Source organism: Neoarius graeffei, chromosome 13, assembly GCF_027579695.1.
Source record: "Neoarius graeffei isolate fNeoGra1 chromosome 13, fNeoGra1.pri, whole genome shotgun sequence".
NCBI classification, from domain to species: Eukaryota; Metazoa; Chordata; class Actinopteri; order Siluriformes; family Ariidae; genus Neoarius; species Neoarius graeffei.
In genome coordinates, this window is record NC_083581.1 from 20811082 (window position 1) to 20883170 (window position 72089).

The window sequence follows — 72089 nt, forward strand, 5'->3', positions numbered from 1 at the left end:
AAGGCAAGGCAAGTTTATTTATATAGCGCATTTCATACACAGTGGCAGTTCAATGTGCTTTACAGAGGTAAAAGCAAAACAGTAAACAATAGAAAATAAAATTACCTAAAATAAAAGGGGAAGAAGAGACAAAAAAATAATAAGAATTAAACAATAGTAGAAATAAAATAATAAAATTAAGTAAAAGTTCAGTAAAAAACAGCAGAATAAAATAGAATAGAAGTTAAGTAAAGTTTAAAACATATAAAGATGATATTTATCAGTTAGCAGAAAGCATGTGAGAACAGCTTGGTCTTTGGTCTAGATTTGAAGCTGCCAACAGCAGGAGCATTTTTGATGTCCTCTGGGAGTTGGTTCCATAGCTGTACTGCATAGTAGCTAAAAGCTGCTTCACCACACTTTGTTTTAACAACAGGTTTTACCAGCAAATTTTGCTGCTGTGATCTGGTAGATCTGATTGGGTTAGGCTGCTGCAACATATCAGAGAGATAATTGGGCCCTGTACCATTTAGAGATTTGTACACCAGCAGCAATGCTTTAAAGTCAATTCTGTAGCTTACTGGAAGCCAGTGAAGGGACCTTAGAATTGGAGTAATGTGCTCTGTTCTTTTTGTTCGTGTGAGAACCCTAGCCGCTGCATTTTGAACCAGATGAAGTCGTTTGATGGTCTTTTTTGGCAGGCCTGTGAAAAGGCCATTGCAGTAATCAACCCTACTAGAGATGAAGGCATGTATAAGTTTTTCCAGATCATTTTTTGACACAAGTCCTCTTAGTTTGGAAATGTTTTTTAGGTGATAAAATGCCGATTTAGTGATTGCTTTCATGTGACTGTCAAAGTTTAGCTCGCTGTCAATGAAAACACCAAGATTTTTAACCATATCTTTTGTTTTAATCCCCTTTGTGTCAAGAATAGTGGTAATCCTGAGTCTTTCATCTTTTTTCCCCAAATAGAATTACTTCTGTTTTATCTGTGTTCAGCTGAAGAAAATTTTGTGACATCCAGTTGTTGATTTGGTTGATACACTGGTAGAGACATTCAAGGGGGGCATAATCATTAGGTGATAGAGCAAAAATAAATTTGGGTGTCATCTGCATAGCAGTGATACAAAATTGAGTTGTTCTTGATAATTTGTCCAAGTGGGAGCATATAAAGGTTGAATAGTAATGGTCCAAGGATCAACCCCTGGGGGACACCACAGGTCAAGGACATTGATGTTGAGGTACAATTTCCCATGGTAACAAAGAAGCTTCTATCTTTTAAGTATGATTTTAACCAATTGATAACTTTACCAGTCAACCCAACCCAGTGTTCAAGTCGATATAGCAGTATGTGATCAACAGTATCAACAGCTGCACTGAGGTCCAGTAATACCAGGATCAATGTTTTGCCTGCATCATTATTAAGACGTATGTCATTTATAACTTTAATCAGCGCTGTTTCAGTGCTATGATTGGCACGAAATCTTGACTGAAAGTTATCAAAACAGCTGTTTGATATCAAGAAGGCAGTTAATTGACTGAAGACAATTATTTCAAGGATTTTCCCAATGAATGGTAGATTTGATATTGGCCTGTAGTTGTTTAATACTGAAGCATCCAGATTATTCTTTTTAAGTAGGGGCTTTACAATGGCTTTTTTCAGGGACACAGGAACAATGCCAGTCTCTAGGGATGTATTTATGATCTGAAGCACATCTGTAATTATGAGGTGAAGAACAGACTTAAAAAAGTTGGTGGGCAGAATGTCCAATTCAGATGTTGAGGAACTGAGATTTTGTACAGTTTTTTTCAAGAGTCTCATAATCAATCAAACAAATTCTGACATTGTGTTGAAATTGTCTGTCTGTGTCACTGGTGATTGCAGCTTTTCAGTTATTTGCAACTGAAAGTGTGTGTGTGCAACTGATATATTATGAGCAATATTCTGCCGTATTTTATCAATTTTACCTTTGAAGAAGGATGCAAACTCATTGCATTTATTAACTGAGAGAAGTTCAGGTGCTAATTGTGGTGGGGGATTAGTTAGCTTCTCTACTGTTGAAAATAGCACACAGGCATTGTTCATATTCCTGTTGATGATGTTGGAGAAGAAAGACTGTCTTGCTTTACGAATTTCATAATTATATTTACAAAGCATCTCTTTATGGATTTGATAATGGATGTGAAGTTTAGATTTGGGGCGGCACGGTGGTGTAGTGGTTAGCGCTGTCGCCTCACAGCAAGAAGGTCCTGGGTTCGAGCCCCGGGGCCGGCGAGGGCCTTTCTGTGTGGAGTTTGCATGTTCTCCCCGTGTCCGCGTGGGTTTCCTCCGGGTGCTCCGGTTTCCCCCACAGTCCAAAGACATGCAGGTTAGGTTAACTGGTGACTCTAAATTGACCGTAGGTGTGAATGTGAGTGTGAATGGTTGTCTGTGTCTATGTGTCAGCCCTGTGATGACCTGGCGACTTGTCCAGGGTGTACCCCGCCTTTCGCCCGTAGTCAGCTGGGATAGGCTCCAGCTTGCCTGCGACCCTGTAGAAGGATAAAGCGGCTAGAGATAATGAGATGAGATGAGAATGAGTTTAGATTTGCGCCATTTTCTTTCAGTTTTCCTACATTCTCTCTTTAGCAATTTAACAGCTGGGTATTGCTTCCATGGTGCTTTCTGCTTGTCATTGACTGTTGATTTTGAATGGAGCAATATCATCCATAATTTGGGTCATATTTAAATAAAAAATTTCCAGTAAGTCGTCTACAGAGTCTGACGTTTTAGTTGAGATCCGAGAGAGAGCTTGCTCAAAGAGAACATGTGTTGTCGTTTATGACTCTCCTACCCATAGTCGTTGAGCTGTTTTGAATGTGAGGGGACATAGAAACATCAGAGAAAACACAGAAATGATCAGATAAGGCCAGGTCAACAACAGTAGTAGAAACAATAAGACCCTTTGTGATAACGAGGTCAAGGGTATGACCACGAGAGTGGGTCAGCCCCTGTACATGTTGTACTAGGTTGAAGTTGTCAATAAGTGCAAGTAGTTCTCTGGCATAAGGGTTTTCAGGATTATCTACATGCAAGTTAAAATCCCCAGATATAATAAGACAGTCAAACTCTAAGCAAATGACTGACAACAGTTCACCAAACTCTTCCAGAAAAACTTTGGCTGAATGTCTTGGAGGCCTGTAAATAGTTAATAACAATATGTTAGGAGAGCATGTAACAAGTGCACATAAGTGTTCAAAGGATGTAAAATCACCAAGTGAGGACTGTTTACATTGAAAAGAGGCTTTGAATACATTTGCGATCCCTCCACCTTTCCCATGTCGGGTAGCACTCATGAAATTAAAATTTGGGGGAGCTGCTTCAATAAGGGTGGTAGCACTCTTTGCTTGATCCAGCCATGTTTCAGTTAGAAGCAAAAAATCAAGATTGTGTTTGCAAATAAGATCATTAATTAAAAATGACTTGTTTGAAAGTGATCTAACGTTCAGAAGAGCTAGCTTTACAGAAAGTCTAGAAGTAACATCTGCTTGGGCACGCTGATGTTGTTTTGAAACAAATAAAAATCTGAAAAATGTGATGTGCATTAGTATTCAGCCCCCCTGAGTCAATACTTTGTAGAGCCACCTTTTGCTGCAATTACAGCTGCAAGTATTTTGTGGTATGTCTCTACCAGCTTTGCACATCTAGACACTGAAATTTTTGCCCATTCTTCTTTGCAAAATTGCTCAAGCTCAGCCAGATTGGATGGAGAGCGTCTGTGAACAGCAATTTTCAAGTCTTGCCACAGATGCTCAATGGGATTTAGGTCTGGACTTTGACTGGGCCATTCTAACAGATGAATATTCTTTGATCTAAACCATTCCATTGTAGCTTTGGCTGTATGTTTAGGGTCATTGTCTTGCTGGAAGGTGAATCTCCTTCCCAGTCTCAAGTCTTTTGCAGCCTCCAACAGGTTTTCTTCCAGGATTGCCCTGTATTTAGCTCCATCCATCTTCCCATCAACTCTGACCAGCCTCCCTGTCCCTGCTGAAGAAACACATCCCCATAGCATGATGCTGCCACCACCATATTTCACAGTGGGGATGGTGTGTGCAGGGTGATGAGCAGTGTTAGTTTTCCACCACACATAGCGCTTTGCATTTAGGCCAAAAAGTTCAACTTTGGTCTGATCTGACCAAAGCACCTTCTTCCACATGTTTGCTGTGTCCCCTGCATGGCTTCTGGCAAACTGCAAACGGGACTTCTTATGCCTGTCTTTCAACAATGGCTTTCTTCTTGCCACTCTTCCAAAAAGGCCAGATTTGTGGAGTGTACGACTTATAGTTGTCCTGTGCACAGATTCTCCCACCTGAGCTGTAGATTTCTGCAGCTCCTCCAGAGTGAACATGGGCCTCTTGGCTGCTTCTCTGACCAGTGCTCTCCTTGCTCGCTCTGTGAGTTTAGGTGGACAGCCATGTCTTGGTAGGTTTGCAGTTGTGCCACACTTTTTCCATTTTTGAATGATGGATTGAACAGTGCTTCTTGAGATGTTCAGAGCTTGGGATTTTTTTTTTATAACCTAACTCTGCTTTAAACTTCTCCAGAACTTTATCCCTGACCTGTCTGGTGAGTTCTTTGGTCTTCATGATGCTGTTTGTTCTTCAGTGTTCTCTAACAAACCACTGAGGCCTTCACAGAACAAGTGTATTTATGCTGAGAGTAAATTACACACAGTAGGACTCTATTAACTAATTAGATGACTTCTGAAGGCAATTGATTGCACTGGATTGTATTTAGAGGTATCAGAGTACAGGGGCTGAATAATAATGCACACCACATTTTTCAGATTTTTATTTGTTTAAAATTTTGAAGACCATTTATCATTTTCATTTCACTTCACAATTATGTGCTACTCTGTGTTGGTCTATCACATAAAATTTCAATAAAAACTTTTAAGTTCATGGTTGTAAGGTGGAAAAATGTGAAAAAGTTCAAGGGGTATGAATACTTTTGCAAGGCACTGTACTGGAGCAGCCCAGTGGTCCTGGTTCCCAAGACCGACGGGTCGGTCCAGTTCTGTGTGGACTATAGAAAAGGTCAATGCGGTGTCTAAATTTGACACATACCCAATGCCTCGCATTGATTAGTTGTTTGATTGGTTCGGCGCTGCTCACTTTTATTCGACACTGGATCTAACAAAGGATATTGGCAGATCCCCTTGACTCCTCTATCCCGAGAGAAAACGGCCTTTTCCACGCCGTTTGGTTTACACCAATTTGTCATGCTCCCTTTTGGGTTGTTTGGGGCACCCGCTACGTTCCAGAGGCTTATGGACAGGGTCCTCCACCCTCACGCTGCCTATGCAGCCGCCTATCTGGACGACATAATAATCTACAGCCATGATTGGCCATGGCACTTGCAACACCTGAGGGCCATTCTAAAGTTGCTGAGGCGTGCGGGCCTCACACCTAACCTGAAAAAGTATGCAATTGGGCGGGTGGAAGTACGGTATCTGGGGTTCCACTTGGGTCGTGGGCAGGTGTGGCCCCAAATTAACAAGACTGCAGCAGTTACAGCCTACCTGAGGCCCAAGACCAAAAAGGAGGTGAGACGGTTCTTGGGGCTGGCTGGCTATTATCGTAGGTTTCTACCTAATTATTCAGACGTCACCAGCCCGCCAACCGATCTGACTAAAAAGGGGGCTCCAGATCTGGTCCAGTGGATGGAGCAGGGCCAAAAGGCCTTCTCTGAGGTACAACCCCGATTCCAAAAAAGTTGGGACAAAGTACAAATTGTAAATAAAAACGGAATGCAATGATGTGGAAGTTTCAAAATTCCATATTTTATTCAGAACAGAACATAGATGACCTATCAAATGTTTAAACTGAGAAAATGTATCATTTAAAGAGAAAAATTAGGTGATTTTAAATTTCATGACAACACATCTCAAAAAAGTTGGGACAAGGCCATGTTTACCACTGTGAGACATCCCCTTTTCTCTTTACAACAGTCTGTAAACATCTGGGGACTGAGGAGACAAGTTGCTCAAGTTTAGGGATAAGAATGTTAACCCATTCTTGTCTAATGTAGGATTCTAGTTGCTCAACTGTCTTAGGTCTTTTTTATCGTATCTTCCGTTTTATGATGCGCCAAATGCTTTCTATGGGTGAAAGATCTGGACTGCAGGCTGGCCAGTTCAGTACCCGGACCCTTCTTCTACGCAGCCATGATGCTGTAATTGATGCAGTATGTGGTTTGGCATTGTCATGTTGGAAAATGCAAGGTCTTCCCTGAAAGAGACGTCGTCTGGATGGGAGCATATGTTGCTCTAGAACCTGGATATACCTTCCAGCATTGATGGTGTCTTTCCAGATGTGTAAGCTGCCCATGCCACACGCACTAATGCAACCCCATACCATCAGAGATGCAAGCTTCTGAACTGAGCACTGATAATTTGGGTCGTCCTTCTCCTCTTTAGTCCGAATGACGCGGCGTCCCTGATTTCCACAAAGAACTTCAAATTTTGATTCGTCTGACCACAGAACAGTTTTCCACTTTGCCACAGACCATTTTAAATGAGCCTTGGCCCAGAGAAGACATCTGCGCTTCTGGATCATGTTTAGATATGGCTTCTTCTTTGAACTATAGAGTTTTAGCTGGTAACGGCGGATGGCACTGTGTTCACAGATAATGTTCTCTGGAAATATTCCTGAGCCCATTTTGTGATTTCCAATACAGAAGCATGCCTGTTTGTGATGCAGTGCCGTCTAAGGGCCCGAAGATCACGGGCACCCAGTATGGTTTTCCGGCCTTGACCCTTACGCACAGAGATTCTTCCAGATTCTCTGAATCTTTTCATGATACTATGCACTGTAGATGATATGTTCAAACTCTTTGCAATTTTACACTGTTGAACTCCTTTCTGATATTGCTCCACTATTTGTCGGTGCAGAATTAGGGGGATTGGGATCCTCTTCCCATCTTTACTTCTGAGAGCCGCTGCCACTCCAAGATGCTCTTTTTATACCCAGTCAGACCTATTGCCAATTGACCTAATGAGTTGCAATTTGGTCCTCCAGCTGTTCCTTTTTTGTATCTTTACTTTTCCAGCCTCTTATTGCCCTGTCCCAACTTTGAGATGTGTTGCTGTCATGAAATTTCAAAATGTCTCACTTTTGACATTTGATATGTTGTCTATGTTCTATTGTGAATACTAGGGCTGTAACGATACACCCAACTCACGATTCGATTCGTATCGCGATTTTTGACCCACGATTCGATACGCCCACGATTTAAAAAAAAAAAAATTTTTAAGTAGTAAATTTGACTTATTAACATTTACTTACTTACATTAACTATTTAATAACAAATAATTCAGACCACTGCAGAGAATGAGTAATATGTATGTAAAAATGAACAAATGTATATCCAAAGATTGTTTTATTTCTCAAAATAATACTGTTGAGCCGGAAGCTCTGTTTTTTCGGTTCTGAAAAAGTAATTTTTCCAAATCGTGTAAATCCGTTAAGATTTTTTTTTTGGGGGGGGGGGGGGGGGTATGGGGTGGCTCTCTCACTGTCTCACTCTCATAGGACCAATGATTTTCTGTGATCGCGGAAAACAGATGGAAATTACGGAATTTTTATGGTGAAACATTGCTCGCGTGTCAAAATGTAACTGCCGCAGAAGGCTTCCGCCCAAGCAGATATGCCTTCAGTGTTGCCAGATATTGCTCACGTTTTCCACCCCAAAATATGTTCAAAACCAGCCAAAAAGCACCTAAACCTGCCCAATCTGGCAACACTGCATGCCTTTCCGGTCAAGTGATTGTGATTGGCTTGTGGCACACCTAGCCAGCCAATGAGCTGCTTGTTTACAGATTCGCTCCCCGCGTCGCAACCAGAATGGCGACCGCTTAAAAGAAATGAATGCTCTGCCAGTGGCGAGTGTGGACGTTGCGTGACTCGCAGAAGATTGTCGCAGGTCGGTGAAAAAACGACTTACTAATAGATATAAAAAAATAAAAGTAATTTAAGTAAGTTTAAAATGTAATTTAAATAAAAAGTAAAGTATTCATAAATTGAAGTTTGGAAGCGCCTCTGTTTTTGGGCTGAGGAGAAGTTTGAAAGGGTGTACCGCGATTCTGCCTTCTTGTATCGCGATACGGATCGTGGCTCTGCGTATCGCGATTTCGATTTCGATACGCATATCGTTACAGCCCTAGTGAATACAATATCAGTTTTTGAGATTCGTAAATTATTGCATTCCGTTTTTATTTACAATTTGTACTTTGTCCCAACTTTTTTGGAATCGGGGTTGTAAAAGCTGCACTGTGTGGGGGGCCACTTTTACGCTCCCCTGACTTTTCTCTCCCCCTTATTTTGCAGACTGATGCATCGGACAGAGGGCTGGGGGCCGTTTTGTCCCAGGAGGTGGAGGGCAAGGAGCGACCCGTGCTGTACATCAGCTGGAAACTGTTGATGCGTGAAAGCAAGTACAGCACAATTGAGAAAGAGTGTCTTGCCATCGAGTGGGCGGTCCTTGCACTCCGATATTATCTGTGCTCACTCTAGGACCCAAATTGTTTTAGCGAAAAGTGTTAAACACTCAAATTTTTCTTTAGCAATTTCGCTTAGCAAGAAATGCTAAAAGAACAATTTTCTTTTTAGCAAAGTAATTTTTTTAGCAAGATATGTTATACTTCTAAATGTTTCTTGCACTGACATAATATTGAAAAATGAATTGTTATTGTAGTTTGTTGGTGTTTCAGTAGTGTTTGCAAGCTTGTTTCCTGCCTTTGTCTTTCCATGTTCTTGATTTATGTTCATAGCATGCTTATTTATTCTTGAATCCTCTTATTTTGATCATTTCATCAACTGTATATATATATATATATATATATATATATATATATATATATATATATATATATATATAATGAAATTGTGTGTTTAATTTAACACATTTAATCTGGTTTACGGAGTCCATATTTTTCATTATAATTATATCTAACTGTGCTGTGATGTGCTTTGCATTCTTTGCTATCTATGCACCTTTTAGCCCTTAGTCACCCTCTGTAGTATGCTGTCTGGCTGTGTAACATAACTGCATGGTGAGTGGCTTCCAACTCTATCAGGGATTTATCACATTTCATATTAACTGCTCATACAAACTTAAGCCATGGTTTGGGAGTTAGAGGCCATTTAGAGGTCCATGGTAACCCAAGGTCATGTATAAATTTGAACTGGCCAAGTTGGCCTGGCCAACATGAGTGTCGGACCTGGCCAATATCAGTGGCTGGCCTTGCTAATATATTAATTTTATTTTTTATTTTATTCAAAATTCTATTTTAACATCTCAACCACTGGTATTGCCTCGTGTGTGTGTTTTCATTATTGAGATATGTGTATGTGTGTGGTTGGGATTGTGTGTATATAATTGGGATTGTGTGTGTGTGTTCATGATTGAGATGTGTATGTGCGTGTGTATAATTGGGATGTGTGTGTGTGTGTGTGTGTGTGTGTGTGTGTGTGTGTGTGTGTGTGTGTGTGTTTAGGGGGAGGGAGGTGTCTTTATGGGAAGGATGAAGGGAGCTCAGGGAGTTAAAATCAATGGTTGTTTCTTATAAATTAATCTCATAACCCAAATATAATGATATTCACCATTAATTTCTCAAATGAAACACTTGTCAAAACTTTGAACCATGTGCGTCAAAACGCTCTGAAAACAAGGTACACTTGGTTGATATATCCTGGTTCATCTGTGAGTTCTTCCAAAGTTCTGTCAGGGTTGATATTATGTAGAAAATACGTCTTTAGAATGCTTATATCGTGTTTTTAATCCCTAACTGAGAAAGCTAACAGAATATTCTAATATGTTCTCACTTTTTAGATAAGTTTTTGTCATACGTAAAGTCGGATAATTTATTTTAAACAAACCTCGCTATAATCTTGTTCACTAATGAGCAAGAATTGCCGACATTATCAGCGCAACTCGGAAATTGATCATTTTATATGTAAGGGCCGATGCTATTGGAAGACGTAATTTGCAGTCAACCAATAAGAAGCTTTGAAACTCGGGGGCGTTGGTTATAAATCAAAACATCGAAGATGGGCACGAAAGGTACTGTTTATCTTGAGAAATCGCAATTGTTTGATGGATTTTGCTTAAACTTTAAATGACTTTTGCATAAAATGCGAATACAGATGATTTTCTTTTCGCAAACTGGAATAAAACTTCGTAATTTGCGGACGTGCGAGCGGCTAGCGTGAGCCCAGATTACCTGCTGGGGCACCCTTTCAGTCTCTGTTTGGACCACGCACCCCTCCAGTGGCTCCACCGCATGAAGGATGCCAATGTGTGGATCACCCGTTGGTATCTCCCCCTCCAGCCATTTAAGTTCAAGGTGATCCACAGGCCGGGGGCACAGATGGTGGTGGCGGACTTCCTGTCCCGTCGGGGGGGGGTCAGCTTCAGGCCAGACAGCTCCTCGGCCTGAGTTGGGAGGTAGGGGTATGTGGCAGTGGGGGTGTGGCCAAACAGCAGTCTGTGAATGGAGGGCGGAGTCGGGGAAGGTAAGTGGCTAAGTCATTCCACCTGCTGTCAATTTATGTGTGTGTGTGTGTGTGTGTGTGTGTGTGTGTTACAGAGATGGAGCATAAAAGGAGGGAGAGAGCAGAGAAAAGGGGCTCCCTCCCGACCACAACGCATGTGTGCTTGTTGAGTGAGTGAGTGAGTGAGTGAGCGAGTGAGTGAAAGCTGAAAAGCTCAAATAAAGTGTGTGTGTGTGTGTGTGTGTGTGTGAGAGAACATCAACTCTCGCCTGCCGTGCTTCTGTGGTCCACCCACATCAGGAACTGCTACAGCCCTTAACCAGGGGCTTTATATATACACAGTATATATGCGTGCAGTTAGAAGGGAGAATAGTGAAAAACTTCATTGCCTTTCATGCCATAAACATGTATGCAGTAGACCAAAAAGGCATTCTCCAAGGTCTTGGTACAATATATTATAGGAAAGTGACAACTGTATAGTACAAGGTCATGGCTGGACAACACAGACTACAAATTAGGAAATGTTACAGTGCAAATAGACGACTTCTCCCTATAGCCAGCAAGGGCTGTGAGTGAGTGTCTAGGGCATTTAAACTTGGCAGAGCCGATCCCTCTTCATACTTGATCAACAGACAATTTAGATTAGCCAGTTAGCCTAACTGCATGTGTTTGAACTGTGGGGGAAACCGAAGCACCCGGAGGAAACCCACACAGACACAGGGAGAAGAGGCAAACTCCACACAGAAAGGCCTCTCGTCGGCTGTGAGATTTGAACCTGGAACCTTCTTGCTGTGAGGCGACAGTGATAACCACTGCACCACCATGCTGCCCACAAAGAGACTACAACACATTAAATACATGTTGTTCAAGTCAACCCAGTACTACTGGGATCACCAGCATGCTTGGGTTAGCCCTTAGCCTAGGTTGGATACCAGCCCACTTCCCACACTTCCGTTTCTGCTCACATAATATCAATGTCTTAGGACCTGCCCCCTGCATATGCTAAGGCAACTCAGTAGCACTAATGTTTTAGATGTCATTAAGCTTGTGTTATATTTGCCAGTTTCTAACAAATACTGATGGCCAAAATTATAAACATGAGTTATATCTCTCACACACACACACACATATATATATCTCAGGGTTTCCCCTAAAGTGTCATAGTCTAGTGGCCCCGCTATGCTTAATTTACTGACTGATACACTTGGTGACATGCCACCATGACGCTTAAAATTTAGGCCTACCAGGGATTGTGTTAAAGGAGAACTTGCTTTATTTCTTAATTAACATGTTTTAATTCTTTATTACGTTTTCGGTTTTAGTAATCTTATATTGTGACTTGTATTGGCAACTAATTGCAATTAAATATTATACTTATTGGCCTATTCGTTTTTTAGCCACGTTGAATTTAGTTCGTTTGGTCCACAGCAGGCATCACTTATCCGCGCGATCTTCACGAGACTTGTGCGAGACTTCGAAATGTGAACTGTCAGCTAGGTGCCAGTGCCGCTATTTTGAAAACTGTTTTCCAAACGAAATATTGCACAAAAATGAGTTTAAATGACGATTACTGCCTACTTTTTTCAAACTTTCCTGACTGCTATCAAAACAAACAAAACTTTGATTACATCAGCATTCGAAAGAGGGCGCATGCATCTTTTGACAACGCTGGCAGATGTTGGTCACTTTGATTTCCACTGTACGTTTTACTTCTGTCCTATGATGTCTCGCACAGGTCTCAATGAATCTCATTTATGGCCATTGCTTTGACATATGGACTGATATATTACATAGCATATTTCAAACACTCATAATAGAGCAGTGACAAAATAGCTATCAAAAATGCATTCCAGTTCTCTAAAAAAATGTCCCAGTTTTACTTGACCAATGGGCAAGCAGCACCCAAAACATACATGCCTGAGAAACAATTCCACTTGCCCAGAGCTTTATTTTATTTTGGAGAGGACAGAATGCAGTTGATTTTTTTTTTTAATATAGGTGAAGCAGCATAATTATCATAAATTCACAAAACCATAACACCAAAATATGCAGACATATTCAGAAAGAAAAGTTCTAGTAGTAAAGGAATTAATAATTTAGAGTATATTAAGCTGTAGAGTTTTGAAAGAGTATAATAATAATAATAATGCTGGAGCTTTGCTTCTGTTATCAAAGGAACTCAGTCCTGTGCAAAATGTCACCATGGAACCAGAGTGTAGAAATGAACCTACAGTTCAAGAATTCTACACAAACACATTGAACTTTACAATAGCTACATGCATGTGAAATGGAAATAAATCGATTAAGGCAGGAAAAACTATTTTGGATAAAATTGTTATTGTCCGTTACACACTGATCAACCTGTGTGACTCAACTGTGCCTTTGAATCGAGAATAACTGAAAAGGGAATTGAACATTAACTGTTTATTGGGGGCCAAGCAGCAAAGCTGCTGAAAAGGGAATTGAACATTAACCGTTTATTGGGGGCCAAGCAGCAAAGCTGCGCAGGCACCCATAGGGTTTCTATTGTTTCTTATTATTCAACGTTCTTCCGCCTCTGCAAGTCTATGGCAGCCCATAGAACCGTCTGGTAAAAAGTTGCAAAATTTTGCACACTGATTCTAGACAGTCTCAACATTCCTCTCAGCAAATTTCAGGCCTCTACCTCAAACCCTCTAGCGCCACCAACAGGTCAAAGTCACAGGTACATTTCTGCTTGTAACTTTTGAACCGTTGGTCCGATTTTCAAAAAGTTGGTATCCCTGGAATCCTTGGGCCAAGACGAATCCAACGCATCCTATGACGTCATTTTCCGCCTGGATAGTTTTCCCGCCATTTTGAATTTTGTGAAAATCAATTAAAATGCTTCTCCTCCCTCAATTTTTGACCAATTTTTCCCAGACTTGGTACATAGCATAATTGGACAAAGCCGCACAAAAGTTCTGCTCAGTGTTTTGAATTTCATAAGCATTTGGCCGTGGCAGCCAATCAAAATTGGCTGCACAGACGCAAAACAGGAAGTGTGCTCATATCTCGGCCGTCCTTTGGCGTATCTTAACGAAATTTGGTGGCATTATGCCCCACCCCTCCAAAAAGGCCCACAAAACATTTGGAACAAATTGGCCGCTATAACTAGGAAAAATGACTTTTGGCTCATATCTCATGATGCGTTTTGGGTAGAAACAAAATTCCACTATCTCTGGAATCCTTGGGTCAAGACGAATCCATCGCACCCTACAACGTCATATTCTGCCTTGAGGATTTTCCGCCGTTTTGAATTTTGTTAAAATCAATGAAATTCTATGGCAACCCATAGAACCATCTGACGAGAGGTTGTGAAATTTGGCACACTGATTCTAGGCTGCCTCAAGGTTCTTGTCAGCAAATTTCAGCTCACCACCTCAAACTCTAGCGCCACCAACAGGTCAAAGTTGGAAGTACATTTCTGCTTGTTACTTTTGAACCGTACGTCTGATCATCAAAATCTTAGTATCGCTGGAATCCTTCGGTCAAAATGAATCCAACACGCCCTATGGCGTCATATTCTGCTTGGCCCCCACATTGCTGCTTGCAGCTATATTTGAAATTATTATTACAAGAATGATTATAGTTACTATATGACTACAGCTACAACTGGAATGTGCTGATTCGGTTAGTGTTCGTAATTATTGTACCATCCACTATTAGATAAAATAAAATCTTACAATATTGTTTGAAAGTCTAGAGCAATATATTTTGTTATTTTACAAATAATAACACTTCAGATATTGTTTTAACAAAAATAAGCATGACTGTATAAATGATAGCGTGCAGATAGCTCTGTAACTACATATCCTTGGGGTTGTTGAGACATGGACGACTGGGAATAAGATCTAGCCCACAGTTCAAGTCAAAGCCCTTTGAGAGTAAATGCTTTGGCATTCACAACATTCTGTTCCCAAAAGCTGATGTTGGGAAAAAATCTTTACACAAAGAAGGTTTTCTTGCTTCTGTAGTTTTTTAAAACTGTTCTTCTGTGTCGGGACTTTTCAGGAAAAAGAAGGTATATTCCAACATGTCGCTAATTCTAGGCCACAAATCTGCACTATCACTCCGGTTGTTTCGAGGAATTTTGCACGGATCAGAACCGCTAATAAACTAATTTCCGTGTATATCTATCCTTCACTTCTTTCTGACAGATTGTCCAAGTAATCCGGTAGTAGAGCCTTTTTAGCTGTAGTTTTCTTCGGACAACAGCAACAGACGTCGGACATCTCCGCTTGGCTTCAGTATGTGAACAGCCAATCAGCGGGTCTCGTATATGTTTATGATTTTTATGTCACGATTTACAACCAATGGGAGACACCCTTTGTCAGCTGTCCACCAATCACAGGCTCCCGTGCCACAATGGCGGTATGTTGATACATATTTTGAAAATAAAAATTATATTACGAAATATATGAAACAATTAAAAAATTTTAATATATACACACACACGGTACACACACACAAACACTGGTTAGAGGTAAGGAACATTATTCAGTGATATCATTTATTATTAACTCCAATCATGATATAAAAAGTTCCAAGTTTGACACCTGCTCACTTCAACCGTGCTGCTGACACATGATGTCCTTGATCCTCGTCGCCCTGAGCCAATTGGTATAATTACGTCATTACGTGGACCCCTCTGAGCCGAGCTTTTCCTACACACTTGAACACACGCATACTTCAATTAATTATAACCAAAAACAAGGAAATTTGAATGATTTCCTCAAAATATTTTTGTACTTGTATATACTGTTGTGCTGATGAATAAAACTTTTTAATGCATTTCCTGTGAAATGAGACGAGCTACTTTAGACTGGTTCCCTGCTCTCTTAACGCCTGTGTTGCTTAGGTTGCCAGCACTAACTTTTGTCGTCCGATCGGACGATTACCATTAAAGTTTTACTTGGCCTTGCACAGACTTTAGTTGTCTGGGACGATCGAACATAAGGTTTTTCGAACATTGCATTCCTATATTTAATAAAATGAGATACATAGAATTATGATAATAAAAAAATTGCCTTCAGTTCTCCTTTAACACAGAAATCATGCATTTTTATGCACAAATATGCCAAAAAAAAAAAATGTTCAGAATTTTAATGCACCCCGGGATGCAAGGCTCCGACTTGAATTTTATCTGATTGCCTTGGCAAATCTGTTAGATTATGCTGTTGAACATGCAAAGCAAAAGTGAACAGAACGAAAAGGTCACAGCATCGTGGTCGCTTTTATGTGATGTCATTGCAACTGCAGATATCTGGATGTAGGCTTTGGACGCGAAACATTTTATTAGACCTCATGCTTGGCTTGGCTCAACTAGCTGCATGTTTGTCATGTACTGATAATGTAGACAAGGCTAAACAGCATAAAACAGGGCTACAGAGTGGTGCTACTAGCATAGAGGGCCCTGAAGGCTGCTAGGGGGTCCAGGGGCATGCTCTTCTGGAAAATTTTGAAAGCAGAGACTTCAAAATGGTGCATTCTGGTGGCATCTAGGGCTGATTTAGGCACAATTCAAAATTATTAAAATTCGCTGTTTTTTACCTTGTCAAATATGCAAGTGGCAAAATTTAAAGGGCAAAGTTAGATTTGAAATTAAAACACTTCGTAGCACACCTTCATTTTCCAATTCCAGGATGCCAAGAACAGAATTGAGGTCAAATCACACAACAGCACCATCTAGCAACCAGTGCCTAGAATGTGATTTTATGTATGGTTGCGAATGGCAGTCAGTGCACGCAGAGAAACCCTTTGTTTTCACTTCTGGGTTGAGTACCAGGATAGCCTAGGTCTATATAATTCAATATCTTCCTATTTCTATAGTTATTACTCATTTTCAGAAGGGAACAGGAGATATTTAGGTGTGGAAAATACTCTGCATTGTTCAATTTATGGTATTTACTTTTTTTTTGGTGTGGAAGTGACAGGAGCACTGCATATCCATGCTTTGGGGAAAGCCCTGTAAAATATGTAAGCTCTAGGCCCTGGCTTGTTTATTACTGTTATGAGTCCACGTTTGGGCTTACCTTTATCATAATATGGTATTTATCAGGAATTTCCCATAATATTCCAGCATGAAATCTGCCTCAAAATATTGGTAGGCATCTGTATTTCTGCCTGCCTTTAGCATCTCCAGTGTACATCCATCCATCCATCATCTGTAGCCACTTATCCCGTACAGGGTCGCAGGCAAGCTGGAGCCTATCCCAGCTGACTATGGGTGAAAGGTGGGGTACACCCTGGACAAGTCACCAGGTCATCGCAGGGCTAATACATAGAGACAAACAACCACTCACACCTACAGTCAATTTAGAGCCACCAATTAGCCTAACCTGCATGTCTCTGGACTGTGGGGGAAACCGGAGCACCTAGACAAAACCCATGCAGACACAGGGAGAACATGCAACCTCCACACAGAAAGGCCCTCATTGGCTATTGGGCTCGAACCCAGGACTTTCTTGCTGTGAGACGACAGTGCTAACCACTATACCACCGTGCTGCCCATATTTAGAAGTCCCAAATACTAAATAGTTCAGGATGCTGTAGCGTCCAAAATCCGGTAGCTGGTTTGATAAACACATTTATGGGTAAATTAAGAAGAATAAGCCTTTATTTATTTTTATCTAATGTTAACTCAAGCACAACGAAATTCCTCCTCTGTATGTAATCCATCTGAAGTGGTGAATATGCATGCATGCACACGCATGCATGTACACAGAGAGAGAGAGAGAGAGAGAGAGAGAGAGAGAGAGAGAGAGAGTGCAGTGTGCAGAATAAACAATATATAAACACATTTGTGGGTAAATTATACGGATCTGTGATGCCTGCATGTTTCAGCATTTGAACGTAATGTGATCTGCTGGTATAAAATAAATTTTCAATCATTTCAGAGAGATTGTACTGACTGCAGTCGTCTCGATTTTCATTATTAACTGTCGTGGCTGGTTCTCTGTTTACTCGTCAGTATGGTGGACACTGCATGATAAACAAAAATCTGTGACATCAGTGAAAGTCCTCGATATTCTATTCCAGGTTAAACACTCACAAAGATTGATCGAAAAACCTTTAACCCCATGGACTGTCAGTGAAAAAAAAACCCAAAAAACGGCAAGATCATGGCCGCACACCACAACTGCGCTCTCTCTATTTATTTATTTACTTGGGACCCACAAAAAATGCCAGCAACCCCAATTTGGCCAGTCATGTGGGTCCTGGGACCCAGAACGAAAAATCCTAGCACCATCCCTGCCAACAGTATAAAGCTGGAATCAACATGCATGCGTTTTGTAGCCTTTGAGCAGGTAACGAGATTGTCAATGATGGTGTAGCTCATGGCGGCCCAGTCTAGTCCCGAAGGAATGATCTAAAGTGGGCCAACTTGCGCAATGTTGCAAGCTATATGTGCAATATACAAACTATACACAAGATATATATAGATGCTATATATTCCTTTGGAATACCTACCTATTTGCCAGAAAGAATCCAAAATGGCGAGGAATTGACCGAGAAGAAGCAATTTTTGTTGAACTGCTCATTAAGGCTTAATTACACCATAACTTCATTAATAATTGTAATTAAGCAAATCTGGGTAGAAATTATATGCACTCTAGGTACCCCACCTTCATGCCAGAATTAATTAATTAATTAATTAATTAATTAATTAATTCGGTGAAGAATTGAGGGAGAAGCAATTTGTGTGAAAACTGCTCGTTAGGGCTTAATTACTCCATATCTTAATTATTAATTGCAATTATGCAAACTTGGGTAAAAGCTATATGCACCCCAGGCACACCTACAGTGGCATGCAAAAGTTTGAGCACCCTTGCTGAAAATGTCTGTTACTGTGAATAGTTAAGTGAGCAGAAGATGAACTGATCACCAAAAGGCATAAAGGTAAAGACGAGACATTTCTTTTCAGCGTTTTATGCAGGATTTGTGTATTATTTTTGTTTAGTACAATTGGAGAGTGAAAAAAGAAAAGGAACACCATGTGAAAGTTTGGGCACCCCAATACATTTGAGTTCTCAGGTAACTTTTACAAAGGTTCCAGACCTTAATTAGTTTATTGAGCTGTGGCTTGTTCAAATTCTTTGTTAGGAAAGGTCAGATGATGCAGATTTCAAAGCTGTATAAATTCTCTGACTCCTCAAACTTGTCCCTAAAATCAACAGCCATGGGCTCCTCTAAGCATCTCCCTAGCATTCTGAAAAATAAAATAATTGCTGCTCACAAAGCAGGAGAAGGCTACAAGAACAAAGCAAAGTGTTTTCAGGTAGCTGTTTCCTCAGATCGTAATGTTAAGAAGTGGCAGTTAACAGAAACAGTGGAGATCAAGGTGAGGTCTGGAAGATGAAGAAAACTTTCTGAAAGACCTGCTCGTTGGATTGCTAGAAAGGCAAATAAAAACCCCTGTTTGACTGCAAAAGACCTTCAGAAAGATTTAGCAGACCCTGGAGTGGTGGTGCACTGTTCTACTATGCAGCGACACCTGAACAAATATGACCTTCATGAGAGAGTCATCAGAAGAAAACCTTTCTTGTGTCCTAGCCACAAAATTCAGTGTCTGAAGTTTGCAAATGAACATCTCAGCAAGCCTGATGCCCTTTGGAAACAAGTCCTGTGGACTGATGAAATCAAAATAGAACTTTTTGGCCACAATGTGCAAAGGTATGTTTGGAGAAAAAAGGGTGCCAAATTCCAGGAAAAGAACACCTCTCCAACTCTGAAGCATGGGTGTGGATCGATCATGCTTTGGGGTTGTGTTGCAGCCAGTGGCACAGGATTCGAATAAATACCAGCAAACATCACACCATCTATAAAAAAGTTGAAGTTAAAAAGAGGATGGGTCCTACAATAAGACGATGATCCAAAACACACCTCCAAAACTACAATGGAATACCTCAAGAGGCACAAGCTGAAGGTTTTGCCATGGCCCTCACAGTCCCCTGACCTAAACATCATTGAAAATCTGTGGATAGATCTCAAAAGAGCAGTGCATGCAAGACAGCCCAAGAAACTTGTAGAACTAGAAGCCTTTTGCAAGGATGAATGTGCGAAAATCCCCCAGGTAAGAACTGAAAGATTATTAGCTGCCTACAAAAAAAAAAAAAAAAAAAAAAAAAAAAAAGTGTTTACAAGCTGTGATATTTGCCAAAGGGGGTGTTACTAAGTACTGACCATGTCAGGTGCCCAAACTTTTGCTTCAGGTCCTTTTCATTTTTTGGTATTTTACACCTGTAAAGGATGGAAATAAAAATGTAATCTTGCGGAAAATATTAAAGAAAATGTGTCACCTTTACCTTTATGCCTTTTGGTGATCAGTTCATCTTCTGCTCATTTAACTATTCACAGTAACAAACATTTTCAGCAAGGGTGCCCAAACTTTTGCATGCCTTCCTGCCGAAAAGAATAAAAATTGATAAAGAATTGAGAGAGAAGAAGCGATTTTCACGAAATGTGGACGACACTGGATGGACAACGGATGGCGGACAATACATGATGGCATAAACTCATCGCCTGTCGGCCGGACGAGCTAATCAATAGAGTCCATGCAAGCCCATGGCCCTGAACTTGAGCTAAGTTCACAGCTGATGTCAGAAAAGGGCATTCTGCACTGACTGGCTGAGTGTGTGCGGTATCCCACGTTGATTGGATGAGGGATGCACAATTAATATTCACAGGTAACTTATGGAAAAATGTCAGAGCCTCCAAGTCGGGTACAAGTGAGCAAAACACCGATGGGTTGCACCTTAATTACGGAGTTTTTCACAACAAAAACTGCGGAAAACATCTCAGCAACAGTAGAAGACCATAGTTGTGAGACCGCAACGGCCAGTTCGCTGCATGTTGCTGACCAAATTTTGCCAAATGCCAGGCCATCTGATGTTTTTTCATTTTATCATTGTTTATTGTTCACTTCAGTCGAGTATTAGGTTTTCAGTCATCCGCACTACTGCGGAAATTTAATGATCAGTATTTTGAACATATCGTGCCATGTTGCTTCACCATTCACTTTGTTTGATGTGAAATAAACTGCAGTCTCCTTTGGAACAATACACTGTTTGTGAGATGCAAGTGGGCATTGCATTGACTCTTTTTTTTTCTTTCTGTTTTTAGGGTGGGAATTCAGTAAAATTATAATTAAAATATAGCCTTTTCCCCCAACATGTTGAACTGGTAAAAAATCAGTTCTAGATGTCACCAGAAGCCATGAAATGAAACCTTATATTTCAAAATTACTCTTTCCAGTTTTTCTAGGGGAAACCCTGAGATATATACGAGGGTAAGTCAAAAAGTTCTAAGACAAATGAAAAAAAAAAATCTTAATTTATGAAAATAAAGCCATTTCTCTACATATCCTCCATTTAAGTCTAAGCACTTCTGCAAGCGATGTTTCCATCAGAAAATTCCTTCTTTGTATTCCTTTTTTGAATTCCTTTTGAAATTATAACCTCTGTCTTAGAACTTTTTGACTTACCCTCTTGTGTGTGTGTGTGTGTGTGTGTGTGTGTGTGTGTGCGCGTGCGTGCGTGTACACACACACACACACACACACACACACAGGTGCTTGAAAAAGTTTGTGAACCCTTTAGAATTTTTTATATTTCTGCATAAATATGACCTAAAACAATCAGATTTTCATACAAGTCCTAAAAGTAGATAAAGAGAATCCAGTTAAACAAAATCAGACAAAAATATTATACTTGGTCATTTATTTATTGAGGAAAATGATCCAATATTACATATCTATGACTGGCGAAGTATGTGAACCTTTGCTTTCAGTATCTGGTGTGACCCCCTAAACTAAACATTTCCAGTAACTGTTGATCAGTCCTGCACACCAGCCTGGAGAAATTTTAGCCCATTCCTCCATACAGAACAGCTTCAACTCTGGGATGTTGGTGGGTTTCCTCACATGAACTGCTCGCTTCAGGTCCTTCCACAACATTTAGATTGGATTAAGGTCAGGACTTTGACTTGGCCATTCCAAAACATTAACTTTATTCATCTTTAACCATTCTTTGTAGAATAACTTGTGTGCTTAGGGTCGTTGTCTTGCTGCATGACCCACCTTCTCTTGAGATTCAGTTCATGGACAGATGTCCTGACATTTTCCTTTAGAATTCGCTGGTATAATTCAGAATTCATTGTCCCATCAATGATGGCAAGCCTTCCTAGCCCAGATGCAGCAAAACAGGCCCAAACAATGATACTACCACCACCATGTTTCACAGATGGGATAAGGTTCTTATGCTGGAATGCAGCATTTTCCTTTCTCCAAACAAAACGCTTCTCATTTAAACCAAAAAGTTCTATTTTGGTCTCATCCATCCATAAAACATTCTTCCAATAGCCTTCTGGCTTGTCCACGTGATCTTTAGCAAACTGCAGACAAGCAGCAATGTTCTTTTTGGAAAGCAGTGGCTTTCTCCTTGCAACCCTGCTATGCACACCATTGTTGTTCAGTGTTCCCCTGATGGTGGACTCATGAACATTAATATTAGCCAATGTGAGAGAGGCCTTCAGTTGCTTAGAAGTTTCCCTGGGGTCCTTTGTGACCTCGTCAACTATTACACGCCTTGCTCTTGGGCCCTGTCCACATGGCAACGGATTCAGGTGAATCCAATAAAATGTATCGTTTCGGCCTGGCGTCCACACGGCACCGGCATTTTGGGTGCCCCAAAATGATATTTTTTGAGAACGTTTTCCAGAGTGGAAAAATCTGGCAACGGTGCCGTTGCGAAGTTGTCTGGATGAGTAGAACGGATTTGTTTATGATGACGTCACAACCACATGACTAGAACAAGCAGCACTCACTCATTCACACCGGGTAGAAGAAGGGGTTTATGCGCATGCGTCCTACTACTTCTATTGTTCTGGTGTCTCCAATGGGACCGTCTTACAGCGCACGTAGAGGTGTGGCATGTGTATTGCATCGTTTTCAGCAAGCGTTGCGTTGCCATATGTACCTGATACTTTACTGATCCGTTGCCCATGTGGACGCGATTTTTTTTTACGCGCTAAAAAAAAAAAATAAATCTCATTGCCGTTGTCGTGTGGATGTAGCCTTGGAGTGATCTTTGTTGGTCAACCACTCCTGGGGAGGGGAACAATGGTCTTGAATTTCCTCCATTTGTACACAATCTGTCTGACTGTGGATTGGTGGAGTCCAAACTCTTTAGAGATGGTTTTGTAACCTTTTCCAGTGTGATGAGCATCAACAATGCTTTTTCTGAGGTCCTCAGAAATCTCCTTTGTTTGTGCTGATACACTTCCACAAACATGTGTTGTGAAGATCAGATTTTCATAGATCCCTGTTCTTTAAATAAAACAGGGTGCCCACTCACACCTGATTGTCATCCCATTGATTGAAAACACCTGACTCTAATTTCACCTTCAAATTAACTGCTAATCCTAGAGGTTCACATACTTTTGCCACTCACAGATATGTAATATTGGATCATTTTCCTCAATAAATAAATGACAGAGTATAATATTTTTGTCTCATTTGTTTAACTGAGTTATCTTTATCTACTTTTAAGACTTGTGTGAAAATCTGATGATGTTTTAGGTCATATTTATACAGAAATATAGAAAATTCTAAAGGGTTCACAAACTTTCAAGCACCACTGTATACCGTTAGTCAAGAAAAAACAAATGGCAGAGCGTGTTGCTGAACCAACTGAGGACAAAATAAAAACTCTACCCAAGAGCAAAACCCCAAAAATTGTTATCAAGTATTTAAAAAGACACACCCACCCACCCACACCCACCCACCCACACACACACACACACACACACACACACACACACACACACACACACACACACACACACACAAAAAAAACCCCAAAACAAAACAAAAAACCACCCCTTTCACAAGGAAACCCAACACCAGGTGTTCCTCTGAGGACTATTACAATTGTCAGTCCAACAACTTGAGAGAATCTAGCAAAAGCAAAGACAGGACAGGTTTAAAGTGTTCACTGGATAAAAGGATGTAATGTCTTTGAAGAATGATTATTCTCTGTGATACAAGACACTGTACACTAGTTCAGCCAAAATTAGTCTGCTCATTTATTTAATTTAATACGGACAGGTTTAAATAAAGAAGCGACATACAACCTCCATTCCAAAAAAAAGTTGGAGTGTAAAGCGTATATAAAAACAATGCAATGATTCGCAAATCCTTTTCAATCTATATTCAATTTAATACAATACAAAAACAAGATATTTAATCTTCACACTGATAAACTTTATTGTTTTTGTCAACAGATGCTCACTCTGAATTTGATACGGGGCAACAAAAGACTGGGAAAATTGTGGAATGCTCAAATAAACACCTGTTTGGAACATTCTACAGAACAGGTTCACTGGTAACAGGTGATAGTATCATGATGGGGTATGAAAGGGGCAATTCTCAAATGTACAATTGCAAGGAATTCAGGGATTTCACCATCGACAATCCATAATATCAAAAGATTCAGAGAATCCAGAGAACTCTCTGCATGCAAGGGACAAGGCCGAAAACCAACAATGAAAGCCCATGACCTCCAATTCCTCAGGCAGCACTGCATTAAAAACCAACATGATCATATGACTACATGACTACATGGGCTCAGGAATACTCCAGAAAATCACTGTTGGTAAACACAGTTCATCGCTGAATCTACCATGCAAAGCAAAATATTAACACCACCCACAAATGCTGCTGAATTCTCTGGTTACAAGCTCATCTGAGATGGACTGATGCAAAGTGGGAAAGTGTGCTGTGGTCTCACGAGTCAATTTTTCAAATTGTTTTCGGAAATCATAGATGTTGTGTCCTCTGGGCTAAAGAGTAAAAGGACCATCTAGATTGTTACCAGCACAAAGTTCAAAAGCCAGCATCTGTGATGGTATGGGTGTGTGTGTTAGTGCCTATGGCATGGGTAACTTGCACATCTGTGAAGGCACTATTAATGCTGAAAGGTACATACATGTTATGGAGCAACACACTGCCATCCAGACGATGTCTTGTTCAGGGACATCCCTGCTTATTTCAGCAAGACAATGCCAAGCAACATTCTGCACATGTTACAGTTACAGAGTGCAGGTGCTAAATTGGCCTGCCTGCCTCCCGTTGAAAATTTGTGGCACATTATGAAGTGCAAAATACAACAATGGAGACCCTGGACTGTTGAACAACTGAAGCCATTTATCAAGCAAGTTGTATATCAATCAACAATTCATCTTCTCAGTTCCCAAACACTTACTGAGTGTTGTTAAAAGAAAATGTGATGTAACGCAGTGGTAAACATGCCACTGTACCAACTTTTCTGGAACATGTTGCAGGCATCAAATTCAGAATGACTGTATATTTACAAAAAACAACAAACGTTCTCAGTTTGAACATTAAATATCTTGTCTTCATATTGTATTTAATTAAATGTAGGTTGATAAGGACTTGCAAATCATTGGATTCTGCTTTTATTCATTTTACACAGCGTCCCAACTTTTTTTAGGATCGTACAATGAGCATCTAATTAAAACATTTCTGTGCAAAAGTTGCATTCAGGATATTTTGGTTCTAATCAGGATATTTTGTCCCCATTTTGGTAATTTGCCAGTTGCCACTCATTAGCCCCTATCACACCAGCTACCAACCAGGAAGGCTGAAGGCAAACATGCGCTGCCTTCAAGTGAAGCAAATCACTGAAACTTTTCACACTGCTGCTCAGGCTCAATCACATGATCAGAGGAAAATCTATCCTTTTCTACATGTGCATGATGCCCTCAGATTGGCTACTGCAGCTCCAATTAGCAGGGTAGAGAAAATATGCCATTGCTCTCACCCACTGAGTATGGCCAATTTTGCTCTCTTGGACTCCGACCATGAATTTGAACTCACAATCTCTTGACAATTGGGCAAACCTTTTTTTTGTTGAACCCCAAGGAGTTCATTTCATGTAGTTCTGTATCTGTGTTTCTTGGTGATGAAGCAAGTCTTGGACTAAAATGTACTTCCAGTATTATGAGTATTCAACAACTTGCCCTAGAGTCTATAGGAATACTCTCTAGCAATGAACATGACAACAGAATTGGATCAAAGTGGCACAGTAAAATGTCATATACAATCCAGTTTCTGAACAGGTGGGAGTTGTAAACAATAAGTTCAGCTCACATATCCGGATGAAGATAATAACTCAACCATCTGAGCACATGATCTTGCCACACCTATTATTCAGATGTCAGAATTATACAATCAGTGTCCTAATAAACACCAAAGAAATAAGTTGCAATACAATTCAAAGCCAGGTCTCAAAGTATCATATCTTAAAATCTCTATGTAACAGCAACATGTGCTTCTTTAATGAATTCCCCACCAGTCATTCACATAGCAGCCATCAGTGGTGTTATAGCTTGTATCACTATGACAGCACAAAGGCACAGCCTTGTGGCAAGGCCTGAAATGCAACTTTGTACTACGACAGTGCCTTTGGCACATAGTTGACCACATCATGCTCAAGGCAAGTGTGTCTCAGCATGCAACAGACAAAATTTCCTACATATCAGACTGTAAAAGAATGCTAATCCCAACAGGTTAGCTCAGCTCACCTGAGGCACGGCACACTAAAAGGTGTTGTGCAATTTCTTTCTGGCTCTTATGCACTTGCTTCCAATGTGTTCTTCCTAAAATGCCGTAAATGAGGGAAATGGAGAATTCTGGTAGATGCCAGCACACTGTAGAGGTGTGGTGACAGGTACTGCCTAGTGCACCGGAGTCAAAATGATTTACCCAAGAGCTTTCGAATGCCAAATCTCATGATACGGCATATCCAGAGCACCAAACATTCTGGCAGGTAAATGGACACTTGTCCTACCACACCCCAAGCCATTCATTTCCTCTTAGATTTTTCCCCTCCCTCAGTAAGGTGCCTGCTTAAAACACACTTTCTGCTCTGATTAAAGGAGATTGAAGGAAGTGGTAAAGTTGCCAAAAAAAAAAATTCCCCTCCCTTCTCTGATCTGTTCAAACACTACGTGTTTGCTTTGGGCACTACAATAGGAGGAAGGACAGAGAGGCACACTGAAGGCTTTATCTGCTGGATGGGACAATGTTCAAGGGAGTTTCCCATGCTCAGGGCAGAGAGGAGCTTGGTGACAGTTGCTGTTTGGAGGTATCTGGTTGCTTCTGGAGTTCAGCCCTCCTCCTGCTTTCTCGCTGCTGGGTTTGTTTGTTGTAGCCTGGCCCTCAGTGTGTTATGTAATGTTTATAAAGGATTTAAAGGAACAGGGCTCAAAAATAAATCAATGGGACCAGGATGTAGAAAACCTCAGAGGTCATTAAAAAGCTAAAACATTAATTAGAAAGGAACTTAAACCGTAACACTATTATAAGGAACAGTGGTGTGTTGTGGGTTTTTTTGTGCAGAAGGGAAAAGAAAAAAAAAAATCAGCAGGACCAGCTTGTTAAGAAGCTAAAACATTGAGCTGAAATGAAACTTACATATATTCTGTACTCAGTATGCAATATATCTAAACATACTAAGTAGAAGATAACGTCTATCTATACCATCTCTGATGGTATGGGGGTGCATTAGTGTCTATGGCACTATTTTTTTTTTTCGTTTCCGGTTGAGAGTACGTCATGCGCATTATGGCTGCCGCTTCTCACCAGAGCTTTTTTTAATTTTATTTTCGTTCTTTTTCAATTTTTATTTTATTTATTTATTTATTTATTTTTCTGTGTGTTTGTGTAGTTTGATGTTTGAGTGTTTTGTCTGCGGGTGGTGGTGTAGCTCCGGACCCAGTTTTGGGCGTTGGTTCCCTCTAGGCCTTGGGTCACTGTGGGTGATGCCTGCGCTCCCAGCTATGGACTGCAGTGAGCTCGTTGCTCATTTAACATCGTGGTTGTCCAGCGCTCTGCACTTTAATGCTTGGCATGATGTTCCAAGCAATGTTGCTCGGTGGCGTCGCGGCGGCTGTGCAGGCGGTTTGGGACACACCAGCGCTCTGCGTGGCGGAGCTTCTGTGCTCGCTTTGTGGATCCACGGCGTGGTGTTCGAGCGATGTGGCTGACGGCGTCACGGTGGTGGTGCTGGAGATGTGGGACTCATTTTCATGCGCCTTTTGGTGGGACTGTGGCTGCTACACCACTGGAATTACATCTTGACCCCTACTTGGTGGACTTTTTACATTTATTTATTTATTTATTTATTATTTTTTCTTTGTCTATAATTGTAAAGCGTCCTTGGGTTTTTTGAAAGGCGCTATATAAATTGAATTTATTATTATTTATCTACTGTCAACAAATAGGTCTTAGCAGGGATCAAAATAATAGCTGTTGGCAAATATTACTTTTTGGAATGTCCCAAGCTCATTTATCAAATGCTTAATATCCTCTCAGATACAGTTTATCTTTCCTACATCACCAAGTTCCCATGTCATGTTTAATCTTCACACAATTAAAGGCAAACACAAAATCCTCACAAGAGCACGCACACACACACACACACACACACACGTCATGGGCATGATGAAAAACTATAGCAGATTAATAAAAATTACCAGCTTTCATTCCTGTGTACATCAGAGCCTAAAGCCCTGAGGACACCACCCACAGGTTAATTCTCTTCTGTGGCTGGCCTCATCCATAAGGCTTGACTCACGTTCATTGCCCATGGTGCCACCACATCAAGCCAGCATGCCAGGCTGTGGCACTGACTGCAGCAACAGCTGCACTACGGGCCACTAGCGTCCACGCAGACCTGCGTCCTATCTGCTGACACAGCTGTATGTGGTACTACGGCTTTCCGAATGGAATACACGGAGTCTCGGTGGCTTCATTGCAATAGTTACTCGTTTTTATTTTAGTTACAAAATACACCATTAGTTGGAAGCATAAACTGCTAAGAAGACCGAGATTGCAAGGAAGTTTCTAGAAACTCCTGTGGCCATGTGAGAAGAGGTCTCTGCTCTTCTTCAAAATCAAAGGTGTGGATGACACAGAGATACTCTAAAAGTGTATAAAACAAACAGGCAAAGTGATTAAAAAGATGACATCCGAAGAAATCAAGGTACAAAGCATTCAGTCGCTCGAAACAGGAAACAGTGGTCAGCCAGCAGAGGAAGAGGGGAGCTGATAAACACCAGAGCAACAGGCACAGATCAACTGCGTCACACTCACCATCTCACACACAGCCATGTGACTGGCAATGCAAAAACAGTACTGCATTGCACTTACGATCTGATCAAACCAACCATAAGAGATCCACATACAGTAATCTCACAAACTTCTTCCGACTTATCTCTCTCTCTCTCTCTCTCTCACACACACACACACACACACACACACACACACACACACACACACACACACACAACTAGCTGTGTGGAATAATACACAAACCACATCACATTTAATATTGTGCAAATCCGATAACAAAAAGCACTTTAAAAACAACACACACTGTTTAGTTCTCCATCTAACTGTAAATGATAACATTACCTGATGGCCAATGAGAGGCACCCGTCCACCTGTTTGTTTCAGCTTGTCCAATAGAATTCCATCTGCAAAACTGCTGAGGCAACCTCACTGGATGAGAGAGCTGTCATTCAGCTGCCTGACGTGGCTGCTTTCAGAGGTCTAGCGCATGTGAACTGGCCACCAGCCAGGGCACAGTCACCAAGAGAGCAAGGTAAACAATTCCTCTCTCTCTCCCTCGTTCTTTCTCTCTTTCTGATCTGCTGGAGTGACAGTTCAAGCTTTTTCAGCAGTCCCATTTTCTGAAGGTGTCCTTGCATTTCAAGGCTGAGAGACAGAGAACTGACAGAGGAAAATACATGCAGTGGTGTCTGAACACAGCAGATCTGGCTGAGTCACATGCACTGCTTCCAGTAGCTATGCAGAAACAAGTGCAGTTGAGGGACATGCTAAAAGAACAAACAGCAGTCCAATGCTGATGAAACTGCCACGATTTACCAGCACATTCTACATGTTACAGGAGATTATAAGGATATGTAGCCCTCACAAGATTAGTCCTTGTTCACAATCCTGACCCATTAAAACATGTCCTTATACAATAGCATCATCCAACCTCTACCTGATCCCCAGTGAAGATATGGGTACGAGTTGCATGGCAAGGCCAAATGCAGCATAAAGTGCTTCTTCATCACCAGGCTTGGATTGTCACTGGGGTGTGATGAAATACACCTCAACTCTTACTAAGAAAACCTATTTTGATACATTTCTCTAATAGCTTACACACCTACAACAGACTTACACACAGAGGTCAAGGTGTAGGCACTGGTTCTGTCATTGCTCCAAATAATGTTGACAGATAGGGTGTTGCGGTACTATTTTCAACATTGTTATGTGTCTTTGTGAAGGATGTCCATCACCTTTCTCCTCAAATATAGGAAGCTTCCGGAACAAGAGCTCTGTCTTTAACCCTTCACCTACCCACTTGCTTGCTAATACGCTTTCGACGCCATCACACACACACACACACACACACACAAATATAAACAGACAAAAGAAAAAGTATGTCAGCTTTCTCAGTATCGGTGTTGGAACCAGAGCTGCAATTCCGAAGTACGGACTTGGGCATCAGAAGCACAGAGAGAAAAGGGTGGTTGAGAATGAGGATGGAGAGGCGTACGAGTAGACAGAGGGCCGAGGCTCACTCACAGCCGCTCTTGGGCAGGAGAAAAGCATGCGACTCAGACTCCTGTCCTCCTAGCTGCTGCTTTCCTCGCGATGTGAAAAAGTGACGTAGCAACTAATCCAAAAATCTTGCCCCGGCTCCCTCTCTCTCCTTCCACAATCATGCCTCCTGCTCACTCTATTTTCACTGGCTTGTAATAGCAGAATAACTTGCTGTTCTCTTACTGATACACATCCATACAAATAAATGTCAAAGCAAACAACTGCATATCTGCTGCAAACACTCATGCTCCCACAATGCCTTTCTCCCCTGCTCTCTGCCTCTTTCTCTCTCTCACTGTTTCGCACACAGTGTGACGCAGCATTTAATTCTCCAGTCTTTTCTCCTCTCTCTGTTATGGCTACACAAACCATTCTTCATCAGAAACTCAACCCAGCATCACAACAGCTCTCATTCTAGTGTCAGAAATGAAAAAGTTAAAAAGAGAGCGCAATGAGCCTGTTTACAATTAAACGGACACGGATGTCTCCCTCTCTCCTCTCTTGCTCTCTCTCTTCCTTCGCTTTCATGTCCTCCTCTTTCCTCTGCCCTCCTTTAATTGGGTCTCTGCCCATCTCCCTCCCTCTTTCTCTCTTCTTTCCTGTCTTCCTCCAGTACTCCAGTGTCTCATCTTTTTGTGTGATTACACGCTCACATCTCGGTGAACTGGGATGACTGCACTTGCCCGATCACCTGACAGCCCACAGCTTTTAAAGGCACATAGCTAAGCTAAGTGACCATTATGTAACAGCTAGGCTGCTGTGTTTATTTTGTTCCCTCTCCCGGGTCACATACATGAAGGACAGACAGTCTGTTAATATTAATATCAGAGCTGCCATTCGTCATTAATAAGAAACGCATTAGGAGACAGAGAAGGTGGAAATCCCTGCAGGTCGGGTGTGAAGAAAAGTCCACAACAAATGCAAACAGAAGGAAATAAACTAATGCAAACCTGCACACGTCAGTAACAAGTAATGCTACATAACAAAAAATAACAATGAAACGTACTAATGTAACTTCTGTCCCCTCAACAAAGCATTCACTTATGTATGTATGCATCTAAAAACAGGAAATAGATAGGTATTATATAAAAATGGATATCGGAGGTATCAGTTTTGAAATTCTGCCACAGGCAGTGAAACAGAGGGCCACTGAGAGTCAATACCAGGGAAGCTCTGCTACCATGGGACATCCCATCAACTTTACACAGACTTCCTCTTCCTGTCCTGAGACCATGAAAAGGCTTAACTGTTGCATAGCAAAGGAATGCGTAAGGATATCACATTTACCTGTAGAAATTTTCCACAGAACAGCTTTGTTAGTTTTGTTTGTAGAATTACCAATTAAGAGGAAGTACAAGAAGTTATGGTATTTGATGGTTTTGGTTCGACAGTGATGCAGATGCTGAGTATACTCTTTTGTTAAGCAAACAAAAACAATTTGTTTATACTTTCATATAAAATATAAGATATAGAGGATATTACACAGTTGCATGAAGACATGAAGTTTATTTTCGAGTGGTGAACATTTATTGAAATATATGAAATATTTTCAGCACGAGAAAATAAACTTTGTATCTTCACACCACGGTGTAATGTTCTTTATATCATATCAAGTTCAAGTTCAAAGTGTTTACTGTTATATGCACAGTCAGGACATGTCCTCTTACACAATGAAATTCTTAGTTTGCTGTCCACCATGAATGCTAATTACAAATAAATAAATAGGCGGAAGAAATAATACAAAGTAAAGGCAATATAGTGCAAAATAAAAGCAAAAAAAAAAAGCAAAAAAACACCCAGTATAGTACAAAATAAAGGTAAATGTAGTGCAAAATAGGTAGCGTAATACAAAAATAAGGAAAATGATTGGACATTGCAGCAAAAAGGGCAGTAATATGCAAACAATGTGCAAACAGTAGCAAAAAGGGCAGTAATGTGCAAACAAATGTAAACAGATGTAAACAGTCAAGGACAGTTTACAGGGAGGTAGTCCATGGTTATAGACTCCTGTCAGCTGTTCAGGAGTCTGATGGCGGAGGGAAAGAAAGAGTTCTTTAGTCTGATAGTCTTACATTTCACACTTCTGTACCTCCGGCCTGAGGGTAGAAGTGTGAACAGTCCATGCTGGGGGTGGATGGTGTCTTTGAGGATGGAGGCAGCTCTCCTGTGGACTCTGCGGTGGTAGATGCTCTGCAGAGAGGGCAGTGGAGTTTTGGTGATCCTCTCAACAGTCTTCACCACCCTCTGCAGGCGTTTGCAGGCCATAGGTGTAGCGCTGCCGTACCACACAGTCAAGGAAACAGTAGCATTTGGTCAGGATGCTCTCAATCACACAGCTGTAGAAGTTGCTGAGGATCTTGGGCGACATACCAAACTTCCTCAGCCTCCTCAGAAAGTAGCACTGTTGAGCCTTCCTAACCAGCTGTGTGGTGGTGTGTCCATGTGAGGTCCTCACTGATGTGAACACCCAGGTATTTGAAGCTGCTCACCCTCTCCACCTCAAGCTCCTGGATGAACAGTGGTCAATGAGGTCTCCTCTCCTTCCTCATGTCCACTATCATCTCCTTTGTCTTGTCCGTGTTGAGGGTGAGGTTGTTGTCCTCACACCATGACACCAGACTGGTCACCTCCCTCCTGTAGGCCGTTTTGTCTCTGCCAGTGATGCGTCCCGTCGCTGCGGTATCGTCCGCGAACTTTAGGATGATGTTGTCCTTGTGGGAGGCGACACAGTCATGGGTGAACAGGGTGTAGAGGATGGGGCTGAGGACGCATCCCTGTAGGGTGTCAATGTTTATGATGATGCTGGTTGAAGTCCTATTACCAATCCTAACAGTCTGGAGCCTGCCAGTCAGGAAATCGAGGAGCCAGTCACAGAGGGTGGGGTGCAAACCAAGTGTGGACAGTTTATGGGTGAGTTTGTGGGGGATGACTGTGTTGAAGGCAGAGCTGTAGTCAACAAAGAGCATCCTGATGTAAGAGTCTTTGTTTTCCAGGTGGGAGAGGGCATAATGGAGGGCAGCAGCAATGGCGTCTGAGGTGGACCTGTTGGGCCTGTAGGCATACTGCAGGGGGTCCAGTGTTTCCAGTAAACTGCTCTGAATGTGAGCCAGTACCACACTCTCAAAGCACTTTGAGATGATTGGAGTGAGTGCTATCAGCCTATAATCATTCAAGCAGGTGGGTGGGCTCTTCTTGGGAAGAGGGATGATGGTTGTGGTCTTGAAGCAGGAGGGAACGGTGCTCTGGCTGAGGGAAAGGTTGAAGATAACGATGAAAACATCAGCCAGCTCATTGGCACATACTCTGAGGGCCTGCCCAGGGAGGTTGTCTGGTCCTGTTGCCTTCCTGGGGTTGATCTTCCTCAGAGCTGTGTGTACCTGGCCTGATGAGACTGTTGGTGGGGGGGAGGGGGGTTGGGTGGTCCAGGTGTATGTGTGCCTCCTTTCTGTGCTGTAGCTGGAGGACTCAAAGTGGGTGTAGAAAGTGTTGAGGTCATCCGGCAGGCTGTCTGAAGGCGATGGTGCTGGTGGTGGTCCTGTAGTCTGTGATGTGCTGCAGGCCTTGCCACATCCACCCAGGGTCAGCAGTAGAATAGAAGCCGACCAGCTTCTCTCTGTACTGCCTCTTGGCCGCTGTAATGGCTTTCCTCAGTCCGTACTTTGCCGCTTTGTACTCCGTCTCATTGCCTGATCTAAATGCAAGACAGCGAGCATGCAGCATACGTCGTACCTGACTGCTTACCCAGGGCTTTTGGTTGGGGAACTTCCTGATCTGTATGGTGGGCACGATGTTGCAGACACATGTGCTGATGTACTCAGTCACATACTCAGCATAGTCCTGTATCCTGACAGAAGAGTCCTCCAAAGTGGCTGCAGCTTTAAACACATCCCAGTCTGTCCAAGCAAAACAGTCCTGAAGGGTGCTTTCAGTCTCTGGGCTCCAGAGTTTGACTTGTTTGGTGACAGGGTTTGTTTGTTTTAGTCTTTGTCTGTAGGTCGGATACAGGAACAAAGAGAGGTGGTCCGAGTGTCCGAAGTGGGGGTGGGGTGTAGCCCTGTATGCACCACGTATGTTGCTGTAAACATGGTCCAGTGTGTTCTTATCATGGGTGGGGATATCCACATGTTGATAATACTTAGGGAATACAGTCTGTAAATTGCACTGATTAAAGTCACCGGCGATGATAAAAACAGCGTCGGGATGAGCTGTTTCTAACATGTTGATGTCATCATGGAATTTTCTGAGTACTGCCGTGGAGTTAGCTCGCAGGGGGATGTAAACAGCAGCCAAAAACACACCAGTGAATTCCCTTGGTAGATAATAGGGGTGGCATTTCAGCAATAACAGCTCCACATCTGGCGAACAGTGCTTATAAACAGTCTGTATATCTCCACACCAAGAGTTTGATGTGAATTGATGTGAACGTTTGAAGTGAAGACACTTCACTTCGCTTCGCTTCTGGTAGGCGTGGCTCCCCTCTCTGGCACCCGAGTCTCCCTGCGCTGTGTGGAAGCTGTGCTTTCGGTTCAGGACTCAGTTTATTTATTTTTTTAACTTGTGATGGCGGTGAATTTGAGTAAAAACGGTGCCGCGCTCACAGCCGCCTATAAAGAGGTGGTGGATGAAGAATCTGAGACCAACTGGGCCTTGTTCACCTACGAGGGAAACACCAATGATATCCGGCTGGCTGATAAAGAGGATCTTCACAACCTCAATAACCACCTGCGTCCAGATTGTATGGACATTTTCAGGGAGACTGGAATACTTCGCCATGGCCATTCTCTACACAGAGGATCTGGCCGCATGTTTACATATTACGCTTCGTCTCCATATTCTATTCCATCCCTACGGTCCTGTCGTGTACCAACTTCCGTATTACATCACCACAACAAACAACATGTGAATCTGGCTAATCTTCGTCCCCTTCCCCGGTTTTCACAATCAATTATAAAGCAACACCACCTGAAAATGGCTTTGCTGAACATTCGTTCACTCAACAACAAAAAAAAGCCTTATCCTGCACGAATTTATAGTTGACAATAATCTGGATTTCCTTTGTCTCACTGAAACCTGGCACAAACCTCTGGACTATTTCTCATTAAACCAGACAACACCAACAAGATGGGTGGTGAGATGGTGTCACTGCTGTATTCAGGGAGGACATTAAAACAACCACCATCTCCATTCCTGTTGCTCGTTCTTTTGAACATATTGCCTTCAAACTCTCAGGCCCCACTGCTCTGGTCACTGCCGTTATTTACCATCCCCCCCCAAGCCAAACGCCGCCTTTTTCTCTGACTTCTCTGAGTTTCTGACCCAGTTATGTGCCATCTCACCTTCTATTCTTTTCCTGGGTGATTTTAATATCCACATTGATGACACTGACTGTAAATTCGCTACAGAATTTCTGGAACTATTACAATGCTTTAACCCTTTGGTGACTGACCCCTTGAAAATGGTTCCTCCAGGAACGATGACATTTCAGTTGTCAAGACAACGGAAAAACTAAAATACAAGAGCATTTTGTTTTGTGCACAAGAGCATTGTGACGTATCTTTCTGTTTTTGTATTTTAGTTTTTCCGTTGTCTTGACAACTGAAAAGTCATCGTTCCTGGAGGAACCATTTTCAAGGGGTCAGTCACCACACAACATATCAATTTCCCCACTCACAGCCATGGTCACATCTTGGATTTGGTCTGCTCCACTGGACTCTCAATTCATCACCTCTCCAGCCTTAACCTCAATGTCTCTGACCACCTGGCGGTCATTTTGGACATCGACCTCCCTATCCCCATTCCAAAAGACAAACGAAATATATCCTTCAGAAACCTCGAATCTGTCTCACTCTTTGCTCCATCAGCTCTTCTTGCTAGTAAACTGTCCACCTCCTCTCCCCTTCTGTCTGAAAATCCCTTTGATCTCATTAATTATTACAACGATATACTCTCCTCCTGTCTTGATCAGATGGATCCTGTTAAAACCAAAACCGTTTCATTCACACTCAGCTTCCTGGTACACTCCTGAACTCCACCAAATGAAAACCCGCAAGCGCCAGCTTGAGAGACTCTACAAGAAAACTGGCCTCACAGTGCATTTTCAGGCTTATTCAGACTACCTCCAACAATACAAAGAAGCTCTCACCATGGCTCGGTCCACCTATTACTCAGACCTTATACACTCTGGCTCCAGCAACCCCACGGCTCTCTTCTCCATAATAAACAATCTTCTCAAGCCCACTGACAACACTCTCAAAACCTTTACTGTTAATAAGTGTAACTCTTTCCTTTCATTTTGCCAAACTAAAATTGTTACCATCTACAATAATTTGACTACCTCCCCTGCCCTCCTCAGCTTCCAAAGTGCATCTCTCCAATTCACCACTCAGCCCCTGTCTCAGTTCTCTTCCGTTTCCCCAATGGAACTGGCCAACATCATGGTGGGAATGAAAAGCTCCAACTGCATTCTGGATCCTATCCCATCCAACTTCGTCAAGGACTGTTTCCCAGCTCTCTCCTCACTCATCACACTGATCGTAAACTCCTCCCTCAGTTCTGGTTCAGTCCCCCAAATGCTCAAACTGGCTGCTGTCACCCTCATTCTTAAAAAACCTGGACTCAACCCCGACATCATGTGCAATTTTCGTCCGATCTCCCCTTTCTCTCAAAAATACTGGAACATGTTGTCACTTCCCATATCAAAGCCCACCTCAGTTCAAACGATTTGTTTGAACCATTTCAATCTGGTTTCCGTTCACAGTACAGCACAGAATCGGCTCTGCTCAAAGTCACCAATGACCTATTCCTCTCTTCAGACTCTGGCTACCTCAGCATTCTCATCCTCCTCGACCTCACCACAGCTTTTGACACCATCAACCACACCATTCTTCTTTCCCATCTGGAATCCCATGTCAACATCACTGGCACTGCCCTCTCCTGGTTAAAGTCATATCTCACAAATAGACAACAGTTCATCAATATTAACAACTGTACCTCCTTCGTAGCCCCTTTGTCCCAAGACATCCCCCAAGATTCAGTGCTTGGTCCTCTTCTATTCATCCTCTACATGCTCCCCCTTGGCAACATCATCCGTCAGCACAGTCTCCACTTCCACTGCTATGCTGATGATGTCCAGCTCTACATTTCCACCAAATCCATCACTACTTCAACTTACTCTACTCTGAGCAACTGTATCACTGAGGTTAAATCCTGGATGCAAGCCAATTTCCTCATGCTAAACTGGGAAAAATCAGATATGATCATCATCGGTCTCAAATTCCTCACAAAAAATGCTCACAATGTCTGCCTCATCATCAATAACTCCACACTGTCTCCTTCCCCACACATCCACAACCTCAGGGTCATTTTTGACAGCAACCTCTCTTTTGAACACCATGTTAACTACATCACCAGAACTGCTTTCTTCCACTTAAAGAACATAGCACATCTCTGTTCATCACTCTCCTTTTCTGCTGCAGAAACTCTGATCCATGCCTTCATTACATCCAGGATTGACTACTGCAACAGCATTCTTCATGGCTCATCAACCAACGTCCTAAATAAACTTCAATACATTCAGAACTCTGCTGCTCGCTTGCTCACTCACTCCTGTTCCTGTGATCACATCACCCCGGTCGTTCAGAAACTCCACTGGCTTCCTGTCCCTCAATGGATCCAATTCAAAGTTCTCCTTTTCACCTTCAAAGCCCTCCATAACCAGGCCCCCTCCTATCTTACCGACCTGCTCCATCTTCATGCTCCTTCCTGCAGCCTCCGTTCCTCTGATGTGAAACTCCTGTCTGTATCATACAGGACTAAGCACCAGACCTGGGGCAATAGAGCCTTCTCCATTGCTGCCCCCTCCCACTGGAATTCCCTCCCCCAACACATCCGAGACTGCACTGAACTATTAATATTCAAATCCCTCCTTAAAACCCATCTCTTTCGAACTGCTTTTAATTTATGATTAACACTGTCTTATATCTTTTAGTGCATTGATTTTATGACTTTTCTCTCCTTAGTCAAGTGCCTCTAACTCTTAATTTTATTGTTGTTCTCTTATGATTATGATTCTTTTACTGATTATTTTATGCTTGTTAAGAGTCTTTGAGTATCATGAAAAGCGCTCTACAAATAAAATTTATTATTATTATTATTATTATTATTATTAAAAGTTGTTAATAAACACACACACTTCCCCCTTTAGCCTTACCAGAGGCTGCGGTCCGGTCTCCTTGGTGTACAGAGGGAGTCTGTAGCTGAATGGCACATTCTGGGATTTTGTCTGAGAGCCAGGTCTCTGTGAAAATTAGAGTGCACCACTCTCTTATTTCCCGCTGAGCTGTGATTCTGGCTCTTAATTCGTCCAGTTTGTTTTCCAGAGACTGCACGTTGGCCAGCAGGAGGCTGGATAGCGGTGGTCGGCTAGTGCAAGCTTTTAGCCTAGCATGGAGCCCCCCCCTTGCCTTGCTTGTGTCGCCGTCTCCGGAGCACTCTCCTGGGGTCAGCATGCTCACTCGGGCCTGGTGCTTCAGGGACTTCCTGGGGCTGGTGGTGGTTGCGGGAACGAACAATGAGTTGTAGCTCCAGTGGTATAAAGCCAGTAAATTCCAAATGGCTGTGTGTGTTAGCGATGTCCAGCAATACTTGTCTTTTATATATTAGCAGTGCATGACATTTGTGCACTGCAGAAAGAAGAGAAAATACACAAAAAAGAAGAAAAAGTCGGCATACAAGAGCGGAGCGAGCACACATCTGCCTCGAGGGGCGCCATGACGTCATTATCAACATATCCACAAAAAATACACAAATTAATCAAAAGAATTTTAATTTGGAACCAGTTCAGCATTTTGACAACGTGTGTCTAGTCAGCAGGAAAACAGTAGGAGTGAAATATCAGGAGTTATTATACATACAGGACACTTTTTCGGTGGAATAAAAACATGAATTCTATTTCCTTCTAGTGGGTTTCATTCATTTGGTTTGATAGCATGCAATATTGTAAGCACATCGCTTATCCGACATGCATTACATCACTCTACCCAATGGAAAATGAGCGTTGAATATGGTTTACGATATTACATGGTTATCAAGACATGTTGTCACACATTGGAGCTGATGCGAATATTCAATGAGAAAGTTTTCTGCTGCACATGCACAGAAGCATTTCTTTGTTCACCAGGAAAGAGAAAGATGCATTGAACACCTGAAAAGCTACCAAATCTTCATTAGATATTCTTCATGCATATTTACAAGAGAAAAACATACCAATGGACATTGAAAACCTGGAAAAGAGACAGAGATGTAAAACTTCTGTGCTAACGAGCAACTGTGACTATTTGTAAACAAACATGGCCACGAGGTTTGCGTTGTTAAATACGGAAGATTTTGAGAGAATTTTGAAAGAGAAAGACGCACTGAACACCTGAAAGGAATATGTATGTATGTATGTATGTATGTATGTATGTATGTATAATAATATTGGCTTGCTCTTTTTCGTGGTATATCAGATATATTCCATTGAACTAGCATGATATTGAACTTGCCTTCGACTCATTCAGTATCATGCTAGCTGAATGGAATATATCTGATATACCACAAAAAAAGCCAGCCAATATTATTTAAATATGTTACTTAGAACTGCGACGTATTTCATATGAAAAATGCGAGTTTTTCAACACAAGAAGATAAATGTCATATCTTCAAGCCAACGTGTGATTTTCTTTTGATTATATAGACACATTCACAAACAAAAAGTACCCAAATTTATCAAAACAACCCATGGATTTCCTCACGAGTGACATATAGAGATTTATGTCACGGTTTTGGCTCCCCATGTCTCGGATGTGGATCGTATGAAAAACACAAGTGGCGTATTTCCCACTTGTGTCATAAATAAATAAAAATATGGACACAAGTGGGAAATTGGCTACTAGGCTATCAGCTCATATACTGTGAGTAGAGAAAAACAAAATGGTGGACCATGTTGCTGAATCATACGAGGATGAAATAAAAACTCGACTCAAAAACAAAACCTCAAAAAAAAAGGCAACAAAATATGGAATGAAAGTATTTCACGGTAAGAATGTATCTTTTTTTTTCAAGAATTGTTATTATAGCATTTTTCACAAATTGCTACTGTCATTTCGCCGGTTTCTTTGCATTCTAAGCCAAAACGATTTTGTCAGATGTTTTGTATAAAGTTTTGCTCTGTTTCTCAAAATCCAGTGAATGTGGATAGAATAAAACAATTATTCCACGAAATCAAGTTGTACATGGCTTATAGCTGTCAGTATGAGTACTGAGAACGTCAACGCTGAACAAACTACAAACATGGCCACCCAAGACTACAATGCCCATGAGCCACAGTGCCCCAGTCACCGGAGTATTGAACACAGCTGAAGTTCATTATCAATCAGCACTACGCTACTTAAACCCCTCTTTCACAAGCCCTCACTGAAGTATCGTTCTGTGTTCTCCAGTGCATACCAAGCCTTATCTTTCTGACTGCCTATTGTTATTCTGATTCTCACTATCCTTCCTCATTTATTCTGCCTTGTCTACACTGTTCTGTTCGCAAATTGACCAATCCTTGCCTGCCCTTGACCACGATTCTAGTCTCACGATTTGGCTTTGTTACTGTTTGTTCTCCGCTCTCCTCTGCAATTACATCTGTAAGTCCCTGCATCCTGACAATAGGTAACTTGGCACTACATGCCTCATCAGCTAAAAGCTCATGTATGACTCGATTTCATGGAATAACTATTAAATATAATGTAATATAATGTGTTAACAACCCCCTCCCAACACTGAGGCTGACACTCTGGGAATGACTACATTTCCCAGCATGCTACTGTCTGCTAGATCAGGGGTTCTCAACCTTTTCTACTGTAAGACCCACATATTCATACTTATATTGAGTCAAGGCCCATTAAAAAAAGATCCCCAATTATTTTGGCTCATCAATTCTAATAGAAATCTAATAATCTATTGTAAAGTGTATTAGTGGGATGAAACATCACTCACTGTCACAGATGGGAGCCCAGGAATTAACTAAATGCAATAAAAACAAACTGTTCTTAATTGTAGGTATTGTATTTAAAACTGTATGGATGTTACAGAAGCCAACATAAAACCATGCAGGAAGGGCATTCTCAGTCAAAAGGGATTAATGATCCAAAAGTGGAGTCTGATCGATTAACTCAATAACTTATTGCCATGTTTGTGTACAGCAAACAAGCACGTTATTAAAACCAAGCAGTACACTCAAAAGAAGAAGTGGCTATAGAAACCACTCAATGGGATAGATCCTTACACGTTAACAAAGAAGGATTTTTCCTATGAGCTGAGTTTCCTGACATCTCAAACTACCTGGTGCTGCAGACATCATTCTATACAGACAAACAGATGAAAACCTGGAAGAGTGTGGAGGTGCACAACTTTTTATATGTGGCTGGGTTAAAGATCTGGTGATCAGGACACTACAAGATAGACAGCGGTAGATGAATCTAAGTATAGGAAGAGTATTTATTAGCAGGTGTGATATTTACAAAAACAAAAGCAAAACAGAAAGCAGAATCATAAAGCAGAGTATTTAAACAGTATTCTAAACATGGCTAGAAACAAACGTGACTGTGATAATGATAATACTTCGCAAAGCCTCTGTGAGAAAAAAAAAAAAAAAGTGTCCGTATCTGCATGTTCTGATTGCACTCAAATCAATATCAGGTGTTTCCCATAAAGACCGGGTCCCAAGAATGCGCACAACGCGCTCCGTGAGTGGGCGTGGCCACTCAAGCTGCGCCAGACTCAAGCGCGCGAAGGCATGAGTCAAGTGTTCACGTGCTGTGTGACCACAACTTTTAGCTCACATGTATATCGTCATGCATCGCTGCCAAAATGCCTCATTTTCATCAATAACCCATCGCAAAGCATCGCGAGCTGTACTGTGACCATAGCTTAATGAGGTGGATGTGAGATTGGATGCAACCCAGCAATTATACCCTACTACGAGTAAAAATTAGCTTCAACTTGGGGAAAAGAAAAAAAAAAAATCGCAGCCCACCAAAGAGTGCTTTACAGCCCACTAATGGGCCGTGGCCCAGTGGTTGAGAAACACTGTGCAAGATTATGCTCAGGGAAGAGGTGGGGCTAGCAGGAGCAGGTCAGCAAGTATGGCAAGCAGCAGGAAGATCACACACCAATAAGCCTAGTGCTCAAGCACTGCAAGTAGCACTCCAGGTGCTCATTAGCACAGTGTCACATCAGTGAAATGAGAAATAACTTCTGCCCGTGATACAGGAAGTATTTTCACAAGTGTGCTGAAGCAGGAGCTAGAGCTCTGTATCTCAGAGCAGAGAACATCAAAACCCTGTCTGCTGTACGACTCACCTCTGTTGTGATTTATTTATCTGATGCCAACAAGAGACTGATGAAATAAGATTAAACTAGTCTGTTACACTACAATCTTAGAAAAAAAAAGTGCTGTTTGATAGTTAATGAGTCTAGATTTATTAAATGTTTTCTACATTGAAACTTTAAGATCCAGAAGAAGCCAAGTTAAAGGTGGAATATTCTTCTAATTAATTATGCAACAGCAAATAGCTTAAGTCAAGTCAATTTATTTGTATCATGCTTTTAACAACAGACATTATCGCAAAGCAGTGTTACAGAAAAATAAATAAACATATGAACTAATAAATGTATCCCTATCCCTAATGAATGGAGGATTTCCACTGCCACCTTTACACCTGTCGACTTTAGTGAGGATGATGATATTCCATGTAGTTTTGGAGTTATGCCTCACACACACACACACACACACACGAGTCGAGGTCAAACATCAGCAGCGCCGATGGTGATCACAGGGTCATTAACAGAAGGCATCTGGTGCATTTCAATACTGGGCTTTTAATTCATTTAAAATAATACACTCACTACTTGATATTACTGACTCTGACTGATGGAGAAGACCACACAGAACTGCGTTCTCGATCAGTCTGAGACAGCAAGTGAACAGCCCCAAGTTCTCGAAAAGTGCCTAATTCTGCTTTCTTTGAAACTCCTATTCTCCATAAAGGCGCGGCTAGAAAAAGGGCGAGTGTGTAGGAAGACACCAAGACAGCAGAAAAACACACAGACGAAACATGTTTGCTGCTAACAGACTGGAATTATACAGTAAGACTCATCCCTGGGGCAGGACATGTACAGTACCTTCTCAAGAAAATTTAATTGGACGATCACAGGTACGACTGGTTTTCCAAAAGTGGCAACCTATAAAATTAAAACAAGAATCTCTCAAATATCTATCATCAAACTATCATTCTAGTGTCCTTATCACTACAAAAAAAGGCTCTGAAATACTGATTTTTCAGTTTAAAGATTTTGGAAACTATGGAAGATGATCTACTGTGAACAAACTGTTATTCAAAGGGATCATTTTCCTAGTGAATGTGTGAACAATGAACAAGCACATTATAATACTGGGCCCAGTAACCATTTCATAAAAGTGCTCTAGTAATATTTTCAGAAGATTTAAAAAAAATAAATAAAAATAAATAAATAAAATTCACCAAAGCCTTGATTGGTGCATGAATATGAAAAAGGCCAGAAAGGATTGCATGAGCGTCTTTTCTCTGTCAAGTTAAGAATATTTCTTTTAAAAAAAAAAAAGGGAGGGGGGAGTGGGGGCGGGATTTCCACGGAGAAATAAAAATTTTTTATGCTTACAGACACAAGACAAAGATGAACGAATGGAAAACACCAGACTATATGAACACCTAACATTTCACAATACCGAATCCCAAAAAGCATGTCACATGGCATGAATTCGAGAAAAGCCGAAACAATGATATGGGTTATGCTGAAAACATGCTTGGACACGCTTAACACTGTAACAGGACATGAGATTAATTGCCATAGTGAACTTGCAACAGATGCAGTATTGAGGAGACATTTCTGATTTGCTCATGAGAAGCAGCAGATAAACAGACAAACAGAATAGAGGGTTAGAATTGAAGCACTGGCACAAGTTTATAATTACTTTATGAGAGTTAATGAAAAATGTTGTAACTCTTAGGGCTGTTCTGCACAGAGGAATCATTGATACGATAGACACCCGAATGAAGAGCCAAGCCCGTCTCATTTCCTTCCACCTCAGATCATACAGACATGAAACTGTTTGTTTCACACAATGGAGGCTTCCTTCAGGGAGCTTTAATTCAAACAGGAAATTTACCCTCCTTCTGAAATCACACACGTCTATAATGACGGGGTCAACATGGACCATTATTTCCTCTATTGAGTGCCTTGTCAATAAAACACTCATTACATGCATGTTATTTCCTCTTTCCTGTGGGCCATTCCCATCTCTCTGCTGGGTTGTTTTGGTGCAGCTCATGGTAGCTAATGAGGTATGTTAACCCAGGTCCTTTGTTTCTGCTATTTCTATACTCTGTCATTCAGCAGGAGGTGACAGGCTGGTTAATTTTAGCTGTGTCATTTCTCCTGTGAGTTCCACTTCCTGCAGTTCAATTCATCAGCAATAGAGGAACCTCAGGGCCTGGTGAAAGAAAGGCAGTTCTTTGCTGCTTTCCTTACTAAAAACCCAGGCCCACAATGACGCACGTGAACTCTCTGTGTCTCGGCCATTCACAAACATGGAACATTAGGCCACCCATTTTTTATCTTTAGGTTCACGGATTTTCTCAACATATTTTTGATGATGTCGGTCAAAATAAAAATGAAGTGTCCTTGTCCAATTTTTTTTTTTTTTGCATGGCAAAATTTCAATGTCAGATTAGGATGATAAAATAATTTAAATTCAAGAGACACACTTTACATACATACATACATACATACATACATACATACATACGCACATTGAAGGCTGATACGTTCGTGCTACTTGATTCGATAGGACTCTCTGTGGCACCATCCTCTTCTAATTCCACAGTCAGATACTTGCAGCCAAAATTGCAAACTAACGTTATGGCAGGCATATTCGGCATCGCGCTCGTTACATCACCACCTTCTTTCTGAGAACAAAAGATCGTTTTGATCTTTTCATTGTTTACTTTCAACGCTTGAGAGACGAAATCGCCCACGTTTTGGTTAGTGAGACAGTGAAAAGACTTTTCTTTACCACACTTTATGCTTACGTACAGTTGAGGTGATGGCTCAGAATCCATGCTGTCAGCCATGGTCAGCATGAGGTTGACACTGTCGTAAAGCGGTCATAAATACCATAAAAACACTCAAGTGAATACTCAGTGTCGTAAATAGTTTTGTTTTCGGACTCGGCTGAAGTGGATATATACAACACACATTGTCGTTTGTATTTGCGATTCTAATACTTTTTACTTAAAGATATATGACCTAGTACCAGGGATACAGTGCTGTTCCAAGAAAAATATGACTTTTTCACATTTCTTTTTGTACGTTTTGGCGGTTAAAATAAAAATACGCACAGACTTTTTATTTTTCTAGCGGTAGTATTTAACTGCCGTCGGCGGATCCGTGATCCGAAAAATCTAAAATAAGTCGCCTTACGTTCTTAATCAACATTTACAATTCAACAATCAAAACTCAAAATTGTGTGAGAGTTAGATTATTAGGCTTAAAAATACTAAAATGATTCAATTGGAGACAAAAAAAGGGAACCCTTTATATCGTAAAGATTAACTGCAGCTTAGCATGATAAAATTGCTGTGTTGTACAGCAACCTTCAGTCACATCAGTAATCCAGGATTCTATCAATTATCTGTTTGAATTGAGTAATTGAATAAATTTTTTTTACAAGGTAAACAATACAACAGTGCACAAACGACAATGTTTCCTTTTACATTTTCGTTTCGGTTCAAAATTATTTTACCCCAGACATGCTGAAACAAATAACACATAATAATAAGCCTTAGGTTGAGATTGGTGCATTTTATGCTCTAAATGCTACTTACACCACCTTACATTATGCTTCTGTATGTTAGGGTGACCAGACGTCCCCATTTTCCGGGGACAGTCCCCATTTTTGGTGGCCCGGGGGGCTGGAGCTGTCCCCAGAAATGTCCCCGTTTAACCATGAGCAACAGACTCGGGGGGGGGGAACAAACAGACTGAAACATCTACCAGATTTCAGCAGACACCTCGCGTATTGTATTGTGGATCATTTTAAGATGAGCTCAGGCCGATAGCAGAGATATTCTAGAACACTGACGCGGATTTAAGGGAGGGGCCCACACCCGGCATTTGAATCTGCTTGAAATCCCGAGTTTTGGGAACTAAGACTTATTATAGGACTTGTTCACATGCAACTCACATAATCATTGTAGATTTAGATCAGTCTATTAGACTCAAGAGCTCAGACTGCACTTACTGACTTTGTATGGGATCAGGACACTTTGTCCAATAACCATTTCGTCCAATAGTTGAGACATTTCGTCCAAAGCCTTTTTCATACGCACCATCAATTATTTTATATGTGGTGACAATATGTGCGACAAGACTGATATATAAACAAACCATAATTCATTGAAGGGAGTGCATTATGCAGGTTTATGACTGCATCTCCCCGTAATAAATGGAAATAAACAATTTTTGTAAAGCAAACGAGTGCCGTAGTACGAGCGCTTCAATACAAAAGAGCGGTGTAAGGGGTCTTACACAAGTAGACCCTTACCATTACAGGCTGCTCTCCGAGCTTTGAGTCCAGTGAAGCCGTTTAATTCATCATATGGCCAGTCTTAATAAAGCCAACACAGCCTTAATCAGTAAAATGTTTCAATAAATGTTTTATTTAAATAGTATTTTTTTCATTTAAGGTAGTGCATTAAGCAGATTTATGACTGCATCCCCCCATAATAAATGGAAACATATGCCTAATGATAGTGAGGTGACAATACGTGCGACAAATTGCTGTACAATTTTAAACCAATCCTAAAGAATTCTCAATAGAATTTGACCTAAGCGGAAAACATTTTTGTAAAGCAAACAAGCGACCCTTACCATTACAGGCTGCTCTCCGAGCTTTGAGTCCAGTGAAGCTGCTTAATTCATCATATACTAGTGCATCTCAAAAAATTAGAATATTGTGAAAAAATTCAATATTTTCCATCAGTTATTGAAGAAAGTGAAAATGTTATATATTATAGACTCATTACACATAAACTAAAATGTTTCAAGCATTTTTCTATTTTAATTTTAATCAGTATGGCATACAGTACAAAAACATTAAAAAAAAAACCATCTCAAAATATTAGAATATTTCATTTCGAGTTTGAGTAAAACAGTATGAACACAGTGTATCTCTCGGTCTAGTTCAGTACACACAACCACAATCATGGGGAAGACTGCTGACTTGACTGTTGTCCAGAAGATGATCACTGATGCCCTCCACAAGGAGGGTAAGCCACAAAAGGTCATTGCTGAAAAGGGTGGCTGGAAAAGGTGCACAAGCAACAGGGATGGCCGCAGTCTTGAGAGGATTGTCAAGAAAAGTCGATTCAAGAACTTGGGAGAGCTTCACAAGGAGTGGACTGAGGCTGGTGTCAGTGTATCAAGACCCATCACGAACAGACATCTTCAAGAAAGGGGATACAACTTTTGCATTCCTAATATCAAGCTACTCCTGAGCCAGAGACAATGTCAGAAGTGTCTTATCTGGGCTAAGGAGAGAAAGAAATGGACTGTTGCTCAGTGGTCCAAAGTCCTCTTTTCAGATGAAAGTACATTTTGCATTTAATTTGGAAATCACGGTCCTAGAGTCTGGAGGAAGAGTGGAGAGGCACAGAATCCAAGGTGTTTGAAGCCCAGTGTGAAGTTTCCACAGTCTGTGATGATTTGGGGTGCCATGTCATCTGCTGGTGTTGGTCCACTGTATTTTATCAAGTCCAAAGTCAACACAGCCATCTACCAGGAGATTTTAGAGCACTTCATGCTTCCATCTGCTGACGAGCTTTTTGGAGATGCTGATTTCCTTTTCCAGCAGGACTTAGCACCTACCCACAGTGCCAAAACTACTACCAAATGGTTTGCTGACCATGATATTACTGTGTTTGATTGGCCAGCCAACTTGCCTGACCTGAACCCCATAGAGAATCTATGGGGTATTGTCAAGAGGAAGATGAGAAACACCCGACCCAAAAATACAGATACGCTGAAGGCCACTATCAAAGCAACCTGGGCACCTCAGCAGTGCCACAGACTGATCACCTCCATGCCACACCGCATTGATACAGTAATTCATGGTAACGGAGCCCCAACCAGGTATTGAGTGTATAAATGAATATACTTTTCAGAAGTTGGACATTTCTGTATTGTAAATCCTTTTTTTGATTGATCTTAGGGAATATTCTAATAATTTGAGATACTGGATTTCTGATTTTCATGAGCTATAAGCCATAATCATCAAAATTAAAACAAAAAAAGGCTTTAAATATTTCATTTTACATGTAATGAATATAGAATATATGAAAGTTAACCTTTTTGAATTAAATTATGAAAAAAAAGGAACTTTTTCATGGTATTCTAATTTTTTGAGATGCACTAGTATATCCAGTCTTAATAAGGCACGCGCAGTCTAGAGCGCTCCCGACAGTCCTGCACAAGGAAAGAGTTTTGTCAAATTTTTCTTGGATTTTACATGAATACTAGGTTGGAACCCATTGTTAGGGGTGGCACGGTGGTGTAAGTGGTTAGCACGGTCGCCTCACAGCAAGAAGGTTCTGGGTTCGAGCCCAGTGGCCGGCAGGGGCCTTTTTGTGTGGAGTCTGCATGTTCTCCCCGTGTCTGCGTGGGTTTCCTCCAGGTCCTCTGGTTTCCCCCACAGTCCAAAGACATGCGGTTAGATTAATATGGGACGGCTTTGGGCTGAGGTGCCCTTAAACAAGGCACCTAACTCCCAACTGCTCCCCAGGCGCTGTTAGCATCACGCGCAGTCTAGAGCACGCCCGACAGTCCTGCATGAGGAAAGAGTTTGTCGAATTTTTCTTGGATTTTACATGAATACTAGGTTGGAACCCATTGTTGGGGTGGCACGGTGATGTAAGTGGTTAGCACGGTCGCCTCACAGCAAGAAGGTTCTGGGTTCGAGCCCAGTGGCCGGCGGGGGCCTTTTTGTGTGGAGTTTGCATATTCTCCCCATGTCTGCATGGATTTCCTCCAGGTCCTCTGGTTTCCCCCACAGTCCAAAGACATGCGGTTAGATTAATATGGGACGGCTTTGGGCTGAGGTGCCCTTGAACAAGGCACCTAACTCCCAACTGCTCCCCAGGCGCTGTTAGCATGGCTGCCCACTGCTCTGGGTATGTGTGTGCGTCACTGCTTCAGATGGGTTAAATGCAGAGAGGAATTTCACAAGTGTGTTATGAATAAAGTTGTGTTTTCTTTCTTTTGAACACACTCGCTGAGAAAGGCGAGTCTGAGGCAATCTTTACTCGCCATCACGTTTGGCGAGTGGTTAAACTACACACTACAAAAATGTGTTTTGCTTCAGTCAAATTCCATTGAGAATTCCTCCTTTTTTCGAACAAACAAATACCTGAAATATAAAATAATTGATAGTGCATATGAAAAAGGCTTTTGAAGAAATGTCTTAACTATTGGACAAAATGGCATTGGATGAAATGGTCGCTGGACGAAGTGTCCTGTATCCCTTTGCATTATAGACATGCAATTTTTGCAGTCTTTGTTTATAGTTATCATCTCGGTATTAAGATCTGTCTTAAGTGGCCACTTACTTACATAACACCCAGTTTACCTGGGTATATTCACTGTCTTATATGTACGTTGAATGCCCTGAGCAGGAGCTCGGACTGCAGATGCTAAAATAGTAATAATTTACTGATATAAGGTGTGTCAGTAAACCTGCTGAGAAAGAATGAACTACAAAACATGGACACTCAGGACTACAGCTCCCAAAACACAGCACCCTCTGTCTCCAGCCTACTGAATCTCAGGTGGCTCTCATTTCCCTAAATCACCTGTTCCTCTATTTAAGCTCCCTTAACAAAACACCCCATTGTGAAGTACTGTCCTGCTAGTTCAGTTCATAACAAGCCTTGTCTTGTCTCTGACCCTCTGCTGTTTCCTCCACATTTTTGCTCTTTGTCTTTCTTATGTTATTTGCTGCTTGCCTAACCCTTGCTAGTTTACCAACACTGATTCCAGTCCCTTGGCTTGGCTTTGTTGACATTCTGCAATCTGTAAGTGCCTGCATTACAACATGGTGTTTTGTGGTCAGTGTACTACACTGTAGTGTCATGTGGTAATGTGTTATGACAATGCAACTTTCATAAATATTACCATATCAGTTATAATCTGGTCGAGGCTGTGGATTCCTACAAATACCTCGGGCTATGGCTGGACAGCAAGCTGGACTGGACTTGTAACACCAATCACTTATACAGGAAGGGACTGAGCAGGCTATACTTCCTTAGGAGGCTGTGGTCCTTTAACATCTGCAGGAAACTCCTGTGGATGTTCTATCAGTCTGTGGTCGCCAGTGTCCTGTTTTACACTGTGGTGTGCTGGGGGGGGCAGCACATCCAGGCTGGACAAACTGATCAGGCGGGCCGGCTCTGTGGTCAGCATGAAGCTGGACTCTCTGGTGACGGTGGCAGAGAAGAGGTCTATGGACAAACTATTGAACATCATGGACGATGCCAGTCACCCTCTGCACACCGTCATCAGCAACCAGAGGAGCCTGTTCAGTGACAGAATGCTTCTTCCCAAGTGCAGGACGAACAGACTCAAACTCCATTGTCCCTCACGCCATCAGACTGTACAACTCCTCTCTGTGGGGGAGGAGGGGTAACAGGAGGACAGAGGATGGGAAGAAGCAGTAGCCTAGCCTAACAATAAGCAATACCGGACAATGTGCAATATCTTTCCTGCTTCCACACACCCACACCCTAACCCCACTTCTCCCCCCTTCCTCATATCTTATTCTTTTATATTTGTAAATACTTAATTTATCTAGAAGTATTTCTCTTTCTTTTCTCTGTTTATCTGTAATGATGCTGCTGGAATCTTAATTTCCCTGAGGGAACCCTCCCAAAGAGATCAATAAAGTTTTATCTAATCTAATTATGTTCTACACGTACCTGTAACTCTGAATATCATTTTCAGTGACTAAAATGGTTTTTAAAGTTGCTAATTTTAAAATGTATTTTTTTTTATATGGTTTTCTTTAAGAGATTTCATTTACAACATGTCTCTGACAGCTCAAAATGCATCTCCGGGCATTTAAACAGCACAGACCCCTGGCCTTACTAGATTGACCCCCCCCATTTTCCTGAATCTGCCCCGGAACACCTCTGGTGATAGCCTTTCCAGTATTTTGATCAGTGGAGCTGAGGAACAACTTTTGTAGTGCACTAGAATCTTTGCCTAAACTCCATGTCCTCCATGTTTATTGTTTACTATTCGGGTCGTGAGACTACCGCTTAAAAGATCACTGATGTCACTGTTTGCGCTGCTTAACGACATCACGTGACGTCCACCCACTTTCGCTAACTCCACCCAATGTGTCCACCCACTTCCAGCCAGCACGGTTCAGCGCGGTTGTAGTCGAAATGCAACTCCAACAGCCCCGCTCAGCACGGCTCAGCCGCGTTTGTAGTGGAAAAGCGGCAAAAGTCACTCATTCAGCTTTGACAGATTGCTTCATCTGCTCCTGCACAGGTGAACCATAGTTTTTTCTTGCAGGCTGAAGTGATGTTGTCTGATATTTAGCCTTTAAATGTGCAAGCTACGTTTTGTGATGCTGTCTAGCATTGCTTGTCACACTGTATTGAGATGTAGCGGATGACCTAACAAACCATAGCCTACTGCGGCCAATGCTAGCAGGAGAAAGCTCAGTGCAGCACCAGTCAGTCAGCTGAAGTTATTGCTAGATGTAGTGTTTACTGTAACAGAAATCCAGCTGAGGGAAAATTGTAACTGTTCAACGGCACAAGGTAACTTGCACACAAATTGGTGTGTTATCCTACAGAGTAGCCGGCTAAGTAAAGCTGTAGACTTATGGTACTGTTACCAAAGTATCAGTACCTTTTTTTTTTTTTTTTAAATAATTTGTGATGTGTACAGGACTACACATCTTGATTTAAGGCTACTCATTTAGGCTTGGTCGTCAATTCAGCTATGGCTACAATTTAGACTATGGGATATCAGGAATCATTTGTATCAATAATAAATTACTATATCTTGTTGCTTGAATTGAAGTAAATGGTTTAAGTTTTTGTATATTTTTAAATACATTGTCAATTACTACTGGCATATGGTAATTAAATTAATCTATTTTCATGGGTCCAAAAACATCTATTTCAGCTAGTCTACAATTTAAGAGTCCATAAATCTAAACTATGTATCCATACCAGAGATTTTCATGGTCTAATGTTAACCTAAAGCAGTTGCAGAATAGTTGTACAGTGTACTCGGTGAGGAAAATCCCACTTTTTATGCAATGCATGATCAAAATACATGAAAACCAGAAACGTACCCCTTTTTATTACGAAGATGAGAACATTAGATGTTTTAATGATATTTTCACCGCCAAACTGAATGTCCCTGGTTTTCTTCTCAGAAATCTGGTCACCTTACTGTGTGCGCACGCACACCAGGCTGTTTGTGTACGAGACAGTGCCTCTGTGTTGTCAAAATAAAAAGAATTGAGCTCAGGATTTCTCTCCCGGGTCTCATCATGAGCACTTTCATTCTCCATTTCAAGCCACACAAAGTCAGACTGATTAACAGATTACATTTCAATCACACCATATAAAAAATTATACAATCATCACGGAACGAAAAATCTCACAGTAACGTATTTCTTAGACTTTCTTGTTGTTGATCAAGGTACAACACATCCACCAGCATGAGGAGACAATTCCACTTCTGAACCAGCAGGATAATGATTCAGAACCCAGTTTATGTTCTTAATGCTGACTGGCTGTTCTATTTTGTACTTTCGATAAACTCTGCTGTTTTATTTCGCTCTCTTGCTAGTCACCATGTTGGTGGCCTACAGTTTGAGGAGTGCAGACATTCTCTGCAGAAGTGCCAAAGCTTACGTGTCATAGCAGTGCGCAACCTCCAGTTTGCAATATACACACTGTATATTTTTTAATAACTTTTGAAATTCTTCCAAATTACCGATAGTGTCCGTCTTTTAGCTTCCATGGTTGTTTCATCATTGTTTTTGTCCTTACTGTATGTTCAATCCACTAGACAGCATCAGCTCTTTGTACAGCAGTAACGTCTGTGCTCTCTGCTGTATACAATCACATATGTATCCTTAAAATAAGCTTCGACTTTTGAGTTGTTGCAATTAAAGTACTTATTAATTTGAGGAATCATTTCAGCCCTAAAATGTTGATTATAAAAGCACACTTACCCCACGTGCCTGGTAGCTCTCTTCATTAACTGCAAAACATGAAATATGTCAGAACAGAGGAAACAACAAGCTTTCATAAAATGTGAGTGAACCTTGTGCCTTCATCTCTCTCATAATAATTACTAAATGTTATGACATTTTCACCACAGTAATATTCCAATAATAAGCCTTTTTTGAAATACAGATTTTTGCATTCATGTTTCATCTTCTCTTCATACCTTCCCCCCCCCCGTACCTTTTCAATATTTACCTCAGAAGTGGTACTGTACTAACATTATCTCAGGTAACAATGTTCAACACTATGGATACTTTCCTAAACACAAATAATAGCTGTCTTTGAAATATGAAACTTCAGGTTTGTGGATTTGTTCCAACTCAGATGAGGTCTTTACATTAGTATACATATTCTGATCTGTTATGCAATAACAGCATAGAATGTGAACATGGACACACCTGGAAGAAGGACAGAAGAGAGCAAATATTTCCATGAAGATGGTTAGAAATGTGATTTTTACCAACAAAAGTTAGTTTATTTAGTTTCGCAAATGTTCTCTCATTATCAGTTGTGATTTTATCCTATCCATTACCTATACCACTTATTCATCATGGGCTGCAGGTGAGCTGGAGTCAATCCCAGCTGACTTAAGGTGAGGGGTGGGGTTCACTCTGAGCAGGTCACCAGTCTATCAGAGGGCTACACAGAGACAACCATTCCCACCTATGGGGGATTTAGAGTAGCCAGTTGACTGACTCCTCATGTTTTTGGAATTTGGGATGAAACCAGAGGAAACCCACACAGGTACAAGGAGAACATGCAGGAAGACTGCAGTCGGCCATGAGGTTCAGACCCAGAACCTTGTTGCTGTCAGGTGATAGTGATAACCACTGCACTGCCCCGTTCAGATTTTAATCCTGAACAAATAAAAGTTCAAATGTTTAACAGTTTCTGTACTATTTGCCCTCATCTCATTCTTCTGTAAAAACTCTGTCACAAACTGCCTTCAAGTCAGGTCTGGAGAAAAGGGGACAACTTTTCATTTTCAAAATACAAAAACTTTTTTTAGCTGATATTGCCCCAATGTGAATAGACTTGTTCAGGTTTGCATACTTGCCAACTCTACCGATTCACATGGTAGACTACCAAGTTTGACAGGTGAACACCATCCATAACCACTTATCCTGTGCAGGGTCGCAGGTGAGCAGGAGCCTATCCCAGCTGACTATGGGCGAGAGGGGTGGTACACCCTGGACAAGTTGCCAGATCATTGCAGGGCTGACACATAGACAAACGACCATTCACATCTACGGTCAATTTAGAGCCACCAATTAGCCTAACCTGCATGTTTTTGGACTGTGGGGGAAACCCACGCAGACATGGGGAGAACATGCAAGCTCCACACAGAAAGGGCCCCGTCGGCCACTGGGTTCAAACCCAGAACCTTCTTGCTGTGAGGTGACGGTGCTAACCGCTACACCACCATGCTGCCCCAGGTGAATACCGACTGATTTTAGTTCTAAAAAAATACCGCATTACAAAATAAGTGAACACTGTTGGATTTGCTCTTCTGATCTCGTTTCAGATGTTTTCAGCACAGGGGATATAAATCTATAGTGTCAGAAAGTCAAGCTGGGTGAACATGCAGGAAGACTGCATGCTCTCCCAGCAGAGAGCCAACAGAATGGCACAATAATGATGTTGAATCTAAATTGTATCACTCTATCATGCCATTCCACTGGTTCTTGTTATGGTTCTAGCCAAGTGGCAACGAGCTCACATGTTACAACAAATCGCACCAGTATTTGTAAAAACCAAACATGCTCTGGTGATCACAACCAATGAAAACTCCAAAGAAAAAAGATTCACTATGGCGAGTTCAAGGCGACTTGGTCATTGGATCATCCAGCACCAAACTATCGAGGTGAGAAGCATTCTGTGAAGTATGTCGGCCCAATTTCTCAATCAATTTTCTTCAAATATGGCATTTGGATCCCACAAGAAGGGTGCGACTGCGTCACACACTCTGGTCTACCGCTTTTCATTCTCACAGGGTTGGGAAGTATGGGATTGGTAATCAATAGAGAAATAGTTTTCACTCATAAATCTGGAAGGATGCAAACTTTTTCAGTCAACTGTCTCAACCCGGAGCGTACACTCCCAATCCATTTAAAGAATATATTCTCTCATAGATAAATATTTACACCAAATTATTTAGTCTCTTAAAACAATGTAACAGTTTAACAATATGTATGGCATGAACAGTGAATATACAGTCTGAATGAATACAGAGAGAAAAATTAGTGAAGGATGATGTAGGATTTTCCCCTCCCTCTCCACATTATAAATATCAGACAAGTACAGACAGGAGACTTTTTTTGTTTATTTATGTGACCAATTATTACTTTATAAACCCGACAGCTTCCTTTGATTTGATTTAGATAAATATTCAGTATTTTCAATGTTCCTGACTGTTCCGTATTTCAGTGAATCAGTCTCTCGTTCCTGCCATATAATAATCCTGGGATGTTTTGTTCTTTTCAATTCATCACATGAAAGCTGACGTCACACAATGTGTGTCAGAGGTGACGTACGGCAGCGGCTCCTCGCGGCGCTCCCCCCAAACAGCAGCTCAGCTTTGTTTACATCGGAAATACAAGGTGCGCACTTTGGCCAACACTTCGGCCTGAGCAGAGCTTCTCACAGCTCGGTGTGTCTCATATCAACACTGCAGGGTGGAATAAACATCATGCGCTGTATAAAACATGTCAACTTGTCACATAAGTACACACAAACATAAACCACACACGCATTTATATTTATATATAACCTTATAAAATGGCATTATACAGCATTAGAAAAGGGAAAATCAGGTGTTTAAAAGGATTTATCTTAAGTTGATTTGATGAAGGAAGCATTTTAGCTGAATGTTTAAAAAGGTCCAGTGAGGAGAGGAGAAGAGGAAATATGAGCTGCGTAACACGCCATCAAAGCTGCGACACACACACCTATGTCGCAGAGGCAAACCCCACCTTTTCCCGCTAACCAGAAGAAAGAAGAACCCAAACTAAAGCAAAGATGCCCCTTACTGACCCCCGTCCATTCCGTTACCTCCAGCGGAGTCCTGAACCCCACCGACTCTGATGCGGTAAGTGACACTGCAGGGGCAACACAGAGGGCAAAAGCTTTAACAGTAAACGCTGGATAACACCACGTCTCATTAAATATCCCTTTTCTTCAAACTCATAAATGTATAAACCATCACATGACATGTAGGACAGTGGACGAGTCTAACTTTATCCGCATGTGCACTCGGGCGGATATGGTTAATCCCAGCATCACTTCACTCACCTCATGAATCCCCGTGCTGGAGGACTCTGCTGCACTTCCCGGGTCCGCTCAGCGCCTCTGACCACCTTCAGTTCCGAGACCGAGAGCGCATCACAATTTCCACAGCGCCACATTGGAGCCCCGCCCCGCTTTCACACACCCCCAGATTCCTATTCGTCGCCGCCTTTTTCCGTCATCGCGATCACATGCTTTGGACGCGTGTTTACAAACACTCGACTGGGTCACGTGTCCAGGAGCCATTTTGACACACGCGGGAGCTGACGAGATGTGTGTATGGAAGCCCGTTTATAATAACGAGGAGCTGTTTCATCATAATGACTTAGTATCTCAATTAGTACATGCCATCTTATAATAATGAAACATGACTAAGTATCTCATGATTATTCTCTGTCTCTCTTTGAGGGATGCTGGCCTCTCCTGATCTTCAGACAGGTGCCCTACTTCTAACTGGAGTCTCATCACATCGCACCTGTAGAGGATGGCCCCATCTGGACAGTTGAAAGACACACTTAGAAAATGACTCTGGACACTTACAGTTTTGCTATGATAACTTTAGGACTGCAATTGTCATGAACAGTTTTTCACTCAAGTCTCCATCAATGAACAGTTGATAACTTAAACAAAATAGACTTCATGTTAAAACTATAATGAATTTCCTGGTTACACAGTTATACTTTGTGACCATATAGGACACACTTATCGTAGCAAGTTATTTATAATCATGCTATCTGTTTTCACCCGGATGTGGATGGGTTCCCTTTTGAGTCTGGTTCCTCTCAAGGTTTCTTCCTCATGTTGTCTGAGGAAGTTTTTCCTTACCACCATTGGCTCAGGTTTGATCATTAGGGATAAATACTTTTAATAGGGATAAAATTACTTCATATGTTTAAAATCTTTATTTTTCTGTGAAGCTGCTTTGTGACAATATCTACTGTTAAAAGTGTTGTACAATACATTTACTAGTATCTCATAATAATGAGATATTGTCTCATAATTTTGAGCAAATGTTCTCATTATCGTGATATGTGGCTTTTTTTTTTTATGGCAGAAATGGGCTTCTATTCTGCCACACAGCTGCAGTGTCTATACTGTACTCAGAGTGCATACTAGTACAATAAATCAAGGCCAGTTCAATTCTACTGTATTTCTATAGAGTTTTTAATAATAGATCTTTCTGTAAAGAAGCTGTAAATAAATCTAGTTGTTAATCTAAAATCTACTGGACCTCTAATAATGAAGGTCTTTAAAAGATACTTTTGTGTTCTTTCACTGTAGTTTTGATGCCATCGTTTCCTCTGTAAAGCCCCTCTGAGGTCCAGCTTATTGATAATAAAACATACTACATAATGAAAAGTATACGCATACCTGAACATCACACATATATGAGCTTGTTGGATGTCCTTTTCCAAAACCAGGGGCTATAAAGTTGGCCACCTTTTTGTCACTATTACAGCCGTCACTCTTTTGGGAAAGCTTTTTTTTTTTTAAACAAGATTTTGGAGTGTGGGCGTGGGAATTTGTGTCCATTCAGTCAAAAGAGCATTTGTGTGGTCAGGCACTGATGAAAGCCTGGCTCACAGTCGATGTTCCAGTTCATTCATGTTCAGTGGGGTTGAGGTCAGGACTCTGTCCAAGCCACTAGAGTTCCTCCATACCAGACTCATCAAACCATGTATTTCTGGAGTTCTCATTGTGTACAGGGCACAGTCATGCTGGAAAAGGACAGGGCCTTCCCCAAAATGCTACAACAACGCAGGAAGCATACAATTGTCTAAAATGTATTTGTATGCTGTAGCATTAACTTTACCCTCAGACTGTCAGATAGAGAAGAATGATTCATCACTCCAGAGAACGTGTTTCTACTCCTCCAGAGTCCAGTGGCAGCGTGCTTTACATTACATCACATTGTGCGGCGTTATCTTTGGCTTGTGTGCAAGTGCTCAACCACAGAAACACACTTCATGAAGTTCCTGACACAGTTTTTGTGCTGATGTTGCTTCTAGAGGCAGTTTGGAACGCTGCTGTGAGTCATACAACAGTGAATAGGTGATTTTTACACACTATATGCTTCAGCATTCGACAACCCCTCTGAGTGACCACATGCTCAAGTTTTATTCTTTTGTTTCAAAAGTCCCCTACATTTCAGGTTGCATTTTAGTGTTCATTCACTAATGACATGACATAACCATGTGTACTAGAGAATGATCATATGCTCAGTACTTTAATCCAGCTTCAGAGTTAAATTTAGGAAGTGCTATAGTGGTATGGTGGTATAGGACACTGCTGGGTGTGCACCATGACAATGTAATGCATGGAGGAACAAAAGCAAGGCTGGCAGGGGAACCAAAGGGAGCACATTTATTTTGAAGTAACTCAAAACTATTGCAAGATCTCATCTCATCATCTCTAGCCGCTTTATCCTGTTCTACAGGGTTGCAGGCAAGCTGGAGCCTATCCCAGCTGACTACAGGCGAAAGGCGGGGTACACCCTGGACAAGTCACCAGGTCATCACAGGGCTGACACATAGACACAGACAACCATTCACACCTACGGTCAATTTAGAGTCACCAGTTAACCTAACCTGCATGTCTTTGGACTGTGGGGGAAACTGGAGCACCCGGAGGAAACCCATGCGGACACGGGGAGAACATGCAAACTCCACACAGAAAGGCCCTCGCCAGCCACGGGGCTCAAACCTGGACCTTCTTGCTGTGAGGCGACAGCGCTAACCACTACACCACCGTGCCGCCCAGACTATTGCAAGATGATGCAAAAAATATTTTTAAAGGAATGAAAACTGTCTTGTGATAGAACCCATAACTATTGCAAGGGAATGCAAAAATATTGTGAATGAATGTAAAAGTATTAAAAATAAAGATGACATCCGATTGTGACCCTTTAGGGGTTCAGTAAAATCTCTGTTGCGCAAACCAGAGAGAAAAACTCACTAAGACATCTTGAGAATAGCCAGACACAAAAAGGAATCCATCCTCAGGGGGAGGCTGGGAAAAAAACTCAGTCCCACTTCATTTGTCAAAAAAAAAAAAAAAATCACAGCAGGTAGTGTTGTCTCCTCACAGCTGCTTCAGTCCTGAGCTCAGGTTACTATCTGTGTGGAGACAGTAACCTGAACCCATGTTTAACCTTTTACCTGTTAGGGTAAACATGTTGGTAAATGATGTGAATGTGTGTACGTCTTGCCCTGCTATAGACCCTTTTCAGTCATGTGACCTTCGTAAACGCGACCACCATTTTGGACATGTAGCGGACTTCGGCTCGAATTGGTTTGAATGCGATGAAGGTGACAAACGGAGAACATACAAGAAAAAGGAGCGAGATGCAGAAAACACCTTCGCTATCCAGCGACGTAGGGCATTTACAGGGCAAGCAGAGGGAGAAATAACAACAGTAACGACACATTAGCAATGCCGTACAGAAATAACAGTTCTTGGCACAGACCCTTTCGGTTCTCGCTCATCTAGCTGCTACAATGACTGCTTAGACTGCAACAATAATACCTAACACACATTTAAGTATCCATCGTAAAGACGTGAAACTCATCGAGTGACGAGTGTGTTCATTGATAAGCTAACACAATCTAGAAGTAGACATACCATCACACTGCCCTGGCGCTGTGTACAGTTTACCTTCTATGGTTTGTGCACTCACTATTTGCCATTACTTTCTCCAACCGTTGTTACAGATTACAGGGAACGGCCTGGATTTAAGAGACAAATACATGTTCCTCTTATTTTGAACACTTATTTGTAGGCAGTGCTTAATTTGTAAAGTGGGAGGTCCCGGAGCACAGAGGATGAGCGGCTCCGGAGCGGAAAAAAAGAGGAGAGGAGAGGAGAGGGGAGAGGCGCTGCGCTTATGGGCATGTTTTGTAATAACACTGCAAATTAAGTTCATCTGCAGATATTTTGTGGATGTCGTTTCATGAGAGAAATCACCAACAAGACAGATATCAAAATCAGACATTAACACTAAATAAACTTGCATTTTTTTATTTAATTATTATTAGTATTTTTTTTGTTACATAGTCAAAAGGGGTGTCGGATCACCGGATCCAGTGTAAATAGCTGCCGGAGCCAACGCCCGAGGTTCCGGAGCGCGCTCCGGCTTGCTCCCCCTCAAATTAAGTGCTGTTTGTAGGACACTGCCTCTGATCTGTCCTACAGTCTACCAACAGCAAAGGAACACAACGCTAGCTAATGTCGTTAGCTAATAGCTACTACAGAAGAACAAAGAGGTTACAATGGGTTATTTTAGCCTATTTGGTTACACACTCACCGCCACAGAATGTTAACAGCAATGTAATGCCTTTTCTGGCTAATTTTATTCGTCTTACCTCCAACAAAGTGGTCACTACACAAGCGTTGGTATGCCGCTATCCATCTTCTCCGTTGGTCAGCATCTACCGGGATCCGATAAAATGATAACCCTTGCCTTGTTTGTTGATGGTTACTACATCCAGGTGCACAACAATATAGTGGCATGATGGAAGTCTTGCTGAAAATAAACACTTTCTTTGCTGCCGTTCCTCAATGTTGGCTGTGGTAAACTACTGGTAGTACACGTCCAAAATGGCGGCCACGTTTGTCGTGACGTCACGTGAAAAGGGTCCATAGATTCAGGGCTTGTTCCTGTCTAAGCACAGTCCAAGCTCCTCTCTAGGCTCCCATATAGTGAACTGTGGGTGGTAAAAGAGAGCAACTGGACTTGCTTGAAGATTCTTGAAGACATTTCACCTCTCATCCGAAAGGCTTCTTCAGTTCTGTCTGACTAATAGGGAGTATCATGTATTTATACTTTCATGGATGAAAAGCAATCCTAAGGTGTCGTTGAGTCATCTTGTTGCTGTGGGTCACTGGGGGCTGGGTGTGAATGACTCAGAGAGTCGTTGGGGTGATCAGTGGATTGTTAGTTCTCTCTGTCCTCCTGTGAGTCACTGAAAACAGCTAGGTTTTGGTGTGCATTCAGGCCCTGTCCACACGGCAACGGATTCAGGTGAATCCGATACAATTGTTTATCGTTTCGGCCTGGCGTCCACACGGCACCAGTGTTTTGGGTGCCCCAAAATGCAATCTTTTGAGAACGGGTTCCAGAGTGGAAAGATCTGGCAATGTTGCCGTTGCGAAGTCGTCTGGATGAGTAGAACGGATTTGTTTACGATGACGTCACAACCACATGACTGTGAGTGCTTCACACCGGGTAGAAGTGTAACGAACTCGATGCAAGTTGTCAACAAATCCTATAACTTGGTTCATGAAACGCGCTTACAAAATATTTTCACTGTGAATATTTATTGTGTAATGGTGCAAAGAGAGAGAGAGAGAGAGAGAGAGAGAATAGCCCTTAGGGCAGAGTCAATCCCGCCAGCAAAAATAGGGAAAAAAAGGAGCGATCTCACCTCTTCAGATGTTGGTTTAAGTCCTACAATACATTCCTCAAAAAGGGCGTAGAAGAACAAATTAATCGATCAACGTGTAGCATTCAATTTATTCCGGACCATTAAAGACGCCGCCTTCCGCGTAGAATCATACGTCATCCTCGCCGCCATATTGGATGGGTCAAAGCGGAGAATAAAGATGCCTCATTCATGTGCTGCATTTAACTGTACCAACAGGTTTGCCATCCAAACGAGATCACATGGGATTACCTTTCACAGGTGAGACTGGAAAAATATTTTTCATTGTATTTGGTCATTATAATGTAATTTTACGAACAGATTTTTCTGACTTTGTGGCTAATATGAAGTCTCGCGCATAATAGTTTATGCGCATGCATCCTTACTTCTTCTATTGTTCTGGTGTCTCCGAAGGGACCGTCTTACAGTGCCCCTAGAGGTGTGGCATGTGTATTGCATCATTTTCAGCAAGCGTTGCGTTGCCATATGGACCTGATATTTTACTGATCGTTGCCCATATGGACGCGATATTTTTTTAAATAACATCTCATTGCCGTTGTCATGTGGATGTAGCCTCAGTTGTCTGGGAAGTGTGCCAAGGACTGCATTGTAGGTGGCTGATAAATGATGTCTGAGACCACCACCTCTGTTCAGTGATGGCCATTCCAGGTTGACAAAAATGGCTTCTTTAACTCCTCGCTCATACCAACGATCCTCTCTGGCTAAAATGCGTACATTGCAATCCTGAAATGAGTGTCCTTTGTTGTTAAGATGAAGATAGACAGCAGAGTCCTGGCCTGAGAGGCTCTCCTCTGTTGAGCCACGTACCTGTGAAGTGGTTGTTTTGTTTCCCCAATATACAAGTCTGTGCATTCCTCATTGCACTGAATTGCATACACTGCATTGTCCTGTTGGTGTCTGGCTAGTCTGTCCTTAGGGTGGACCAGTTTCTGCTTCAGGGTGTTATTGGGTCTGAAATGTACCGGAATGTTGTGTTTGTAGAAGATCCTCCTGAGTTTCTCAGATAGACCAGAAATGTAGGGAATGACAATGTTCTTGCATTTGTTCCTGTTATCTTCCTTGTCCGTTATGTTCCTTTTTCTGCTCTTGAAGAAAGCCCAATTGGGATACCCGCAATTCTGAAGTGCTCTCTTGATGTGATTTTGCTCCTTCTCTTTTCCCTCTACCGTTGTAGGAATTTTCTGAGCCCTGTGTTGCAAGTTCCTAATGACCCCCAATTTGTGTTCCAGCGGGTGGTGTGAGTTGAAAAGTAGGTACTGGTCTGTGTGTAGGGGTTTCCAGTAGACCTCGATGCTAAGGCTTCTGTCTTGTCTAATGTGTACATCACAATCCAAGATGGCTAGATTATTCCCACTGACATCCTCCCAAGTGAAATTGATGTTGATATCCACTGCATTGATGTGCTTAGAAATAAAAACCCATGAGGTGGAAGCCTTCTCTAAGCACATCAGTGCAGTGGATATCAACATCAATTTCACTCAGGAGGATGTCAGTGGGAATAATCTAGCCTTCTTGGATTGTGATGTACACATTAGACAAAACAGAAGCCTTAGCATCGAGGTCTACCGGAAACCCACCCACACACACAGACCAGTACCTACTTTTCGACTCCCAATGGGGCTTTCTTCAAGAGCAGAAAAAGGAACATAACGGACAAGGAAGATAACAGGAACAAATGCAAGAACATTGTCATTCCCTACATTTATGGTCTATCTGAGAAACTCAGGAGGATCTTCTACAAACACAACATTCTGGTACATTTCAGACCCAGTAACACCATGAAGCAGAAACTGGTCCACCCTAAGGACAGAATAGCCAGACACAAACAGGACAGCATAGTGTATGCAATTCAGTGCAGTGAGGAATGCATGGACACATATATTGGGGAAACAAAACAACCATTTCACAGGCGCATGGCTCAACACAGGAGAGCCAGTTCCTCAGGCCAGGACTCTGCTGTCTATCTTCATCTTAACAACAAAGGACACTCATTTCAGGATTGTAACATATGCATTTTAGCCAGAGAGGATCGTTGGCATGAGCAAGGAGTTAAAGAAGCCATTTTTGTCAACCTGGAACAGCCATCACTGAACAGAGGTGGTGGTCTCAGACATCATTTATCAGCCACCTACAATGCAGTCCTTGGCACACTTCCCAGACAACTGAATGCATACCAAAACCCAGCTATTTTCAGTGACTCACAGGAGGACAGAGAGAACTAACAATACATTGATCACCCCAATGACTCTCTAGGTCATTCACACCCAGCCCCCAGTGATCCACACCAACAGGATGACTCAACGACACCTTAGGATTGCTTTTCATCCATGAGAGGATAAATACCTGATACTCCCTATTAGTCAGACAGAACTGAAGAAGCCTTTCGGATGAGAGGTGAAACGTCTTCAAGAATCTTCAAGCAAGTCCAGTTGCTCTCTTTTACCACCCACAGTTTACTATGACCTGGATGACTGAGAATCTTCACAGACATTTCTCCTATATAGTGACAATCCACCACTGATTCACCCTCACCAGGAGAAAGCAGTGATTGAAAATTGAATAAATAAAATTAATAAACTTGTATTACAACATAGGTCTACATTAGGCCCAAAGTATAATGCCAGGTAAATAAGAGCTGCACTATATGCCAAAAGTATGTGGACACCTAACCATCACACCTATATGTGGTTCTTCAACAAACTGGTGCCACAAAGTTGGAAGCACATGATTGTCTAGAATGTCTTTGCTGTCTGCTCTAGCATTAAGATTTCCCTTAACTGACAATAAGGGCCCTAGCTTAAATCTGTCCCTGTGCATAACATGAGCATCATGAAGACACAGTGTGTTATGGTTGGAGTGGAATAACTGGAGTGTCCTTCACAGAGCCTGGACCTCAGCCCCTCTGAACACCTTTGAGATGAACTGGAATACTGACTGTACACCAGGTCTTCTCTCCTAACATTAGTAGCTACTGTATGTATGCTGGATCAGACTGGTGGATTTTGCTAACTTTTCTGTGGTGGTTTTCCAAGCTGCTCAGTTTTTGGGTGATTTCTCTTCAGAAACGTACTCAGTACACCATAACTAGTGAGAGTATAAATGTGGACAAGAGGATGGACTATAAATAAAGATAAGCCTTTTAGAAATAATATTTAATATATTTAATATTTAAGGCCAGCATTCAAATCTAACTTCTTACAATGACTAAATGAAAATGACAAGCAGACATATGTGAGAGGATATTACATGGTGGTGCGAAGATATGAAGTTTATTTTTGAGTAGTGAATGGATATATCATGAGTGAGCAAAGAGAACGAGTGATATTTTTCAATACTCGAAGATAAACTTCATATCTTCACGCCACCATGTAATGTTCTTTATATTATATGGACACATCCACAAAAAAAAATACACGAGTTAATCAAAATAATTTAAATTTTGAACTGGTTTGCCATTTTGACAACACATGTCCAGTCAGAAGAAAAACACTGGGAGTGTGTAAAGTTCCGTACATGTGGGTGGAGCACAGAGGACGGCAGGACAGAGATCGGGGTAAATAGTGGCTTTATTGCCAAACTTTTCAGTCTAACAATCTGTATACTTTTCATGCACACAGAGACACACACGCACTCGCGTCTCGTTCAGGGATCAGCTCTCCTCTGCTCTCAGCTCTCCCTCTTAAATCGGGCGCGGTCACTGGGAAGACACACAAACACAGGTTAATTGCTCTCAGGTGTAGTGATTCTGCCACTTACCTTCCCTGACTCCGCCCTCCTGTCACAGACCGGCGCTTGACCACGCCCCCGCTGCCACAGAGTGATGTCATGGGAATGAAATATCAGGAATTATTACACATACAGAACATTTTTTGATGGAATAAAAACATGTATTCTATTCCCTTTTAGCGGGTTTCATTCATTTGGTTTGATAGCATGCAATAGTTATCATATCGCTTAGCCTACGTGTATTACATCAGTCTACCTAATGGAGAATGAGCATTCAATATGATTTACTCTATTGTATGTGTCAGGTACGAGGTAGGCGGACGTATGTGCAGAAGTGATGTTTACACACACACACAACCACACACACACGAGTGAAAACAGACACAGGCAAAACAATCCAAATGGGCAGGCTAAATCCAAATCGTGAAACAAGCAAAGGGTCAGGCAAGGCGCAAACAGGGTATCAGAGGCAGAGTGAAAACAGGAACAACAATCAGGAAACCAAACTCAGGTAGAAAGGCTTGGTAATGCGTACTGATGTAGCATAATACTTCGCACCGATAGTGCATCTGAACAGTCCTTATATAGGTGCACATATAGCTCCTTAATTATGTTCAGGTGTGCGCCGTTAACAGCGCGCATGCTAGAGTCCACTCGATGCGTGTGCAGCCCGGGGCGTGCCTTCAGGTGTACATGCCACAGCATGCATGACTGACAGAACCCCCTCCCTCCAAAGAGCTCCCTCTGGGAGCAAAAATCCATCCTTCTGAACTCTGGTGGGGGCTTGGATTCAGACTCAGGACAAAACTTGGACTCCTGACTTGCACTAGTCTCGAGCTCTGGAGATGGCTTGGGCTTGAGCTCTGGAGATGATTTTGGCTCTGGACTGGACTTGGGCTCTGAGGAGGAATCATGTTCAGACTCTGGACTCAACTTGGATCTTGGCTTGGATCCAGGATTGAAAATGGGCTTGAGCTCTGGACTGGACTCAGACTCAAGCTCTGGGCTGGACTCTGGCTCAAGCTTAGGAGATGACTCAGGCTTGAGCTCTGGATCTGGTTTGGACTCAGGGCTGGTAGTGTGCTTGAGCTCAGGAGATGACTTGGGCTTTGGACTGGACTTGAGCTCTGGGATGACTTTGGCTCAAGGCAGGAAGCAAGCTCTGACTTGGGCTCTAGGCTGTACTCAGGCTCTGGGATGGACTCAGGTTCAAGCTCTGGAGATGACTCGGACCCAGGACTTGACTTGGACTCTGGACTTGCAGGCCTAGACATTAAGCATTTACTGCTGGTGGCCCATTGGGCCAGTGGAATTGAAAAGTTACTGGCCCAAATGGAAAATGTGGTGGCCCGAATGCGCGCAGTACCCTCATTCAGGCCACCACATTTCATACGGTTCATAATACACTATGATCATTGATTTTGGCTAGAAAAGTAGACTTTAGGGGTACATGTTGTTGCCGAGCACAGCAAGGCTGAAAATTTTTGCAGAATATCCCCAAGCCACATCATTGTATGAGGCAATAATCTCCTCATCTCCATACAAAGTAGGGTCACATTTTCATGAACCCCCCCCTCCATATCAAGTAGTGTCACTTTTTCATGACCCCCCCCCATAAATTCATAGCCCCCCCATAAATAATCTTAATAAAAAATTAAAAAGAGCATTCTCAAGATTATCACAACTTATATTTTGATTTTGTACCTGAAAACAATACTGACAAAAGACAGTAACTCAGTCCAAATTACCAGCAATGGACTCAAAAACAGTCAAATCAAATTGAAATAAATATATAAAATGTTTTTGCTTCTGAAAATGTGCACTGCACTGAAATTGCAATAAAGTCAATTTAAGGTTTATAGTTTAGTGCAATAGCTTTCCTCTTCCACACTCTCATCTAAAACGCATGCACATCCTGCTGCCATGGTGTCACTAAGTGTGTCTTGATGGTCATCTAAGACTTTGGTAAACTCAGCCCTTCTCTCCTCGATCTGGCACTCGACCTCCTCCAGCTCTTGTTCTAGTTCCTCCTCGGTCGGCTGAGACTGGCGACCTTCCCAGACAGTGAAACCAGGACGTCTAGAACGCTGACCAGAATTCCACCACCTGGTAACAGCAGAGTGGGCATCAAACTGGTCAAGACTAGGGCCTTCCAGGGTTAAATACAGGAGGCGATTCAGTTGGACTGTGGTCAGAGATGAACGCCAATCAGTCTTCACTCATTTCATGCACGAAAATCCCCTCTCACAGACTGCAGTACTCACTGCCATCACTAGGTATATTTCTGCAAGTATACCCAGACCTGCAAACTTCTTCAGATCAGCTAAAAATGAAAATAAAGACAAGTCTATCAATAATGTTTGTATTAGTTAGTTGAAACTTGAATGAATGAACATTTTCAGTACAAAGGGGTATATGTTGCCAGATCAAATTATGTCAATTAAGAACAAAATGAATAAACAGTTATAAATACAGCACCTCCAATGAAGGATATATTTTGAAATATATATTTAATTTTTTCTATTAAACAAAGACTCACCTCTCTGTAGAATTTCTAGGAGTGTTTCCCTAAGGGGCACTTTCCTGTTACGGCAGAATGCCTTGTATAAACGGTATTCCCCAAGAACTGACTCTACATCTGTTCCCTCAGAATCTAGCAGTTTCTGGTAGTGGTAGCAGAGGTCCATAATGTCCTCTTTCCCATGCAGAACATACGCTTCCTTATCCTCAACCTTTGGCCACAAGCTGTAATCAAGTGCCCTAAATTTCGAGATTATACTGCCTGAATAAATGTCCCCAAGACGTGACTGTACGTGTGTAATCATGGCATCTGTAAATAGAATTTTAAAAAATTAATGTGCAATGTTAGGTGCAGTGGTAATGTGACATGGTCATGGCCAACAAATCACAGAAATAGAGATTTAATATTTGAATAAAACATTGAACTTTTTATGAAGTAATTGGATACAGTTATGCGACCAAATAATTTCTTAGAAAATAAACTTGAACTTAAATAATTACTGGTAGAGATTGACTATTTCTATATCTTACTCAAAAAGTTTGTATTAGTTAGTTGAAACTTGAATGAATGAATGAACATTTTCAGTACAAAGGGGTATATGTTGCCAAATCAAATTATGTCAATTAAGAACAAAATGAATAAACAGTTATAAATACAGCACCTCCAATGAAGGATATATTTTGAAATATATATTTAATTTTTTCTATTAAACAAAGACTCACCTCTCTGTAGAATTTCTAGGAGTGTTTCCCTAAGGGGCACTTACCTGTTATTTCTTTTCTTTCTGCGGCTAACGTGTTGTTTACTTGTATATTGGTCAACTCAACACCTTGATATTTGTCTGTCAACGCTACACTAGATATTACTTGTGACTGCATGACCCCAGGACCGAGAGATGTTTCAACCAGGCCATCACTGCATGCCTCTTGGTACTGTACAGCTTCACCTTCAACAATTCATCAATAGTCATCAATTATTTTAGCAACAAAATAGAAATATGTATTTTGTCCTGCAAAAAATAATAACTGATCATATATGAACACTGTCTTATCACAAGTCATTCAATGAATACCTGTTATACATGTATATTAAAGTATTTACCAGGAGTCAGTGCATCCAGTTGAAAATTCTGGCTAAGTGTTTTGAGCACATCCAGAGCATCACACATGAAATGCATGAATTGGACATTCATGCAGTCTTTGAGGTACCGCAGGATGTTCTTTGCTCTCCCCTGTACAGCTGCTGATGGCTGTGGAGTCCTCTCTGGACTTATCTGGTCCTCAAAGTGGGCGACAAACACAGAGTAACTTGAGCATAAAATCTGGAAAAAATATAATAAAATATTATGAAATACTCATTGCCAGATTAAGGACTCTTATAAGGAGTAAAATACTTTTAGAGTTTCAAAAATTATCTTGTGAGCCTGTATAGCTAGTTGGTAAACAATAAAATATGTTTAAATCAAATCAAAAGTTTTGAAAATATATTTTGAACAATCACTTCCTCTACTGACATGCTGCAGTGATGGCCTGTATCAATAATAAAATGTACCTTTATAGCTTTGTGAATATATGGAAGCCACCTGGCACCCTTGAGGTTGGTTGGTTTCAGCACTTTTTCTTCTAGCGCCTCTGCTAACATTCGAAGTTCTCGTAGTGCCTTTGGAGAATAGTGGTACTGTTCATACAAAAATACCAGCACCTGATGAGGGAAAATAAGAACATCATTAAAGTATCTCATCTCATCTCATTATCTCTAGCCGCTTTATCCTTCTACAGGGTCGCAGGCAAGCTGGAGCCTATCCCAGCTGACTACGGGCGAAAGGCGGGGTACACCCTGGACAAGTCGCCAGGTCATCACAGGGCTGACACATAGACACAGACAACCATTCACACTCACATTCACACCTATGGTCAATTTAGAGTCACCAGTTAACCTAACCTGCATGTCTTTGGACTGTGGGGGAAACCGGAGCACCCGGAGGAAACCCACGCGGACACGGGGAGAACATGCAAACTCCACACAGAAAGGCCCTCGCCGGCCCCGGGGCTCGAACCCAGGACCTTCTTGCTGTGAGGCGACAGCACTAACCACTACACCACCGTGCCGCCCTCATTAAAGTATCATTAAAGTATATTTATCAATATTTTATACCAAGGCAACACTGCTATTAACTTTTTAAATTATATATTTTTACACTATTGTAAACATATTTTTAATACTTTGAAATTTTTCTTTCATATTTGCTCAAACACTTTTTATATATCAAAAGTCAAATCAAATCATTATAGACATTGTTAAAGTTTTGAAACTTGAACATTTACCTCCTGTAAATGCTTTAACTTGGCATTCTCCTTGACTGCATTTGTGAAGCCCAATTCCAGCCGGTGGGCAATACAATGTATTGAAAGGAGATGGTCAATCTCACGTTTCAGTTGAGCTGCAACCCCATTTTTCCGACCCATATTTACCGCAGCACCATCAGCGCACAAGAATACTATTTTCTTCTTCCAGTCCGCAATGCCCGCTTCAAGAAAGACTGAAATGAAAAATAATATACCTGTAATAACATCCATCTAGATATATTTGGTACACCATCTAGACAAGGGGGTTGTACTGAACATTATAATATTAAATGAGACTTACCAGTATCTATAGCAGACAGGACTCCCTGAGCATTTGCGTGTTTGATATCCTCAATCCCCAGGTAATATTGTAGGACACCCTTGTTCTCATTGAAAAACTTGACATAAGCAATCTCATTCTCGAGGTTGCCACTGTCGGTCGCTCCGTCAATCATGACACTCATAAACCTGGCAGATTTTAATTGAGTGATGAATTCTTTGCGCTCCTGGTTGTAGATGTCCACTGTGAACCTACAAGATTAGAAATAGAAGAAATAACCATTATATGTATTGTATGTATAATAAATAGCTTTCAGGACTTTTACTGAAACACAAATTTCCAAATTCAATGAAGATTTTCCAATCTATAATTAATCATTGGGCAAATAGTTAATCAGATGATAATAATTGAAATTCAGAATATAAAATTTGTCTAATTAAACTTAAACTTTCATTCACATTTTAATGTGACAGTATCTTACCTTGCACAGGCTCTGTCGGACTTGTACTATTTTGGCATGTCTGTTCCAGTTCTTGTGTTAAGATCAATCAGATCTGGGTAGTCTGTGAAAGGCTTTTCCTTATTCACGATGTACAGTAGTAGGCAACGTGGAACATGTTTTCCATCTGTTGGTGGAACTTGGGGTCGATATCTCCATTTCTGTGAATTCCTGTCAAAACTCTAGGCTTTCCATTCTCCGCCTGAGTCTCTGCTTTCTCTCTCTGTTCACACATCTTGTGTGACAAACTCTTCTGATGGGGATCAAACCCAGTGCATCGCTCCGCTAGCTGGCCCTTGTACAGTATTGAGCTTCTGAAAAGATTAAA

At 41.6% G+C, this 72089-nt stretch overlaps 1 protein-coding gene across 10 annotated transcripts; it reads right to left on the reverse strand.

Moving 5' to 3' along the window:
• Positions 1 to 2466: 2466 nt before the first annotated feature.
• On the reverse strand, positions 2467 to 57071 carry LOC132896481 (uncharacterized). Of its 10 annotated transcripts, XR_009656061.1 has the most exons (6): positions 56956 to 57071; positions 56698 to 56762; positions 53610 to 53638; positions 53369 to 53486; positions 10242 to 10505; positions 2467 to 3157 (listed from the first exon to the last, which is right to left on the reverse strand). XR_009656061.1 is itself a non-coding variant. In XM_060937335.1 (5 exons), exons 1-5 carry the CDS (start codon positions 57066 to 57068, stop codon positions 3113 to 3115), a joined length of 516 nt encoding a protein of 171 aa, XP_060793318.1. In that variant the 5' UTR covers positions 57069 to 57071; the 3' UTR covers positions 2467 to 3112. The 10 variants fall into 10 exon arrangements, 9 of the variants coding, with proteins under 9 accessions (XP_060793318.1, XP_060793323.1, XP_060793320.1 ...); XM_060937335.1 differs by lacking the exon at positions 53369 to 53486; XM_060937340.1 differs by lacking the exons at positions 10242 to 10505; positions 53369 to 53486 and having other exon boundaries at positions 56716 to 56762.
• Positions 57072 to 72089: the final 15018 nt, after the last annotated feature.

What these genes read in the sequence shown, in the direction of transcription:
- LOC132896481 (XM_060937333.1), bottom strand. Translation starts at nt 57,068, where the DNA reads ATGTGGCGCTGTGGAAATTGTGATGCGCTCTCGGTCTCGGAACTGAAG. An exon ending in CCAGCACGGGGATTCATGAG is followed by an intron (nt 56,763 to 56,955) that starts GTGAGTGAAGTG and finishes TTGCCCCTGCAG; the next exon opens with TGTCACTTACCGCATCAGAG. An exon ending in AGAGCTACCAGGCACGTGGG is followed by an intron (nt 10,506 to 53,609) that starts GTAAGTGTGCTT and finishes CTCCATTCACAG; the next exon opens with ACTGCTGTTTGGCCACACCC.